Source organism: Malus domestica, chromosome 09, assembly GCF_042453785.1.
Source record: "Malus domestica chromosome 09, GDT2T_hap1".
Lineage (NCBI taxonomy): Eukaryota > Viridiplantae > Streptophyta > Magnoliopsida > Rosales > Rosaceae > Malus > Malus domestica.
Genome location: NC_091669.1, coordinates 25,356,982 through 25,429,070, shown reverse-complemented (window position 1 = coordinate 25,429,070; position 72,089 = coordinate 25,356,982). Strand labels below are relative to the sequence as shown.

Genomic DNA, 72,089 nt, shown 5'->3' with positions numbered 1-72,089 from the left:
GAACTCCGAAGTTAAGCGAGGTCGCACGAGAGCAATCCCAGGATGGGTGACCCACTAGGAAGTTCTGCTCGCGTGAGTTCCCAATAACAAAACCGTGAGGGCGTGGTCGGGGCCCAAAGCGGACAATATCGTGCTACGGTAGAGTTGAGCCCGGGATGTGACACAAAACACATTGTGTGTTGTCCATTCTATATTGATCTAAGTGAGAGACATTGCTAATGCATCAAATCAATCCCCCCCCCCATCATCCGTCGCTAGATATATTAGTGCGGATACCCTTGGGCTCAACACTTAGGGAGCTTTGTGTGATCAATCGTGAAAAGGAAGATTGCAAGCATAGGGATGATCCAATCAAGCGACATGCATGTAGCTAGAGATTCGATGTGTATTTAATTATTTGAATTAAATTTATCCTAATTATGCCTAGAAACCCAACACACAAGCTATACTTTAGCTTTTAATTATTTTGAATCGTGACAAAGTTCTTAAATCATTTCAAGGAAAGACGAATTTTATACATGCACAAGATGTCGTCATGGGAATTTTCTCCATTGGTGTGTAAGTGACCAAAGGGTTCTCAGCACGTCTGATGGCGAGAAGCCTAAGCTTTCATTCCAATTTCGTTCTGTCTTTGTTCGATTTCATTCCGATTTCTTTATCTTTTCTTCTTTTGATTCGACGATCTGGGTTTATGTTTAATTGCACAATGAGGGTCATGATGGTCGCGGGTCTTAAGCGTGAAAATACGAGTTGTGGTCGTGAGTGTCTGAAGCTGACATGGGCTGAAATTTTTGGAGATTTGAGCTTTGAATCTTAGGTAACTGTGGGTTTGAGGCTGCTATTTCTGATGTGCAAATTGCCGAGGCTACGCCATGTTGTTTGCATACTTGAAATGGGCTGACGAAAGGCTGACAATGCGGGTTGTGGCGACGAGCTTGAGGCAAGGTGCGTATGACCTTGGATTTTTAAAGTTTCAGTGGGCTGGAGCTTAGTTTTTGCGAGTTGCAGAAGGAGAACAAGTTTTGGATTATTGAAAGCCATTGCAATTTTTGTTTCAAAGACATGTCGTGGATGCGAGTTACGAACTAAAAGTGGTGGCAACCTTGTGTTGGCTAAAGCTCGATGGTGATTGAGTCGCAAGCTGCATCTCGAGTTTGATGACTGGTATTGGGGATTCTGGCGGCCTGGATCTTGCGAGTTTGTAGGTTGAAAACTGATTCTGTTAAAAACAATACAAACTATTTTACTAAAAAATTTTGTAATTCTACATATAGTTGAAATTGTGAACCGTACTTTAGTCCATTGATTGTATCATACATACTTTAGTCCCTCTAATTCTCATCTTATAACGAGAACCGAACTTTAGTCCATTGATCATAGGAGGGCATGCAACCTCATATAACATGAATTTAAATATTCAAGCAATTGGGAGCATACTGTTCATTGCAACCAAAGCCAAATGGGTATATGTAAGACTCAGTGGTCCCATCACACGTTGAGTATTTTTTTTTTCTTGACTCTGATAAGATAAATTTGTTTGTGACTAGGAATGAAATTACACATCCTAGATTACAAATTATTGAAATGAACTGAAACCTAAAGTTCATTGATTCTAAATAATTGAGGGCCTACGGTTCCTCGAGTTTTAATTGCATAACTAAACCATACAATTTTTTGTTTTATAGTACTTATAATATTGAAATTAGGCATTAAGCACAACTCTGCCACACATCAAACGTTTGGTGTATTTTTACCAAGTCTTGATTAAAACAGTAAAAAATGGTTAAGACAATTTTTCAACCTCCCATAAGTTTGAACTCAGTGGATATATCCCACTGTGAGGTATAAGACTTCTCCCTACATATGGAAAAATCATTTTATTTCATTTTTAGTGGTTGAGTTTTATCTCCCACCTTGAAACCCGGTAGCTTGGCTCTTCATTTAATTTTATTATGTTGATTGATTTTGTTTATTTTAATTTTCTTATGTTGTTATGAATTCGTTAGTTGAATTTATTTCTATCTTGAATTGTATTTCAATTCTATTCAGTTCAATTTTCCCAAAAGAAGCTTCTACCTTCTTTTATGAGTTGTATCGTACAATCATATAAGTAGTGTATGCTTGTCATGAACCAGGACTTCGCTGACCAAATCATATCATGATTATCTTGGTAATTTAACATCAAAATAACGTGTAGGATTTTTTACAAATTTGTATGGACATATTCTGAGGCCCCAAGATAATGCATTGTGTACATCCTTACAATGATTGCTCCCATGAAACAATATTCCCGATGTTAGGGGGAGAAGTGGCAATTTTCAAAGAGCGTCGAAAATTAGTGTTGATACATCCGCATTTGTCTTATCCAAACCGTATATAAGTCACAAGTGACAATGATAGTTCTGTTGCATGTCTAAAGCATGACAAATATGTAGGTTTTAAACTTTGAACTCCCTATGAGTGGAGATTAATAAAGTTCATGCCCTAAGTGAAAATAACACTCCATAGGAGGTTATGATCCAATTCTCTAAGTAATTCATCTTAAGATTTTTGTCCTAGATGTTACAATGGAAGCCCCGGAGAGGCATTGTATCCAAGCAATGAATACTTATGAATTAAGCATATGCATGCGGATGAGAATTGTTGGATCACAAATTGAAGAGGCAAATTCTATTTTTGAGAGTCATTGAAAAACGTGAAATAAGTGAACCTATAGTTTGAACTCCTAAAGTTATTCATGAAGTGAAATAAAATCACTATGACAAGCTTCTTAATAGAGATATAGTCTACTATTTTAATCGTAAACACATCTATAAATACAGTGTCATTTTAAACATGAGGCTCATAGCATGTGCAAATTGCATACTACTTGAGATTATCATTTTTATATCTTTTTTGAAGCAATTTTATAAAGAATAGAGAATTCCATGAAATTCTTATTCAAAGATTTCACTTTAAGAGCCTAGAGCTGTCACTTAGTACTACAGTCTAGTAGTATTCCTCTTCACTTGTAAGTCAGATGTCTTAGGTTTGATTCTCGCCAAAGGCGAATTTGAACAATATTATTATTAGCCCATTTAAGGCTTACCCTCTCCCCCACTCCCTTAGTGTAGTTAATATTGTTTGTTCAAAAAAAAAAAAATTTAGAGCCTAGAGCTCAAAATATGTACTCAATACCTATTCTAGATGAATTTGGTATATATTGCCCCAGTGAGTACTTTTGTTAGTTCAACCTAAATTATGTTGTTGCAACATAGCCTTAAAAGAATTACGAGTTATGATAAAACTCTGGAAGAGCCTACAAGACTATTTGCATATACGGTTTATATTTACATGGAGTTTTATACTTCTCCTAGTGTATCTTATATCCTAGATTTTGTATTTATTTATTCTTTTACAGAAACACAAACGGTTGTTGTCAACTCTCTATAAAGTTCCGCACTTCCCCAAGTCAAGTTCTCTTCAAGCTTAATTTCTTGGAGACGAAATTACATTATAATGTTATAAACAGAAATTGACGTTAAAATGTGAAGTGATAGAGATAGTCTCACTTTAAAAGAGTCCATGTAGCATTCCACTTCCCCTTTTTGGTTACTTAAGAAATTTAATGTTTGTTATTCACATGGGTAAAATGAGCAGTACAAAAAGTCAAAATATCCACCTTAGCAAGGCAGCTAACCAATTTACCAAAATGAGGAAAGTTTGTTGAGATGGAAAAATGGTCAATATGTTTAAATTAAAAATAAAAAAAAAATAATTGAGTTTTTCCTTAAATATGCTTACGTAAGTGGGTGTAAATTAAGTTCTTTTATTTTTTTTATTTAATCTTTATTTTTATAGGATTGGTTACTATATTTACATCTATTTAATATAATTATCATATGACAATAATTAATACAATCATCATCTCATCGTTAAAATAATAATTGCATTAAATATATATATGTTGTAGGCTTATTTGATTGAACGATCTATGGTTTAGAGAGAGAGGGGGCCGGCAATATTGAGGGAGAAGAGAGAGTGATTTAATTGTGAGGTGTTTTTTATTCACCCTATTGTGTCTTTATTTATAGTAATAGGATAGATAAAAACCTTTCCCTTTAGGATTACAACATTTAATAGGTAATCTACTCCTAATAAGAATCTAAGATACATTCTCATATCTACTAGAATTTACACAATCACATTCTGTCACAGCCCGTCCGGAGATGTGCATTATTTTATTCTCGAGGACATGAAATGACGGTTTTATCTTTAGACGTTGAGACTGTAGTGTATGTGTGTGTCATATTGAGACTTAGAGGTTATTTGTGGTTTTGGATTGGTGACCCACGTGGACCACACACACACCACACTCACTCCCTCTCTTCTCTCCCGTACCCTCTCATCTCTCTCAGACTCTCTCTCTCTTTCCCTTTTGCGTACGGACAAGCTTCCAACTCCCCATTTCAGGCACAGATCGAAGCTGTAAAGGTAAGGTTCTTGCTCATTGTAACCTTCTGATTCTATTGGTACCCTTGTTTGGACGTGAATGCTTCGAAAACCCGAGAAACCCTAACCTCGATTTTGTGCACTGTTCATGCACACGTAAAACCTTGTGTTTCAGGGAATTCTAAGGAATAGGAAGCTTAAGAAGGTCCTCACGAGTCTCAGGGTACTTCGTTGGAAGGATTTGGACGTCGAAAGACTGAGATCGACGTGTTTCTATGTAAGCCAAGCTATTGACCTTTCTCGGGGAAAATCTAGTAGAATTTAAGCCTTGAAACTTGTATAATGTGATTCTACATGTTATTAGCTTCATTTTGGTACCAATTTCATGAAAAATGGTGAAGAATCAAAGGAGAGTAGTGGTTTTAAAGTTTTACCTAGAAACCGACGAAGTCGCCGGCGACCAGCGACTCATCGGAGAAGAAAGGGGAATATTCCGTCAGTTTTGACGAAATATGCTAACAACGTCAGTTAGGGTTAACGGTTACCGTTGGGTTTTAACAGAATATTCCAGGGAATATTCCTAACGGCAGTTAGGGAATCCGCGCGTGGCGGCACATCTTGCCGTGCACTTGCCGGCGCGTGAGTGGTCCAAAAATTAATCTAAAAATATGGGGATGTTCATGGAGTTGTGTAGGTCACTGTGGTATATTCATATACCCATTTTGAGCTATGTATGAGAAGTTATTAGCTAATTTTGCCTATGTGCTTTAAAATAACGTTTTTATAGTTAATTCGCATATGGGTGAGACTTATCTCGAGGACGAGCATATCCAAGGGCGACTCGGGGGTTACGACCCGTCGACATACCAGTGAGTGGGCTTTTGGTTTTTAGTATATATTTATATACTTGATATTTTCCCAGAAATATGCGTTAAAATGAATGTATGCCTTAAATGCCATGCATATGAATTTATATTTCGTATATGATTTGGTATGTGATGCATTATATATAAATGTGGTGTTGTGGATGCTCAGGTAAGCTCAAGTAAGTTATGTTTGGTTATGTGAATTATTAATGATGTGATATGTGATTGAATAACGTTGAGCTCATAAAACTGCACTTAGGGTGATTGTGATTTAGCCATAGATATGGCACAGGCCTGTTTATTATGTCACCTCCCGCACTATATGCTCATATTGGATCCAATTTAGGTACACAGTCTTGTCGTACAGACCTTATTTATGGTTACGACTCGTAGGTGACTAGCGATTTATCGCCCAGCTATTATGTGAGAGTAGTATTGAGCAGGATTGTATTACACCCATTATTGTCGTATAGACCTTTTTGTTTGGTTCCAACTCTTGTGCAGTATGCTGCCATATAGGTCATTATAGTGACTCCGGCTAGATTGATTTTGAGCTATGAATTCAACTGTACAAATTACTACAGTGATTCCGGCTAACATATTACATTTATATGAAAGTATTCTTACCTGAATTGCTTACTCTATTATATCTTGGCATGGCATACATATGAATATGATTATGTGAAGCATGAATTAAATTGATATAATTTCATATATATAGTTATGTATATGCATATATCTTGATTCTGGGAAAAATTATACATGTTTTACGATGAAGGGTTAGATATGTTGATAAATGAAATGGTTTTGTAAAACATTTGTTTTTGCCCACTCACGTTTTCTGTTTTGCGCCTCTCCAGGTTTTAAGTAAGCTTGCTGTTGGTGGCTTGAGGACATCGGCAGTTCTGACCTATCTAAATAATAGTAGGACATTCCTAGTACTGTATAACTAGTACTTGTCCTACTGGACTGCACCTAGACTTATTATGCTCTGATTATGAGTGTTTACTTTTGTAACTAACTCCTATCACTTCCTATTTAGTAGTGCACTCTAGTAATTTGGTTTTTAATATTTCATATATCTTTATTATCATTATTGTTTCCGCACTATGCACATGGCTACGTCACTCCCACGTGACGACCAGCATGCCTTGATCTCGATCAGGGTGTGTCACATTCCTAGTCTAAATATGAATGCAACACTCCCCCTTGAGTGTGTAAATACTCAACAAACCATCGCATCAGATCTTTAACAGATAAGGTAGAATAATTGATGAAGTCATCGGCAAAACGGGTGATCACGAGTGTCAAATTTATTTGAATTATGCATAATGTCTTAAACAAACATCAAACAGGACGAAAATAGTGAACTCAACGGAATATGATCATCCGAGGACAGGTGCCTCATTTAAACCTCGTTAGGTAGCAAAATCCTAGTGGGAAAAATGCTTCTAATTATAGGAAAAAAAGTACATTAAAATAATGTGAGTATGCTTCTAGATACTCCTCCTAAGCTAGACATAACTTCTAAATGAGAGAACTATAAGCGATTCAACTCAGATAATTTAAGCATACCGATTCCTTGGATGAGATTCTGAAAAGTAGACTTGGGCAATGACTTGGTGAAAAGATCGGCTAGGTTGTCCTGGGAACGGATTTGTTTGACTTCAATGTTCTGATGCTACTGTTGCTGGTATGAGTAAAAGAACTTCAGCGCTATGTGCTTGGTGTTGTCTCCCTTGATGTATCCCTTCTTCAACTGCTCGATACATGCTGCATTGTCTTCAAAGATCGTCGTAGGAAGGTCAACGACTGATGTAAGACCACTAGTGTTTCGAATGTGTCTCATAACTTATCTCAACCAAAAGCACTCAAGCAATTCTTCATGCAGGAGAGAATCTCATCATGGCTCGACGAAGTCACAACTAACGTTTGCTTAGTGGACCTCTAAGGTATAGCGGTGTCTCCAAAGGTAAAGACATATCCCGTTTAAGAATATGACATATGTGGGTCAGACAGATATCCAGCATCTGCGTAACCAACAAGGCGAGAATTAATCCGAGGACCATAGGGGGCGGCACCGATCGAAGATTCGTGGGTATAGAACAAGCCTTAATCCGTAATACCCTTACGGTAGCAAAAATTTTCTTTAACACCAATCAAGTGCCTGCGTGTGGGCGTATTGTTGTTTCTTGCCAAAAGATTCACAGTGAAGGAGATGTCGGGTCTAGTGCACTGAGCCAAGTATAATAAAGCCCTAATTTCACTTAGGTAAGGAACTTCGGGTTCTAAAATCTCCTCCTTATCTTCATTTGGACGGAAGGGATCTCGTTTAGCATTTAGAGTCCGAACGACCATGGGTGTAATCGAAGGCTTCGCTTTATCCTCATTAAAATGACGTAACACCTTTTGGGTGTAGTTCGATTGATGTACTAGGATTCCATATGAACAATGCTAGATCTCTAGGTTGAGATAGTATCGAGTTTTTCCAAGATCCTTCATCTTAAATTCCGATTTCAAGTGTGCAGCAATTTCCTCAAGCTTTGCGGGAGTCTCGATGAGGATAAACTGCAACGATTGCAAATTCAGAATGTGACTTCTTTATGAACACGCATGGGCATAATTCATTGTTCACATAACCCTGACTTGTCAAATATTCACTCATACGATTATACCACATCCGCCCGGATTGTTTTAATCTGTAGAGTGACCTCCTCAACCTGATTGAGAGAGTGTTCTGTGGTCTAGAAATATTTAAACCAACCAATGGTAGTCCTTCTGGAACTTTCATGTAAATTTCTATATCAAGATCCCCATAGAGATACAAAGTTACCACTTCCATAAGCTGTATATTCAGTTTTTCGGAAACTACCAAATTGATTAGGTAGCGAAACGTTATAACGTCCATTACGGGGGAATACGTCTCCACATAATCAATCCTGGGATGCTGAGAGAATCCTTGCACTATGAGGCGTGCTTTGTATCACACTATTTCATTCTTCTCATTACGCTTCCTCACGAAAACCTACTTGTAGTCAACGGGCTTCACGCATGGTGGTGTAGGAACGATAGGTCCAAACACTTTATGTTTCGTGAGTGAATCGAGTTCGACTTGGATTGTTTGTTTCCAGTTTGATCAATTGGTTCTATGTCGGCATTCATCGACAAAACGTGGTTCAATGTCATCGCTAAGCATGATGTCAATAACTACTGAGTACACAAATGCATCGTCAACGATCATCTCATTCCCATTCCAAATCTCATCCAATACTACATAGTAGACTGAAATCTCACAATTCTTGGGAGGCCGACATGTTTCGTCTGAAGCATCACCGTAATCTAGAATAACCTCATGCATTGGATTTGATGAGTGAGATGGTCGGATTCAAAAACTAGGGTCACTAGTTAGTGCCATCTTCCTCTTCCGGGGTTGTGAATCCTTTGAACCAAGGGGTCTACCACGCTTCAGGGTCGGAGTAGATGATTGGCTAGCCGCTAATGTACCTTGTCGTGTGGAAGGTATGGCTTCCCACCTTCGGGGACGGTTCGGCCTTCCCAGATGAGTTGTGGACATACGTGAGGTACATTTAACCTTGCAGGTGGGTTTGCAGTTGGTATATGTGATCTTGTCACCTTTGCTAGATCATTAAAAACATCCAGCATGTTTTGAGCAATGCTATGAAGATCTATAATTCGTCGCCCGTCAATTTCAGACTGGGCAGTGCAGGGATCTAAATGAGACATAGTGGGAGCATACCACAACAATTCGCGACATTTTACGGGAATGTTAGCATGCTTATCTCCCCTAACAACGGGATGACTGTCTCATCAAAGTGACAATATGCAAAACGTACTATAAAGAGATCTCTTGTCCAGGGTTCTAAGTAGAGAACAATTAATGGCGAATCATAACCAACATAGATTCTCATTTTTCTCTGATGACCTATTTTGGTACGTAGTAGTGGCGCTATTGGCACATAAATGGCGCATCCAAACACTAGTAAATACGAAACGTGAGGCTCGTACCCAGTGACCAATTGTAACGATGAATATGGTTAAGTAGCGATGGGCCTCAGGCGAACCAACATAGCTGGTGAATATTGGATAGCCCCAGGCAGATACCGGCAGTTTGGTTCTCATAACCAAAGTCCGAGCTATCAATTGAATGAGCTTTATAAAAGCTTCTGCCAGGCCGTTTTGGGTGTGAACATGGGGTACATGATGTTCCACATCAATCCTTACTGACATGCAATAATCATAAAAAATCTGTGACGTAAACTCTCTAGCGTTATCCAGTCGAATCGACTTTATTGGATAATCAGGGGGTGAGCCTTAAGCTTAATGATTTGAGCTAGGAGTTTAGCAAACTCGGCGTTGCATGTGGACAATAGGCAAACATGTGACCATCTTGTCGATGCATCAACCAACACCATAAAGTATCTAAATGGTCTGCAGGTTGGTTGGATAGGTCCACAAATGTCCCCTTGAATCCTCTGAAGAAACTTAGGGGGGTCGTGAATAATCTTTTTATATGATGGTTGAGTATTCAACTTCCCTAAAGAACACGCTTTGCATGGTAGGAGTTTAACATATGGATGTAACTTATGCCCGTGTGAAGATTTGAGGATATGGCACATCATGTCACGTCCAAGAGTATGTCCTAAATGGTCATGCCAAAGCAACAAAGTGTCCTGGAACTCATGCATAGGGCCGGCCACACTGTGGGCTTCTATTCTGCGAATGGTTGTGATGTACAACCCACTCGGCAGACGTTCCAACTTCTCGTGAATACGCTTTTGGCCATATTCGTATGAAGTGATACAAAGAAATTCAGAACCATTATCTTCAATGGTTTCAATATGATATTAATTATCTCGAATATCTCTAAAACGCAGCAACGTTCTTCCGGAATGTGGAGAATAAAGTGCTTCCTTAATGGTCAAGATTGTACCATTGGACAACATGATACGTGCCTTTACGTATCCTTCAATCAGGTTGGATGAGCCTAAGAGAGTTGTCAAAGGAGATTTCTTGGGTATTAAGTTAGTAAAATAGTGTCATTTACGCAAGACGGTGTGCGTGGTTGCACTATCTGCCAGACAACTAACTTCCCCACTAGACATACCTAGAAATAAATTGATTGAATTGGTCACATACATAAATATAAGTCCATTCATTCAATTAAGCAATTCAAGAAAATAATATCCATTCAAATAACAATCCATAATTCAAAACAAACCAAAACCAAATAAATTATTCCAAATACCTAGAAAAATTGTTCAAAATTAAACCATAAACCTAGAAAAATAAGGGGGTAAGGCTGGCCACTCCTAGTGGGTTCGGCACCCACTAGGGGTAAACACCTTAAAAAATGTCTAATTTATTCATCCATAGGAGATGACGCCTCCTGAAAATCTGATATCTCCATTGATGTAGTTACATCTTCCGGATGATCCACATGTGCAAAGTTAGACTCACAATGATACTTGGCAATAACCTTAGGGGAAACTTGGCATACACATGACTAATGATCCCTTGATCCACAGCGATAACACATGTCCAGTTCAGTAGAAGCAGGTTGAACAAGAGCTTTGCCCTTATTCTTGAAGTTTGGCGCCTTAGGGGCGAGTAGTGGACGCTGTTAGGTCACATTTATTCCTTTAGGTGCGGCACTCTGTTGACGTTGGGCCCGTGGTGAGGCTTGCCACCCATTTCCACGGCTATGACGATTTTTTCGTCATTTATGGCTGCTAGAATTAATCGTATGTGCTTTAGGCGTGGCGTTCGAGCCAATTGGTCAAGCTTAATGATTCTTCATCAAAAGCTAGTTTTGCTTTTCAGTGAGGAGTAAATCAGAGATCAAATCTGAAAACTTGGTGAATTTCTATGCCCTATATTATTGCTGCAGGACAATATTGGTAGCATGAAAGGTCGAATATGTCTTCTTCAGGATATATGATTTGGTTAGTTCCACTTTGTAGAATTTCAACAGTGAACGGATTCTACAAATTTCAGAGTTGTATTTATTCACAAACTTAAAGTCCAGGAAACGAAGATGCTGCCAGTCGTGTCTTACTTCAGGCAAGTATGTCTTTCTGGTGATCGAAACGGTTAACCAAAGCAAGCTAGAGGGTGCGTGGGTCCTCCTCAGAGAGATACTCAGTCTGCAATGCATCATGGATGTGTCTTCGAATGAAGATCATTGCAGTAGCCTTCTGAGCTTCGTCAACAGGTTTGTCGGCGACAAGTGTCTCGATGGTGGCTCTAATACCCTTTACAGTCAGATGAAACTTCACGTCTTTAACCCACTTCAGATAGTTTCTTACAGAGACTTCTAGAGCAGAGAAATCAAGCTTGTTCAAGTTCGACATGTCCCTAAAATAGAGGGGAAAAAGTGATTAATCATATGGAAGCCATAGACATATATCGTATAACATACATGTTCTATAAACATGTATTGGTTTAATTTATACATGAAAACTACAAGTTTCACGTGGTATATTTTGAATGAAAACTTCAGGTTTCAAATGTACTAAATTTGAAACTACAAGTTCAATTTAGTTTTTATGAACAATTAGTTCATAATGAGAAGTTCCTGCAAGAAACATAGAATGCAATATACTAATTTAAATATAGTGGATTTGAGGTTCTTTGGGAACTCAAGTGTGAGAGCTTCGTTACTACGAAAGTATGTTACGGTTCAAAGTATAAAGAATAAATTATTGAATCGTTAATGTCCAAAAATGATCTTCAAGTCAATAATTTTGGATTCATTATCAAATTAATGGACTGCAAGTCATTTTTAATTAATTCAATAATACGGGGTCAATTGTAGAAGCAAAATAATATTAAAATAATATTATTGGATAAAAAATATAGCCCAAAAATATTTAGGCTCGGGTTAGGTGCCTTGAGTAAAAGGCAATGCCCAAAATGGCCTCGGGAGTGGGCTGCAGGCCATCAAAGGGGGGAAAGAGAGAAACCCCATCATCATCTAGGTTTCAATTTTTGGCCTAGGGGAGGGCACGGCACAAAGCCCAACGAAAGCTGGCCTGTGGGTTTGGCGCAGGAAGCCCAAACGCATAGGCTAGTTGTAGGTGATGTGCGGAGTGAGCCGCAGGGACCAAGCCCAGCCTTGTGGGCTGGCATGGAGGATACAGGTCGTGACGCGAGCCAAGGTGCAAGCTACGGGCCTGGGCAACACAAAACCCAACAACCATAAAGGTTGTTGCGTGCTAGGGGAATAACCTAGTCAATCTAGGCTGGTTGAATGACGCAGGCCATGGTGCAAACGGGCGAAGGGCTTCAGGCCCATCAGATTGACCTTAGGCCGAGGCCTGGTTTCTGTGTGCATAGTGATGGTGCGGTGGGTGTGCCATACCATGTCTAATTTCCTTTTTTTTTTCGAAATCCCTTAGGGTTGAGGAAACCCTAAATATGCTTCTAATTTAATTTTATACATTGACTCACATATTCCACATAACAATTTAATTATGTGATGCATGAAACAAATATATGAATATATACAATATTTATATCAAAAGGAAAATATAAACATAGAGGGGTTCATGCATCATGGGGAATGTTTTCATGCTTCGTGGACGTTTCAAATATCTTCTTTTATTTTAAACATACCTGATTAGCAGAAAACAAAAATAAACCTTTGAATTTGGTGGAAGATAGCCTCTTCCTACGATGCGTCAATTCCTCAGCTTCTGGTAAGAGCGTGCTGATAACATGTTGTAGGCTTATTTGATTGAAGGATCTAGGGTTTAGAGAGAAATAGGGAGCCAACAATATTGAGGGAGAAAAGAGAGTGATTTAATTGTGAGGTGTGTTTTAAGTCACTCCATTGTGCCTTTATTTATAGTAGTAGGATAGGTAAAAACATTTCGCTTTAGGATTACAACATTTATAAGATACATTCTCATATCTACTAGGATTTACACAATCACATTCCTATTCTAAATATGACTGCAACAATATAAGTATTGTGGTCAAATCATATTTTAATTTTTACCGACTTCGTTCACATGAAATAATTTAGTATAAACAAAGAAGTGGGGCCTAATTTGCGTACTTATGTTGAATGTAAGCAATAGTCCCTAATTTGGGGATGTATGCAAAATTTGCCAACTCAATTGTTTATATTATTGGAGCTAATTTTTAGCTATGTGACACTTCTAAACAAATTTGCTTATTCAATTGTTTATACCATTTGAGATACTCTGAAATGTGTCATTACTATTCTAATATGAGAATTATCTCTTAAAAAAAAATTAAGAGTTTGTTTGGTACTCTAGTTGAATCCAACTTTTTAAACTCAAAAGCATTTTTCAAGTTTTAGGCCATAAAAACTTGTTTGGTATGACTATTTTAAAAACTGAACTCAAGACTAACTAAAAAATATAGTCTATTATCTAAAAACACAAAAACTTAAACTCACTCATTTTTTTTCTCTCCATCCTTCCTTCACACTCCAAATCTCTCTCTTTTCTTCTTTATCTCTCCCATTTCTCTTTTTTTTTACATTTTTCGTCTATCATCCGATCCGTTTTTTTTCATTCTCTCAGTTATTTCTCTCACTCATCTTACTTTTTATCTCTTCCGATCCTCTAACTTATTTATCTGTCCTCCAATCATCTTTTACTTTCTTTCCTCATCTCGACCTCTTCTTTTTGGATCTCTTTGTCCAATTTAAGTTGTAAGATTTAAAATTTTTAAATCGCATACCAAACAAATTTTTAAGTTTTAAAGAAAAATTCTTAAGAAATATTTTGAGAAATTATAAAAATTTCAAATAGAATACCAAATAAGATCTAAGGATCCAGAAAGAGACAACAACATTGCTTATATTGACATTTTCCCTGTTCTAAATAGTAGGCTGTTTAGTTTCAGTGGCCTACGTGCTTCCGAGATTGATGAGATGGACAAACCCCCACGTCACGACTCCAAAACCACTCCTTTAATTACATATATATATATATATATCCAATATTACGATATCTCGCGATTGTTTCGATTTTAAAATATCATATCGCAATCATGCCTCTCTCACAGTATCACGTGATATATGAATTTGTACCGTGGCCCAATGGTATCTCTCGTAATATTTCTCAAAATCTGGGGTCAAATGTTTGTGTGGACCGTCCCAGAGAGCTTGCCGTTTCTTAGGGGGATCTGATAGTAATGAGCGCTTTCCAAGTTCCGGTTCACCCCCTTTTCAGGTTAGCATTATCTTAATACCAGCCGTCGTTATACTCAGAAGACTCAAAAGTCAAACTTCTTTGATAAATCTAACGGCAAGAGGTGCGGGTTCAAATCTGACTGCGTTGTATGGGATTTCACTCTTAGCTGAAGGACAGTTGTCACCTATAGATTCCGCGCCGATGAACTGGACAGACGCGGCCGGCTAAGTGCAACCCAGCTCCATTCGCAACTACGCATAAGTACTTGGGCAGATCATGCAACCTATCACAAGCTAACGCAACCTATTGCTTGATAAGTCGAGTAGGATTGATAAGCTCGGTGGCTTATCATCCTCTTTACCTGTCGCCTCCTATAAAAATCACCCATTTCTGCCAGTTTTAACGTCTCATCTCTCTCGATATATATAAATACAAAAAAAATTTGGAGAGACAAAGAAAGAGAGTTTACTACAAGTTTCTAGAGAGAGGGAGCTTTCTCCGAGCTGTCTCTCCCTCCTTTTCTTCTGGATGTGTGGTTGTTTGTTCTGATTTGGTTCTCAAGGTGCGAGCTTCTCTCTCTTTCCTGGAATATCTAACTATTAATTTTTCTCCTTAAGTTTTTATTTTTATTTATTTTTTCTTTTGGGTTCATTTTTTTTGGGATTTTTCTAATTTTCTTAACCTTTTTCTTTTGCATCTTCGATTCCCACATGGGTCTTGAAAAAGCTGCTTTCTTTGCCTCTTTGATCCCCCAAAAAGTTCAAAAATTGTCTCTTTTTTTTTCTTCTTAAACCTGAATTTGATGAGTGAAAATATCTCAAATTATTGGGAAAAATGGTGTTTTAGCTTTGTGATCTAGTTCTGGGTGTGTTCCTGGTGAATTTATTTTTATGATTTTGTAATTTTATTTTGATTTTTGAGCTTTTTAAGTTACCCCTGTTCATATTTATTATATTTTATTTTTGCAGATCTAGTTATATTTTCAGTGATATTTCTGGTTCTGGAATCAAGGAGGGGGCGGTCAAGATGTCTTCTCTGAGTAGAGAGCTTGTGTTCTTGATCTTGCAATTTCTCGATGAGGAAAAATTCAAAGAGACTGTTCACAAGTAGGGCTGACTTCTATATTTTTAAATTAATTTTGTAATTAATACGTATTTATTGGCATAATTGCTGATTATGTACTGATATACTGCGTCAGTAATTGCCTTTATGATGTAAATTTTAAATAGGCTAGAGCAGGAATCTGGGTTTTTCTTTAATGTGAAATACTTTGAGGATGAGGTGCATAATGGCAATTGGGATGAAGTTGAGAAGTACCTCTCCGGGTTCACTAAAGTGGACGATAACCGCTATTCCATGAAAATCTTTTTCGAGATAAGGAAGCAGAAGTATCTCGAGGCATTGGACAAGTAAGCTTACAACGTTTCGATTTCAGTTCATTGAGGAATTATATGGTTGAATTGCATGTAAAGTGACTGTGTGAACTTTATAGGCATGATCGGTCCAAAGCCGTGGATATTCTAGTAAAGGATTTAAAGGTTTTTGCCACATTCAATGAAGAACTTTTCAAGGAAATCACTCAGCTCTTGACATTGGAGAACTTTAGGTATGAGAATTCCGTTATATGAAGAAAGTCTCAATAGAAAACAGTTGTAGCAAATGTACTAAAACACGGCCTCTTGCATTATAGGGAGAATGAACAACTATCCAAGTATGGAGATACAAAGTCTGCCAGGGCAATCATGTTGGTTGAACTTAAGAAACTGATTGAAGCAAATCCCTTATTCCGTGATAAATTGCAGTTCCCAAGCCTTAAGAATTCGAGGCTACGGACACTCATTAACCAAAGGTAATTACTCTGAAACCATGACATCAGTTATATAAGATTAGCTGTGCACTTCATTGTGACTTATGGATATTGTTTCAAACAGTGGTCTTGCTATAATATTTTCACATACGGAATGAGTGCTTTTGTCTTCTGTTGCCTTCAGAATGAGACTTTCATCAAGTTGATCGTACTAGCTAATGAGTTTATCGTTTAAGTACATTGTCTATGTGGCTAATCAAAAAGTTGGTTATCGCTTGAATTATGTGGAAACAAAAAGAAGTCATTAATATTATTCCAATGCTAAAACATGTGCTTGAATCTTAATTTAGAATATGGCTCATTACTACATAGCACGGGCCTGGTGACAGTTGTACATCACTGCTTGATTCCACCTTCTGGTGTCAGGATTCTATTTTTTTGTTGGTGAACGTTGTTAGAAGTTTCCACTGCAGACACCATTAACTATCATTTGTGCAAATTATGACCTTTCTGGTTCTGCTGAGAGAACTAATTCTCCTTCTGTAAATTCAAGCTTAAATTGGCAGCATCAGCTTTGTAAGAACCCAAGACCAAATCCAGATATAAAAACACTTTTTGTGGATCACTCATGTGGACAACCTAATGGTACGCGGGCACCATCACCTGCAAACAACCCACTGCTTGGATCCTTACCAAAAGCTGGAGGGTTTCCTCCACTAGGTGCACATGGGGTAAGTAATCTAGTGAACTGTTGATACACTAATTATGTAGAAACTTTGTTGTTATTAACTTTTTGTTGATGCGCTTGGCATTTGCATTTTCAGCCTTTTCAACCTACACCAGCCCCGGTTCCCATACCCCTTGCAGGTTGGATGTCTAATCCTTCCACTGTTACTCATCCAGCAGTTTCTGAAGGAGGAGGTATTGGTCTTGGTGGTCCATCAATAACAGGTAAAACATCATTTTGTTAAGGGAAATTTTATTTAAACCCATGTAACCTCTTTCTACACTCAACTTAAATTTTAAATGTTAATTGTCTATTTTACCCTATTGCATAATTACTATAAGTACAAAATGAAATTAACAATAAAACTCAAATTTCTCAATAAACCCAGACACTATAATTAAACCCTAGCATCACCCTTTGTTTATCCTACGTCCATTCCGGCTAAAATCCTAATAGTTCTGATAGAGAAAAACAAGCTTTTTTTATTGATGGATAGTGATTTTGAAGTTTTGAATCCTCCAACTAAGGTATGATTCGATTTATGGATATTTTGTTTGTTTGCTTCTTCTTTGGATTAAATTTCATACTTATTATATTGTATTGTATTTGTTTTTTTCGGCCGTCTGTTTGCCCCCAAAACACCATTGCAAGGACTTTTGATTAGTAGTTCAAAGACATATAACTTGATTCTTGGTGCAAATAATGATTGCCCAACCTCATAAACCTTGACCACTCACTAGTGGGTGGCATGTCTCCATCCAAATCCAAAGCATCAAGGTCAAATGTTTTTCTGGCAAGGTGATGGACTAAACTGGAGCTTGCATCGCATTCTCTGGCAAATTCAAATCTATGGAAGGATCTCTTGGATCCCAAGTCTATGGATGGGTTTGGTAGCAGAAAAAAAAAAAAAAAGCCATGGAAATGCTAGTCACATGCAATTAATTAAACAGGGGCAAAGGACGCCTCTTTGAAGAAAAAAACATTCAGTTAGAGATGTTATTTTATAAAAGAAATGGGTGTAAAGATAACTTTACATTCTGAATTGGATTTGAAAGGGTAGTTTAGGTAATAAATTTGGTTTTAAAGAGATATTAATTCTTTAATTAAAAAAAATATGGGTGGAGAGCAAGTTGGGTGTAGAAAGAGGTTAGATGGGTTCAAATAAAATTTCCCTTTTGTTAATACTCAAGCTCATAATTTTCATTTATCATGATCCCGATTAGATGGTTCTTGATTGTGGTGTTTCATGATCCAATAAAATGGTTTTTGATTTTGCTGTCTCATTACCTTGTATAGCTGCCTTGAAACATCCAAGGACTCCTCCAACTAATCCTTCTGTGGAGTATCCGTCTGGGGATTCTGATCATGTTTCTAAAAGAACAAGGCCGATGGGGCTGTCTACCGAGGTATGTACATACTTGCAAAGATTAGATTTTGAATGGTGATCTCTATTTTCGTCCTCGTTTACCTTTTTATTTGTATCTGATAGTTTGTTCTTTTGTGCAGGTTAATCTCCCTGTTAACATGTTGCCAGTAACATTTCCAGGGCACGGTCATGGTCAACCTTTGAATGCACCTGATGACTTGCCCAAGAATGTCACACTGACTTTGAATCAGGGTTCATCTCCCATGAGCATGGATTTTCATCCTTCACAGCAGACCTTGCTTCTTGGTTTGTATAAGTAGCTCCTTATATTTATTTGTATACCTTCGGGCTCTACAGTTGTGTTCGTTAATTCGGGTTTTCCCTTAGATGCTTGGTACTCATACTTGTCTGTTGATTGTTCTCTATGTGATGCTTCAGTTGGTACCAATGTGGGGGACATAGGGCTGTGGGAAGTTGGATCTAAGGAGCGACTAGTTTTACGGAACTTCAAAGTATGGGATCTTAGTTCGTGCTCAATGCCCCTGCAGGTCTTTCCATTTCTATCCTTGTTCATATATGACATAAAAACTCTGCACACTCTATTCTTTCTGGATATATGAGTTGGTTGACTGTCTTTGTGAAATTCAGGCTGCTCTAGTTAAGGACCCTGGTGTGTCTGTTAACCGTGTGATTTGGAGCCCTGATGGTGCTTTGTTTGGTAAGCTGAGCATACTGTGATATGGCTTTATAATTATGTAAGGATTGAATTAGATCTTGATTATTGTATCATATACAATCCAATTATAGGTGTTGCTTACTCAAGGCACATTGTTCAAATATATTCATATCATGGGGGTGATGACGTACGACAGCACCTAGAGGTATATACTGTTTCAATTTGTTCCACTTTTGTTTTGTTATCTTTGAGTTTTCTGTATTCATGGTGACTCTGAAAATACTGTCGTAGATTGATGCACATGTTGGTGGAGTAAATGATATAGCATTCTCCCATCCCAATAAGCAGCTTTGTGTGATTACCTGTGGGGATGACAAGACCATCAAGGTTTGTTAGTTGTCTAATATGTTTGCTTGCCTAATATTTTCTGTTCGTTGCTGATTTCCTTCATAAATTTAGGTGTGGGATGCTACAACTGGTGCAAAACAATATACTTTTGAAGGTCATGAGGCTCCAGTTTATTCTGTCTGCCCACATTATAAGGAAAACATTCAGGTGTTGTGGTATTTTATTTTGGTTTTTCATTCTTACTAATTACACATTCTGTTTCAGTCTTTTGATGCTCATTCTTTGTTGTTATGCTTCAGTTTATCTTTTCAACAGCACTGGATGGAAAGATAAAGGCTTGGTTGTATGACAATTTGGGATCTCGAGTTGATTATGATGCTCCTGGTCGCTGGTGCACAACCATGGCTTATAGTGCTGATGGTACAAGGTTAGTAGTGTACTTAGCTCAGATTTCTTTTTTTCTATTGCTGGATGGGCAAACTATATGGTTATTTATTTCGTTTCCTCGTTTTATTTGGCGGTGGGTTGCAGGCTATTTTCATGTGGGACAAGTAAAGATGGTGAGTCATATATTGTTGAATGGAATGAAAGTGAAGGGGCTGTGAAAAGGACCTATCAAGGCTTTCGCAAGCGTTCTTTTGGCGTTGTGCAATTCGATACTACTAAAAACCGGTTTTTGGCTGCTGGTGATGATTTTTCTATTAAATTTTGGGACATGGACAATATTCAACTTCTGACAACTGTTGATGCTGATGGAGGCCTCCCAGTAGGTTCATTTCCTTCAAGTAAATTGAAATAATAGAATCTAAAATACCAGCTGCTCATCTTCTTTGCCTTTCCTAATTCCTAGGCAAGCCCTCGTATCCGCTTTAACAAGGATGGCACTCTCTTGGCTGTTTCTGCCAATGAGAATGGGATTAAAGTTTTGGCAAATGCAGATGGAATGCGGTTGTTGCGAACATTTGAGAATCATCTCTCTTATGATGCGTCAAGGCCCTCTGAAGTTGTGACAAAGGTATTTTAAATAATTTTGCCTGCCTGACATTTAATTAAGCTTATCCTTTATTAACTTAAGCACGCCTAACACTCAACCTCTTTCAGCCTGCAATAACCCCAATTCAAGTTGCAGCAGCAGCTGCTAGTGGTGCTGGACTGGCTGAAAGAAGTGCATCTGCAGCTGCTGTTTCTGGAATGGTTCGTTGTGCATGCTTATTCTTTTGTGTTGATTGACTGTCATTATTTTGCTTGTTTCTAACAGCATTGTGATCTGCAATTACTCTCATGGTCATTTGTTGCTCTTAAGTCAGACTTCTTTTATTTTATGTAAATTAGAGTTTAAGAATACCTACACTTATGATTCTATAATTAGTCAAGCATTATTTATACCAGAATGGGGATGCTCGGAACTTAGGGGATGTGAAACCTAGAATAGCGGAAGAATCCAATGACAAATCAAAGATTTGGAAACTCACTGAAATCAGCGAACCATCACAATGCCGTTCCTTGAGGCTACCTGAAAACATGAGAGTAACCAAGGTATGATATTGCTAATTGCCTGTATTCTTGAAACATTTCATGTCTATTGATGGATTTGTTTATTCCTGGTCTGGTTAATCCTTCTCATGGAACTTTATATATACCTCATTGTGTTCTAGTGCTTACTGTATAAATATTTGTATGTTGTGGTCTTGGAGCATTTACTACATGTACAGCTTAATGTGTTTGTTCATCAATGAAGATATTATGACCTTTTATTGGCCATGGCCTTGCTTCTCAAAATGAATGATTATTTCTTTTCATAGTGGTTTATATACGAAACAAATAATATTTTATTTTCAGAATGGTGCTTCACATGATTTCATTCTTCAAAAAATATGGAAGTTAAATTAAGACAACTTATGCAGCAGCAACAACATAGGTATAACTAAATATAACCTTTTGTTAATATCTCCTTATCATTCAATATGACAAGCATCCTTCCCATTTCCTATGTTAAGTACAGGTTGTTCCCAATAGTTTGATTCGTTGCATTTTGACGTGGTATATTTTGAGTTAACTGAGAGATGCTCAATTTTTTTTTGGTGCTGTATCAATGTGATGAATGGGACAGGTACCTGCTCACTGCAATATATTCTAATTAACCCCTTGGTTTTTACAGATTTCGAGGTTAATCTATACTAATTCGGGAAGTGCAATTTTGGCTTTAGCATCAAATGCCATCCATTTGTTATGGAAATGGCAGAGGAGTGAGCGTAACTCTAGCAAGGTGTGTAGATGCATAGTAGTAGTTTCCATCAATCATTTGTAGTTTTTTCTTCATAAATTTGAGAGGCGAGTGTCATAATGCCAAAACAATTTTTATACCCTGCAGGCAACTGCTAGTGTTTCACCTCAACTGTGGCAACCCTCAAGTGGCATTTTAATGACCAATGATATTACTGACACAAGTCCTGAAGAAGCTGTTCCTTGCTTTGCTTTGTCCAAGAATGATTCTTATGTAATGTCAGCATCTGGTGGAAAGATTTCCCTGTTCAATATGATGACATTTAAGGTAACACATCTTAAAAATTGATAGCCTGCTTTTTTCCCTTTTCCATTTTTCATTTGACTAATCACAACTTCTTGTTGGTGAGTGCAGACAATGACAACTTTCATGCCTCCACCACCTGCTGCAACATTTCTTGCTTTCCATCCTCAAGATAACAATATTATAGCTATTGGGATGGATGATTCTACAATTCAGATATATAATGTCCGCGTAGATGAGGTATGAGACATGTATGCAATTTGTCTTAGAACTTTCTGTTTGAGATGGTTCTTATTTGGTTTTAATTTTCTCGATGCAGGTTAAGAGCAAGCTTAAAGGCCACTCTAAAAGAATAACTGGCCTAGCATTTTCTCATGTACTGAATGCGCTAGTTTCGTCAGGAGCAGATGCTCAGGTATTAAAACTTATCAGCTTTGGTACCATGAATTAGTACTCCCTATTTAGTTGTCCTCCTGTGGTCGACTGAAATAGAATCTAACTCCAAAATACCTTTCCACGACAAGTGTGCTGTAACTGAAGTAAGATAATTTTCTTTGAGGCACTAAAGAAACAACTGTTCGCATAGGTTCCTTGCAAATTATGGCCTCTTATTACTAATATCTTGGATAACAGTGTTTTCTAGTTTCTTATTCAACTTGCATTCATTTTATCTTTTCAAACTTGTTCAGTTTCCAACAACTCCAATTTTTCTTTTTGAAACAATTTTTTTTTTTTTTTGAAAAATTAATTCCAATTGTTAAATTTGGAATTGCCCCGACATAAGCATTTCTCAGTAAATGTAATCAAGTCCTTGTGAGAAAAATACTGAATTCACTAATGTTTGTTTGGTTATTATTTATTTTCTCCTTTCTTCAGCTCTGCGTATGGAACTCTGATGGATGGGAAAAGCTGAAGTCCAGATTCTTGCAGCTTCCAGCTGGGAGAACAACAGCTTCACTGTCAGACACACGTGTACAGTTTCATCACAACCAGCAACAGTTCTTGGTTGTGCACGAGACTCAACTTGCCATATATGAAACAACAAAACTAGAATGTGTAAAGCAGGTAGATTTGTCTCTTGGAGCATTGATGTGAGGATTTAACCTCCCTTAGAATTGTTTTTTAAATTAAAATTCTTTTTTCCCTTGATTTTTAGTGGGTTCCACGTGATTCTGCTGCACCAATCTCTCATGCAACATTCTCATGCGATAGCCAGCTTGTATATGCCAGCTTTTTAGATGCAACCGTGTGTGTGTTCAGCGCTGCAAATCTCAGACTGCGGTGTCGTATTAATCCTTCTGCTTATCTTCCTGCTAATGTTAGGTAATTCCCTCTTTCCATTTCAATGGTGCATTTTAAGTTTTACTTTGGATTGTACTTGTTCATTATCACTTTCCAGTCCGGAATATGTTTGATTTTTCTTTTGAGTAACAGTTTAAACAAGATCTTACTGTGGTTTAAGATAACATTTTGAATTCATGTTATGTTCCCAACCTTAGAAAATCACAGGAGACCAAGCAAGCTTAGTATACTTGCATAGGATGGACACAGGATCATCCTTTTCATTGCTGTCCACAGGAAGTGGTTGTCATCCTTTACCATCACTTGTATCAGCTGAACCTTAAGTGCACACGTTTTATGCACTATAATTTTAGAGATGGACCTAAACTAAACAATTTAACATGATTCTTAATGCACTGTGGGTGTGTTTGTTTAGCATCCTTCAGTTTCAGTAGACTAGACTGGATTGAGATTTAGTGAAGACCCGTGTTTGTTCCGTACATGGACTAGCTTTAATGAGCATAGCCTTCACTCACTTCGACTAAGGGGCTTGCTAGATAGTCTTAGCGAGTCCCCCAGACAACCATGGGATTGCTAGTCCATCGCCTTCTCCTCCTCATCGCCTCTCAACGCCCACAATCTCGTCTCTCTCTTCCTATCCCTCCCAACCATCGAAGAATCCAGAGCCTCCCTCGTCGTCCACCTCAGCAAGCTCTTCTCCGGATCCCCAACGTCATACAGTTCTTCCTATTTGAATCGCCGAAGTCCTCAATTCCCAAGACTTGGAGCTCGCTTGATTTGACCAAAGAGGAGGCTCTTGTGTTTGTTGCACCTGAGCTTGCTCTGATTCTGATTTGCCAATTGATGTTCAGCTTGGAAGCTCAGGTGCAGGAGAATTGGAGCAACATTAAGAATTTGGAATCTGGTTTGAGATCGAGAAGGCAAAGCTGGACAGGGGAGAAAAAGAGGGAGAGGGACGGAAAAAATAAGGAAAGAAAAAAATAGGGATTTGAAGTAAGGGACCAGAAGCATCTAGCGGGGATAGAAGGCAAGGAAAGATTTGAGATTGAGAAGGAAGAGAAAAAGAAAAGACCAGAAGCCTTTGGAAAGGAGGAAAAGAAGAGAGAAAAAAAGAAGAAGGAAAGGTGGAGAGAGTGCAGAGAAAGAATTCTAAAAAATGACAAAATATTTTATTCCAAAAATAATTTAGTTTGTAATTTAGTTCGACATTGCACCAAACGCTCCATTATTCTTATCCTACTTAGTTCATGCCAAGGCAATCTAGCTTAGTTTCTAAAGTTAGTCCTATAATTCCTGGTATTAGACACCTGTTTGGTTTACTTTATAACGTTAACTAGTGGTATAGCTAGAACTTTTACATATTACTTAATTTGCAACGTTTTTTTTTTTAAATTACCAATTTTAGCTACTTCCTTAAAAACCCAAAATTTGGTGCTTAGATTGCCTAATAGGATAGGAATTTAGTACTTTCTATTATGGTGATAAAAATAATAGTAAACCGCTGATAACTAGTCGTTCTAATTGTAGCGCCTTTTTTATTACTTCTTATTGGAACTCTGAATATCGCAATCATACGCTCCTTTGTAAAAGCATGAAGGGACAATATTACTTTGAGGAGTGCATCATGACTGTTTTGGCGTGCAATTAACAGCTCCTAATTTACTAGTTTGGTAAAGCTAAACTAGGTTTGTGATAGCTGTTGCTAATTCCAGCCCTCCGCTTCCCCTTTGCAACAGTTCTAACGTACAGCCCCTTGTTATTGCGGCGCATCCACAAGAAGCAAATCAGTTTGCATTAGGACTATCGGATGGTGCTGTTCACGTCTTTGAGCCCCTTGAATCTGAAGGCAAATGGGGTGTGGCTCCACCTGTTGAAAATGGTTCAGCAAGCAGTGCGCCGGCTACTCAAGTTGGAACTTCAGGTTCAGATCAAGCTCAGAGATGATCAAGAGGCTGGCAGAGCACAAGTTCTTTTACATGCTTTGCTTGCTGGCCTATTCCAAATACAGGTATGCCTGCATTTGCCTAATTTCTATTTACGCTACGAGCAATACTTTTATTTGCTGCTCAATCCAATCAGTTAATGCAACCCGTCATTTCTAGGGAAATCGTTTGATATATTTTTGCCCTTTTTTCGTATTTTCTCTTTAACACGTTTTCATTTTGCGTTGTTGCAGTTTGTGTTCTTCATGCAGTGTAATTTAATCAAGGAAGGATGTGCAGATATGTAGATTTAACAAGTTGGTTCAGAATCTCAAGTAAGGTAAATGCAGTAGGAGTATTGTCAGTGAAACGTATTTAAATTGTGTCAGAAATGAAGAGTTTTATTTTCTCCGGTATGCTTTTCTTTCAATTGATGATCATGAATATCATTCTAGTTTTTTATTTTTATTTTTTATGTCAAGTTGCGTTGGTGTCTTGTTTTTCATTTGTCTTCGTCGTTGGATGTTACACCAGTGATAATTTTCATCCATGTTCTGTGTGCACCGAGAAAAAAGACGACATAGAAAGTGCATAAGCTTGTAAATGTACCACGAATCGATGTCATAGAAAATGCAGAGTGGTACAAGCGCAGCATACCAGTGTAAAAGATGTTTTTACAATGTGAATGTAGAGATGGTTTTACAGTGTAAAACCGCCGGAAATTCAAGTTTTTACAGGCACACTTGCTGCTGATTTACCATTTTCTTGTTTTCAAGTACAATTCAAGGGGTGGTGAGAGTGAATTTGATGTCCCGTCGGCATCTTTCTACTACATTCCAACGAACCCGGTCTCTGATTCGAACGGAAGAAAAGCTTGTAGAACAAGTTCCGCAAACTTAAGTATGAAAGAGTAAAGCATAAGCAGGTGGGAGCCGAGAGACATTGCAGCGCCAACTAACTTGGTGGGTGCAGGGAACAGGAAGCGGTGTAGACGAAGGAAATACGGCACCAACGGGACAGCAGCGATGAGATTGTCGCCAATGACATTCATCTCCTATATCTCTACATTTAGGCTGACCCCTTCCAACAGCACTCAAAGCCAGAGCTTCAACGAGTGTTTCCAAATCATGGGCTTCTGCAACGGATTACTTCTCTCCGACGGCTACCTTCCAGACACCAACATTTCGATTACCTTACGACGCCAATATTTTGATTGCCTCATGTGCCAAACTCACCCTATTATTCTGTTTATGGTTCGGTTTTGATTCGAAACCAAAACGGTTACAGAGTAGTCTCCAGTGCTGTAGTCTCTAGTTCCCAGTACGCCATTTGACTACATCCCCAAAGCAAACTCCGACTACATCCCCAAAGCAAACTCCGCCAAAATAAACCATAGCACCACCAAAGTTGGCCTGCAAAAGATTGGAGTTAGCCAAGGAAAGTACTTGGATCGCAAGAAAGCCCCGACTAGCGAATACCGAGGGCCGTCCTTGAAACGTGACTTGAAACAATGAGAAGTGTAGCGGGGAATACCCCAATGAGTTTAAGAATAGGCTACTACGCAAGTAGTACGATGGCTGAATACCGAGGATTCTGGTTCTTTCTACCCGCTTTTGCACGACGAGAGTAAGACGAGGAATGTAATTCGATGACTTTATGTGCAGTTCCATCATCACCTATCCAGTTTGGCTTCCGGTACTCGCAATGTCGTTTCAGCTAAAACAGAATCATGGTTACAATTCAAGGGATTTATACAACAAATGTAAGCCTCAATTCGGCCAAATTCACACCTTGTAACCGCAATTTAGTCTAACTATTCCGAATTAGCATCGTCTTTGGGTGACTCATTAGCATTTTACAAAGAAACGAGGACAAAAGCGGTTTGACAGTAGTATCACGGTGAAACCATCGAGAAGTTTTCAGTACACAGGTGACAGTCCTGGACACATTAAGGCCTTGTTTAGCAGTTTGGACTATACTGACTATTTCTGTCGGATATGATATATAGCCACCGGATAGTACTGACTAAATTAGTTGGGCGTTTGGTGCACTATCAGACTAATGATTGTATTATTTATATTGTGTTTGGTACTGAACCGGATAGGACAAGGGCAAAAATTTTTATGACAAATCTTTGTTTGTTTGTTGAACTTTTCTCATATTTATACCTACTGAAAACCACATAAGTTTTCAAATAACAAAGAAAAATAGTATCAAATTTCACAAGCAAGATATGCATTCCTCATTCTTCAAGTTCCATTAAAAACTAACACGAAATACTATCAAATTTCATACCTCTAAGCTACTAAGAAAGAACAAATAGGCACAGGAAGTACTTCATCACTTAAAAGCACTTAAATCGTAAGAAAGTTGGAGAACAAACAGATTAACCGCACAACTCAGCTAAACCCAGCAGAAATAAAAAAACGCATGCAGCCACACAAGTCCAACTATTGAAATATCAATACATCACTGACAACCCATTTTTCAAAAAGCATCAGAAACTCGATGCCTAATTCACAAAACCCACAAAAATTTGATCCCGGTGGGTGCAAAATCTTAAACATACACAACAAAAATAAGAACCCGTATGAATAAAAATTGAAACTTTATACCCAAAATCAAAGAGGCGTACCGGGGGAGAACTGTGGTTTTTGGGTAGCCGGAAAAAAGCAGCAGCCTAACGATAAAGACGAGGAGAAAGTTGGGGCGAGTGGTGAGGAGAGAGAGAGTGGGGGGGGGGAGAGAGAGAGAGAGAGATTGTGAGCTTCTGGAGAGGAAGATAGAGCGTTTGGAGAGGAAGGAGAAAGCGAGAGAAGCCCGGGAAGAAGAAGAAGAAAAATGAAAAGACGAACTGTGATGCAAACGAAGAAGAAGAATTTGAGAAGACGAACCTGGGATTCAGACGAGAGAGGAGTGCGTCTGGAGAGGAAGAGAGAGCATCTGGAGACCGCCGTCTGGAGAGGAAGGAGAGAGCGAGAGAAGCCCAACTAAATTATACCGTGCTTTTGGACGGTATAAGGAAGAGGGTGAAGACCGTATAAAAAAGGTGAGCCCGGATTATTTAATCCGGTGCCTATTTAATCTAAACGGATACTAAACATCGTATTTCGTCTTATTAGTACTATCCGATGCCTTATACGGTATGCTAAACAGAGCCTAAGAAACAAAACTGAAACTATCAACAAAAATCTCCTAACTACTCAATAGGATGCCATTTTTGTAGATACCGTACAAGGAAGCACCGCGCGTAGGAATCTTATCCACATTTTCTTCCATGACAATTCGATGTCGGAAGAAAGCTTCCTATGAAGCACGGAGCAAACTACAAAACCTACAGTTCTGAAAACATTTGGAAACCCAAGTCCGCGGTCCGAGCATATACACAATTTACCAGATGTTTTCCTTCCAAAGTGTTTTCATATACACAGTTGTCTATCCATGCTGCCAGAAGCTTAATGTTACAGACTTCGATTGCCTCCAGAACTATTCAGGCCGGGAGTTTACCAGATTTGGAAGGTCAGTTGACTGGAGCTTCCTTGTTTCGTTTTCTGTTACCTTGCAGGACTCCAATGTCAGAGATTTCAAATTCTTCAGCGTTTTCAAATGCTCAAGTCCAGAATTTGTGATACGATAATCTGAAACGTGAAATTTCAAGTTCTTCAGAGATCAATCCTGTCAACCCTGCTTTCCCATACAAGAATGTGAAAAGTAAAGATAACAATGACAGTAACCATTATAATTAAAATTTCGAGTGTCCCGTTGCTTTGCAGAGTCGATATCCAAGAAAGCACTTAATCATCTGCCATGTGTTCTTTTAAAATAATTTTGGTTAATATTTTTTCACAATTGAAAAAGTAACATTTAATGTGAAACTTAACTAAAGTTAAGTGAAATGACACATAACAAAATATTTAGATGCATGATGAACATACACCATAATTATGGTGATGAGCAAAAATGCTCCCGCAAAACAAAGGCATTCTCAATATCTAGGAAGATTATAAAAAGTTGGTACCAATCATAAGACTAGATACCTCAAATAAGTTGGCACTAATGCCCTTACCTTTGCCTTGCCCTTGTCCCCCTCAAAAAGTGGCTCAAAAATTGGACTTATATCAAATTTTCTCAAAAAAACATAAACTGGTCAAAAAGCCACCTAGTACTATAGTCTAGTGATATATTTCTCTTTACTTGTAAGTGATAGGTTTTAGATTTGATTCTCAGCAAAGGCAAATTTGAATTGTATTTGTGACAGCCGGTCTCGAAATATTTATTTTTCGACAGCGAAATAACTTATATACCCTTGGACCCAATTAGAAGTACGATTTTGTTGGTTTTGGTACGTGACCCACGTGGACACACACCGACTCTCCCTCTTTCTCTCTCCCGTTGACTCTCTCTCTCTCTTTCCTCCCTCTCAGGTTTCTTTCCATTTTCCGTACAACGTACGGACCAGTTTCAAAACCCCTTGATCATTCACGGATTGAGGCTAACGTTGGTGTCTTTGAGTTCTTGACAAGCTAAGGATCACAATCATACCTTTCTTTGGATGTGAAACCCTCGATTTCCCGAGAACTCGAGAACCCAGATTCGAGGTACTGTTCATGCACGCTTAAATGTAAGTTTTTATAAGATTTTAAGCCTCTAGGAAGCTTTAGAACGTCCTTAAGAAGCTCGGAGAAGAAAAACGAAGTGTTTTGGACATTGGGAAGTCGAGTTTGGTGAGTTTGAAATTTGGCCGGAATCATCATGCTTTCTCCGGCAAGATCCCGTGATTTTTGGAGCTTGAAATTGGTAAGATTGTGTTTTTCTAGTCCTAAGCTTCATTTTGGTTAAGATTTCATAAAATTTGGTTGAGAAATGGAAGAGAAATGAAGGTTTAAACATTTTCTAGTTTTCCGGCAACAGTAGCGACCAGCGAGGTTCACCGGAGAATAAAGAAGAATATTTTGTCAAAGTTGACGGAATATTCCTAACAGAGGGTAACAGCGTCAGGTAATTTGGACGGAATATTCCTTTATTTTGACGAAATATTCCTAATGGCAGTTAGGGATTCCGTTAGGATTCCCTGCGCGTGGTCGCGCATGTTGCCGTGCCTCCGCCGGTGCATGGCTGCGCGTGGGTGGTCGGAATTTTTTTCTGAAAATATGGGGATGTTCGTGAGGTTGTGTAGATCACGTTGATATATTCAAACATCCCATTTGAGCAATGTATGAGAAGTTATTAACTAGTTTTGTCTATGTGCTTTAATTAACGTTTATTTAGTAGTTTCGCATATAGGGGAGTCCTATCCCGAGGACGAGCGTAGACAAGGACGGCTCGGGGGCTACGACCCTTCGACATACCAATGAGTGGGCTTTTGGTTTTCAGCATACATTTATATATTTGATATTTTCCTAGAAAATGTGTTTAAATGAAAGTATGCTTTGAAATGTCATGCATATAAATTTATATTCAGCATATGAATTAGTATATGATGCATAATATGAATTGGTGTTGTGGACGCTCAGGTAAGTACCAGGTGAGTTATGTTTTGTTATATGAGATATTGATAATGTGAGACGTGATTGAGAGCTCATAAACCTGCACCTTGGGTGATTGTGATTTAGTCAGAGATATGGTACATGCCTGTTTATGATGTCACCTCCCGCACCATATGCTCACATTGGATCCAATTTAGGTGCATAGTCTTGTTGTACAGACCATTATAAGTGGTTCTGACTCGTAGGTGACTAGCGATTTATTGCATATCTATCATGAGAGCGTAGCATTGAGCATAACTATATCACACCCAGTCTTGTCGTACAGACCTTTACAGTGGTTCCGACTCGTGTGCAGTGTAGTGCCGTATAGGTCACTTGCGGTGACTCCGGCTAGATTGACTAATGAGCTATGAATTCAGCCATACAGATCGCTGGAGGGGTTGCGGCTAATATGTTATTTTCCATGAATTTAATTTCACCTTAGTTACTTATTCTGTTTTATATTTTGGAATGGCAACTTATGAATATGGATATATGAATCATGAATTGATATATATATATATATATATATTTATTTATTTATTTATATTCCATTTATGGGAAAGTTATACATGTTTTACGGCAAGGGTTAGAGTATTTGATAAATGAAATGGTTTGAAAAGCTTTATTTTTGCCCACTCACACTTTCTGTTTTGTGCCCCTCTAGGTTTTAGATAAGCTTGTTCGTTGGTGGCTCACAAGGATTGATTGGAGGTTCTGACAGACTATCACAAATGTAGGGCATCTTTGGGTGTCGTTTAATTATTACTTGTTTTTTGGACTGAACTTAGGCTATTTATGCTTTGATTGTGTATTCACACATATTATAGAACTTGTCTTATCTAGTACTCTTATGAATTGGTTTTCATTTATTCATATTCTCTATTATCATTATTGCTTCTGCACTGTGCATATGGTTATGTCACCTTCACGTGACGGCCAACATGCCCTGATTCGGGTTGGGGTGTGTCAGTATTATTACTAACCAATTGTGAAGCTAAGGCCACCGTCTTTTCTTAGTGTAATAATATTTTTTTTTAATATATCGATATTTTTACATTAGTATAAATAATATTGTTTGTTATAAAATAAAATAAAATAAAATAAAATAAAATAAAAAACCTCCCAAAAGAGAAACAAAAGAAAATGTAGCGCGTGGGGCTCTGATTGGCAGATAATTGCGGAACATAGAACAATCCAAAACTACCATTTTGGCCATGCCAGTCTGTCTATCGCCTCTTCACTCTTCAAACCTCACATAAACCCTTCACCTCCTCATCTCTCTGAACCCCACTACCAGAGCGACGCCGTTCCACTCCCATGGCTTCCATCTCGGCGGACCTCGCCACGACCCTTATCGGCCTAACTTCTCGCCGCTCGACCCGACTCCCCTGGGTCGGAGCCGAAGCGGCCCTATTCCCCCTGACGTGGAGACCGAGGACTTTCCCACATTCCCAAACCCTACACTACTCGACGTCGTCGTTTTGCCGAGCTCTCGTCACCAAACCCAACCGAGGCTATAGAAGGTTCACTGCGGCTGCGAGCAGTGCAACGACGTCGCAAAGCGAGAGCTCCGACATTTTGACCCAGATTGAGCCTGATAATCGTATCCCCGCCACCATAATCACCGGATTTCTGGGCTCCGGAAAGGTTCGATGTTCTTTTGGTAATTTATGGCCGGTTTTGATTGGAGTTTCATTGTTTGAATGCCGCATTAATCTTCATTGTTTACTGAAATGCACTTGTGAAATGGAATTGCAGACGACATTGCTTAACCATATATTGACTGCGGAGCACGGGAAGCGAATTGCGGTGATTGAGAACGAGGTATGAGGCTCGAATTTTGCAGCTTATTGTTGTTATTGTTGCCTTTTTTGTTGTGTATGTTGAGGTAACTTGGAGTTCTTAAGAAGTGATTATTAAATGTCTCTTTTTCTACCTTGGGTAGAAATTTTAACTGCAAAGAGCAAAATGACATAAGTGCCTCCAAATTGCACCAGCATCCCTAAATCTGTGAGTGCTGCGGTTTCAGTCCTTGTGGAAGTGGCACTAAGAAAGGTTTAAGGAACTAAACATAGCTGAGTTCCTGTCCAAATAGCACAACTTTTCTGTCTACTTTGCCCCATTTAGATATCTTAAGTTTTCTCTTTCTCCCTGTCAATTTATTTACCATTTTTTCCCTGTTTTATTCCTGTAAGAAAGGTAGCAAGTACTGAGGATAGATTTTACTGTACTGCCTTAACTGCTTAGCAGCTCACCCTTTTCCCTCCTACTCCAGTTATCCTATATTTTCTCTCATGCATTTTGCATTTCTTGGTTCAAATAGATAATAGTTTATTTTATTTGCTTTTTGACATGGTTACTCATATTGTTGCTTTAGTTTGGTTTCCAGTTGGATAATATTTTTTTTTGCTTTACGAGTTCCGATAGTGCCCAAGGACTAGATGGTGGAATCTAAAAGGAGAAAAACAAGCCATTTTCAAAGAGAAAGTAATCACCCAGTGTGGGTGGGATAGAGAGGGGGAAGCTAGCCAAAGGTGGGATTCCATGGCTAGTTGTATCCGAAAAGTAGCAAAAGAGGTATTAGGAGAGTCCAAGGGCTTTGCTCCACACCAAAAGGAATCTTGGTGGTGGAATGAGGAGGTACAAACAAAGGTGAAGGCTAAGAAGAAATGTTGTAAAGCCTTATACAAGGACAGGACCGATGAAAATGGTGAAAGGTAGAGAAGAGTGAAGCAAGAGGCGAAGAAAGCTGTGAGAGAAGCTAAGTTAGCGGCTTATGACGATATGTATAAGCGACTAGATACCAAAGAAGGAGAGTTGGATATCTATAAACTAGCTAAAGCAAGGGAAAAGAAGACAAGGGACCTAAACCAAGTGAGGTGCATCAAGGATGAGGATGGAAAGGTTCTTGCTACAGAGAACACGGTCAAAGACAAATGGAGAGGTTATTTTAATAATCTTTTCAATGAAGGACATGAAAGGAGTACTTCTTTAGGGGAGTTGAGTAACTCAGAAGAGTGTAAAAACTACTCCTTTTATCGTCGAATCAGGAAGGAAGAAAGTGGTTGTAGCTTTGAAGAAGATGAAGCATAGAAAAGCAGTGGGCCCAGACGATATACCGATCGAAGTGTGGAAAGTCTTGGGAGAGACAGGTATAGCATGGCTCACTGACCTTTTCAATAGGATTCTGAAAACGAAGAAGATGCCAAATGAGTGGCGAAAGAACACTTTGGTGCCTATCTACAAGAATAAGGGCGACGTACAAAATTGGATAAACTATAGGGGTATTAAGCTAATGAGTCATACAATGAAGCTCTGGGATAGAGTCATTGAGCATAGATTGAGGCAAGAGACACGGGTTTCGGACAACCAATTCAGGTTCATGCCAGGGCGCTCAACCATGGAGACAATCTATCTCTTACGAAGATTGATGGAAAGATATAGAGATGGGAAAAAGGATTTACACATAGTCTTTATAGATTTGGAAAAAGTGTATGATAGGGTCCCAAGAGACATTCTTTGGAGGATTTTAGAGAAGAAAAGAGTACGGGTATCATATATCCAAGCTATAAAAGATATGTATGAAGGAGCAAAGACTGCCGTAAGAACTCATGAAGGACAAACCGAAAGCTTCCCCATAACTGTAGGATTACATCAAGGCTCATCCTTAAGTCCTTACCTTTTTGCGTTGGTAATGGATGAGTTAACAGGACATATTCAAGATGATATTCCTTGGTGTATGCTTTTCGCAGACGATATAGTGTTGATAGATGAAACTCAGGAAGGGGTAAATGCGAAGATTAACCTTTGGAGAGAAATGTTGGAATCTAAAGGTCTTCGCCTAAGCCGATCAAAGACAGAATATATGGAGTGCAAGTTCACTGCAAATGGAGGCCAAAATGAGTTAAGGGTGAGGATCGGAGATCAGGAAATACCAAAGAGCGATCGTTTTCGCTACTTAGGATCTATCTTGCAAAAGAATGGAGAATTAGATGGAGATCTCAACCATAGAATACAAGCTGGATGGATGAAGTGGAAGAGTGCATCCGGCGTGTTGTGTGACCGCCGTATGCCATTGAAGCTCAAGGAAAATTTTTATAGGACGACAATAAGGCCAGCGATGCTGTATGGCACATAATGTTGGGCGGTGAAGCATCAACACGTACACAAAATGGGTGTAGCGGAGATGAGGATGCTTCGTTGGATGTGTGGGCACACGAGAAAGGATAAGATTAGGAATGAGGATATTCGAGGTAAAGTAGGAGTAGCCGAAATTGTAGGAAAGTTGAGAGAATCGGTTACGGTGGTTTGGACATGTGCAAAGAAGGCCTACTGACGCTCCGGTTAGAAGATGCGACTACGGGATAGAGGTTCATGGCCGAAGGGGTAGAGGAAGACCTAGGAAAACTTTGGAAGAGACTCTAAGAAAAGACTTAGAGTATTTGGATCTAACGGAGGACATGACATAGGACCAAGCACAATGGCGTTCTAAGATTCATATAACCGACCCCACTCAGTGAAGAAGGCTTTGGTGTATTTAACACAATACGTTGAAATGAAGCAAAGCTTATTTATTGATATCTTCGATAAGTTACAAATATGTACATTTACATGAGTCAAAATAAACAAACAAGGGGGAGCCTTCACAAAGGTTGCTTAGAAGAAGTCTCAGCAGTCGGTAGAGCCCCAGTGCAAGAAAGGAGCTTCTACTGGTGAAGATTGAAGTGTGCTTTGGAACTTAATGCCAGCCTCTATAAAAATCTGCACTCAACGGAGCTTCAGTACTGGACAGAACCCTAGAAGGAGGAGGCATCGGAGGTTGATCATTTGGAGCTTCATTACGCAGTACAGCCCCAGAAGACGAAGGCAATAAATGCCTTTGGAACAAACCCAAAAACCGCTGATGATCAAGTAAAACCTAACCATTAGATTCCTTCATCTTGTCAAGCTTCCTCTTCATGTTCGTAACATAGTCATGTGCGAGCCGGTGCAACTGTTTATTCTCATGCTTGAGCCCTCTAATCTCCTGTTTGAGACTCATCACTTCAGCCTCCAATGATTCAACTTGGCGGGTTCGAGCAAATAGGCGCTGGGCCATATTAGACACAGAACCTGCACACTGAACACTCAGAGCCAGAGAATCCTTAACAGCCAACTCATCAGACCGTTTGGAAAGTAGTATGTTATCTTTGGGAGTGAGAAGGTTCCTGGCCACCACCGCAGCGGTCATATCATTCTTCATCACAGAATCCCCAACTGTAAGAGGACCGATAGGGGATAAGAAGGATGGGCGCCATATGTTGTTTGGAGAAAGCGTGGCTGTCTCTTCAACAAGGTTCAAGTCAAAACGACGGTCGGAGGGGCCAGACATTTTCAAAGGTGTTGAAGAGAGAAGAGGTCGGACAAATCAAGATCTTAGAAGTGCAAGAAGGGAGCTTGTACTGGTAAAGATTCAAGTGTGCTTTGGAACTTAATGCCAGCCTCTATAAAAATCTGCACTCAACGGAGCTTCAGAAATCAAAAAGGCGTTTGTAATGTGAAAATTATGTTGACACACAAATTAAACCCTCTTGTTGACAATTGTAGTATGGATAAGTAGAGATCGTTCTTAAACCGGGGATTATGAGGGATTGCTAAAACACTCTTAACTGACTCAAATATGTAAAACAAAGTTTAAAACACTCAACTAGACTCAAAGAATGCAAAACCAAACTCTAAAACACTAAAACAAATCAAAAGACTCAAAACAGCACCAAAAACACTCAAAACTGCCTTAAAACACTTTCTGGGCAGTTTTGGGACTCTAATGCAAACTTGAACGAATTTTGGTTTCCTAATGACCTAAAACACTTAAAAACATAATCTAAGACAAGTTCTAACTAATATGACTCAAAGAAATAAAGTGGGGTTGATTTTGGACGAATTTAAATTAAATGGCAGATTGTAAAGAAAACAGATTGTAAGACAAAATTGTGATGAATCAATGGATGATGGAATAGCTAAGGGGTTCTTCTCCACACATGAAATATATGCAACGTAAATCAATTTCCAGTTATCAATTCAATAAGTTATGAACCTCGACACTCCAAGTTAATTAGGTCCGCTTAAATTAACCTTCAGATTTCCCTAGAATCATTGAATTGGATGAATATGCATCGCAAACAAATTATTCCTAACAAGTTCTCTATATGAACAGCATGATAAAGATACAAGTTAGAATCATTACGTTCTTTGGAAATCATAAGCATCGACAAGGCATTCGTAACTATGAAAAGCATGATACTCTTGCCAGGAATCTACTTAACACGATCGTGACTAGCGATCTTCACTACTTGCGAATATAAATTCATAACGATTAGGTGAAACAAACTTATATCCTAGCACCAAATTCAAGCATGCAAATTAAGCGTGCACTCTCAATCAACATACAAGAAAAAGTTCTAAATCAAACGGTTAAGCAAATTGTATTCACGACTTATGCAACGATAACTGAAAGGAATCAACTTATTTCACATATATAATCATGGTTTTGAATCCCCCCTAGCCAAGGGGGGTTTTAGTTCCTCATACTCGCAAAGCAAAGATACATAAAATTAGAAATTAAAATCCAAAGAAAGAAAACACCTAGAACGCTCCAACTTGGCAGCAAGATCATCAGTGATTTCTCCTTCCTCCTTGCTGCGGCAGAGAAGTTTAGAACAGGTTTTGGGTGGTATTTAGGGTCTAGAATGGATGGGGAATGGTAGGGAACGGTTTAGGGTTAATGAGTGGTGCGGCTAGGGTTGTTTTTGGGCAGAAATTATGGACTATGGTGATGAAAAGGTGCGGTAGAGAGCAAGGATCAAATTCTGGCGTGAATGATGTGAATGGGAGATGGTGTTCGGCCAAGGGTTTAGAATGTGTATAAATAGGCATCCAAAACCCTAGGGCAATCAGATTAGGGCCTCTAAAACCCAAACCCATCAGAAATTAGGTTAAAACAATCAGATTTTTAGTGGGAATAAGGCCTAAGGTGCGGCTAGGGTTAGGGTTAGAGATGGGCCTTCTAGAATGCCTTGCAAGGCAAGGAAACCAGATATTCTAGAGGCCTAGGTGCGGCTAGGGTTAGGGGAAAATGATAGGTCATCTAAAAGCCTAAAGCCAAGGATAGAAACTCTCAAAAATGGAAACCTCCAAGAATAGAAACTTCCAACTTTAGAAACTTTGGTTTCCAATTCTGAATTCTTTGTTCTTCACTTTCATTTCTTCATTTCTTAAGCTCCTTTGACCTTCAAACTCGTCCATTCCTTGTGCTCCAAGCATGTACTTTCCAATCTAAGCTCCATTTTGCTCCGAAAGGCTCCAATTTGCATCCTTTTATGTAATATGCCCTTAAACCTGAAAACATATGAAACTAGCTTAAAAGACTACTTTAAACTAAGAAAACATAACGAAAATGCATAAGAACTAGTTAACTAAGGTGCATAAATATGCTCCTATCAGTTTGCTTTCTCAAAAGCTGGGCTGCTCAGAGACCACGAAGGCCGATCTCAGAAATCGAAGAGGCGTTTGCTTTCTCAAAAGATGGGTTGCTCAAAGACCACGAAGGATGATCTCAGAAATCGAAGAGGCGCTTGCTTTCTCAAAAGCTGGGCTGCTCAGAGACCACGAGGGCCGATCTCAGAAATCAAAGAGGCACCTGCTTTTTTCAGCCTTGTCAGCACCTGTCACATGCACACTCAGCTTTGCTGAAATTACGGGCATTCTGTTGAAGGTTTCTGGTGAAGTAGAAAGCACGTGAATCTTACTGTTCATTCATCCACTTTCCACACGCACCATCAGCTCATGGGTACCACAGATAACTTTGCCAAAGATCTCTGACAAAGTTTAGACACGTGAAGCTTGCAACTCTCACTACATCGCTATGACCAAGAAGGGTAAAAGAATAGCAAAGAAACAGCACTAACAAAGTTTAGACACATAAATTTTGAAGGTTTAGCTACCATATGATTACCCACAAGGGTAAAGGAACAGCACCACTGCTGGATAATTGGAAAGTCCTTGTGTGTCAACCTCTGTGCTCCGTGGCAAGGTAGACTAGCTAACATTTTACTCACATACGAAAAAACACTCCCAACAAGATTGCTTGCTCCAAAATTGAAGAGGCACCGTCCTCCGAATCTCGAGAGCCAGACTCCCAACATGATTACTTTCTCAAAAATCGAAGAGACACCGCTCTTCGAATCTCGAGAGCCAGACTCCCAGCAGGATTGCTCTCTAAAAAATAGAAGAGGCACCGTTCTCCGAATCTCGAGAGCCAGATCCCCGACAGGATTGCTTGTTTGAAAATCGAAGAGGCACCGCTTCTCAACTTCGAGAGCCAAATTTCCTTGGATAAAGCTTGTCTGTAATCTTCACACGCAACATCAGCTTTCCAGATACCACATACCACTGTTTCAAAGTGCTCTGACACACGTGAAGCTGGCAGCTCCCACTACCGTGCTATGACCAAGCAGGGTAAAGGAATAGCATTACTACTTGTTATTAGGGAGACTCCTATATATGTCGACCTCCATCCTCAACGGACAGGCAGACGTGCAAAAATGCTCAATCCTTCCTCATATCTGAGAGGGCACTCCCAACGAAGCCTCTCGAAATACTCAGCTTTCTTTCCCCCCGATAATACCTCTGCGAACAAGCTACACCAGAGCAAGAATATCTTATATCATCAGGGTTAAAAGCAAGAGTATCCCATATCATGCTTTTTCCTTGTCTTTTCCTTTGGCCTTGTTCTTACCTCCAAGACAAGGAGAAAGAGAGCAATCAGTCAGCACTTGGAATTAAGCTTCCAGTCAGGAACTGACTGCCTGGAACCCCTTACCTGATTACTTACCTAGCATTGCTCTCGAGTACTCATCTTCAACATCTTATGCTTCCAGAGAAGATACCACATCTGCCTGAGGAACAGATAGGGAAAGTGAGAAGGATACAAGGAAGCATGTGGAGACAAGCGTAACAGAACACGTGCCGATACATCCACTACTTTGTCAACATCAAAAGTATCCCATATCAGCAGGGTCGAACGTACTCTAGATTTGATGGACTTGTTTTGACCCTCAAATTCTTCAGTCAGCCTTATACTCTGGAGGAAACCAGAAAACCCTCCAGCCCAGTTCAAGAATAAGCCTGTGGAAAGTTACTTCTTCAAAAGCAAAAGTATCTCATATCATCTATTCTCCTTTTCTTCTCTTTATCCTTTATGCTGCCTGTAAGATAGGGAGAATGAGAACAATCAGCCGGAACTCGAAATCAAACTTCTAATCTAGGACTGATTGCTTAGAGCTCTGATTGCTTACCTTGTCTATCACCTCTTTCAACAGATCCCCTAGCTCGGCGACTTGGGGGACTCCTACTACATGGTTTGTATCATGCTTGACCAAACCTGAAACTACAAGTAAGCTTCAAGTGAAATTGATACATTACCTTGTGCATCTCCACTAGTTAAACATACCACCCCTAGATGGAGGAAGAGTACTTTCAGAGAAGATGCCACATCTACCTATGAGACAGATAAGGCAAGTGAAGACGATACCACACTTCGGTACTTAGAAGTTTCGTGATTACGAGATCATTCTCCCACAATATTTCCTAATGTCATTTGTACTAAATCATTCACTTGTACTCACTAAAGGAGAGCTTGAACCTATGTACTTGTGTAAACCCTTCACAATTAATGAGAACTCCTCTACTCCGTGGACGTAGCCAACCTGGGTGAACCACGTACATCTTGTGTTTGCTTTCCTGTCTCTATCCATTTACATACTTATCCACACTAATGACCAGAGCAATCCAGCGAAGATTACAAACTTAATACTTTCTGTTGTATCAAAGTCCTCACTGATTTTGTGCATCAACAATCCTTAAGTCCTTACCTTTTTGCGTTGGTAATGGATGAGTTAACAGGGCATATTCAAGATGATATTCCTTGGTGTATGGTTTTCGCAAACGATATAGTGTTGATAGATGAAACTCAGGAGGGGTAAATGCGAAGCTTAACCTTTGGAGGGAAGTGTTGGAATCTAAAGGTCTTCGCCTAAGTTGATCAAAGACAAAATATATGGAGTGCAAGTTCAGTGCAAATGGAGGCCAAAATGAGTTAGGGGTGAGGATCGGAGATCAGGAAATACCAAAGAGCGGCCGTTTTCGCTACCTAGGATCTATCTTGCAAAAGAACGGAGAATTAGATGGAGATCTTAACCATAGAATACAAGCTGGATGGATGAAGTGGAAGAGTGCATCCGGCGTGTTGTGTGACCGTCGTAGGCCACTGAAGCTCAAGGGAAAATTTTATAGGACGACAATAAGGCCGGCGATGTTGTATGGCACAGAATGTTGGGCGGTGAAGCATCAACACGTACACAAAATGGGTTTGGACAAGTGCAAAAAAGACCTACTGACGTTCCGGTTCGAAGATGTGACTACGGGATAGAGGTTCAAGGCCGAAGGGGTAGAGGAAGACCTAGGAAAACTTTGGAAGAGACCCTAAGAAAAGACTTAGAGTACTTGGATCTAACGGAGGACTTGACACAAAACCGAGCGCAATGGCGTTCTAGGATTCATATAGCTGACCCCACTTAGTGGGAAAAGGCTTTGTTGTTGTTGTTGTTGTTGTTGTTGTACGAGTTCCGATCTTGCACAAAAATTGTAATTTGACATTACTACTACTTTTATATGGATTTATGGAATAATATCCACACGTTTGAAATGGATATGCAGATCCCATGATCATGTTCATGATCCTGGTGTTTCTTCTGTCAGCATGGTTTGTGAAGGGAGCCTAGATCTTGAAAAGTTTGGATTTGTGTTTCGTCTTATTTTGCAATATATATGATAATTGCCTACTTTGTCTTTTGGTTTACCTGTTGCCTTTGATGACACAAGTACACATTTAATGGCCAGTTGCATTTAGTGTCTTTTTCTGGAATGTATGAAAGAAAACCTGGCAAAGACTACTGATTTCATCGTAATTTAATTCAGCCTAACATATGGCGTGGTACGCTGTTGTTGGAACGAAGCGAGGACATATATCGTATGAAAGGTCTACTATCTGTTCAAGGAATGAATGAGAGATTGTCTTCCAGGTGAGTAGTCCGTCGAGTGTTATAATCATTTACTTATATATTTGAAATTGAGATAATTGGTAGGAGAATCTCATCGAAATAAGCATCGCGTTTTCTTTATCCCGAGCATTGCCTGTGAGGACAATTTAAAGTTTGAATTTCTGAAACCTTGGTCCCCGGTAAGCATTGTTTTTGTCTTATGTTATACTTTAACCTGAATGCTTTATTAGTAATGGTCAATTGTCACTTGTTAATAAATTACCAAGTAGAATGGGAGTGGGAGTTTGTCGTGGAAGGGTTCAATTTAGGTTGGGGAAGAGAAGCTGCTAATGTTGACGTTTTTTTTAACGCATTTGTTGAATCATGCCATTATTGTTTACTCATGATACTCTTCTTGCATGCCAAAGTTCTTAGTTGGTGATGATTCTGATAAAGAAGCTAGATATGCAGTTCTGAACAAATTTGGTCAATGTTTATCTTTGTTTGTGTATATTTTTGTAATAATGTTTTTCCATTGGGTAACAGGGAGTCCATGATATATTCCAAGGCTCACCTGATCGGCTGTGGGGCCCCAACGAGCCAAAGAACAAACAGGATCGTTTTCATAGGGAAGAACTTGGATGCACAAGAGTTGGAAAAGGGTTTTAAAGGCTGTTTACCGTGATTTCAAACAAGGTGCCTTCATTCCTCTCTCTTTTGTCCCCTATTAAAAGATTGAACAAGGGATGATTGAACATTATGATGTACATGTGGTGTCGACGGAAACAGTGAATGAGTCACGATAGAGAGAATCAATCGACGGTTTTATATGATAGTAAATGCTAGTTTCCACTTTGTTAACCCGAAAATTGATTTCGGCGGGTGGTTCTAGCTTTCGTAACCATGTTCATACCTCTCTTTCCACATAACTGTTTTCAAGGTTCTTGTAGATGATCTGCAGTATATTTGAACTGTTCAAATTCACTTTGTCTTTTCTTAGTTAGTTCCTTATATTTTTGAGCTATTTACTTTGTTCATGTCCTGTTTTTGTTGGATTTAATTAAAATAGAAATTAACTCAAAAAATATTGAAAATTTGTGTGAGTGTGCCCCAGTGTCTGTGTATAAAATTAAGTTGAATTTAGATAAGTGCAAGTCTACTAATTAGTTTTCGGTGGCTAGTCAGTTGAAACAGAAGCCTAGTTTTTGTGATACTTTTTAAGTAGTTAGGTAAGACAATCGTCTAGAAAAACCCTTTAGAGTCTATTACCAAATAATTGCTCAAAAACAGCTTTCATGGAAAACTTTACCCAACATGCATGATCTGCACTAATCAGAGTTTCATGACTAATTATGAGCGTTAGATTACATATATGAACGATTAAGACGTACAAAGCTAGATTAAGAATTTAAGAGTAACAACACCACCAAGGCCTCTCATTTCACAGTTTCACGACGGCGATGCTAACACCGCCAACTTGTGTTATCTAAGATTTTGTGCTCCACCCCCTGCTAACTTGGCATCAATCCCCCGGGGAATTGGAAATCCTTGGCCCAAACTTAGCCTAAAGACATTGTTTATGAACTTGACAACAAAGTTGCTGAGACAGTAGAACAACAATCAACTACTCAAGAGTAGAAAATAGATTTGACAACCTGGATCGTATCGTTAAATTACGTACTCCCTAGCCTTCAGCTTCACTCCAAACCGATCTCTTCATCTTACGTCCTTTTTAATCTCGCAACAGTGGGCCTCCTCCACATCCCAGTGCTGCAGATGAGGAAAAGACCCCTTCAACTTTTGCCAATCTTTGTCCCATTTCTTCAAGTACTTGAGACGCAAGATTTCTACCTTCCACACAGCACCAGTCACCCCATGATCTAAGCTGGAAAGTTCTCCACCCCTTATGTACAGCTTCTTTAAATTTCCGAGTTGTCTCGGGTTCAGCCATCTTGGTACGTGCTCTAGGGGGATACCTTGGAGGTCCAATTTTTCCAAATTCGGCGGTGGAAATGAGAATTCATTGGCAATTTGGTCTTTTAACTCGGAAGAAACCAAACCCCAAGATATTTTAAGGCGGCAAAGAGATGAAATGTCCTTCAACTTGTTGAGTTCCCCCTTTTGAACTTCAGACTCATTCCCCATGTGTATACTGAGCCGCTTCAAATTCTTCAACTTGGCGAGATCACCAAGTTTACAGGGACTATTTTTCGAAGGCCCTAGGAGAAAACCTTTCAGAACTTGGAGCGAAGAGAGTTTGTCAAGCCCTTTTGGCATGCGTTCAAGCAAGTAGCACTCCGACATATCCAAATGGGTGAGCTTCCTTAATGCGGAGATATCTGAAGGCATCGTCTCTAAGTTGTGACATGCTCGAAGATCCAGAATCTCAAGGCTTCTAAGATTAAGGATAGAAGAGGGGAGTTGGGTAATTCTTGATATTCCTCTGAGGCTAAGATACTTCAAGTGCTTATTCTGAGTCCCCAAACCTTTTAGAAATCCCACATCTTCTTGGTTCACAAAGTCTTCATCATCCACCTCAATATGATGCGTAGCCGAGTCCTGCCAGCGCCCAAGCTGAAGAACCGCAACCTTCTTCAACTTATTAAGCCATTCTCTTTTCAAACCAAGATATTGCGCATTGACATTGAATACAGTCAACAGATCGTCCACCTTTGGGCCATCATCACCCTGACGAATTTGATTATTATAAACTAAGCATGCACGCCTACAGGTTAAGGTATCATAAGATGGCATTCTTCGCCATTCTGAATCAAAGTGAAACAGCCTAGCTTTGCTGGCCAAGGCGACCAACATACGACGTATCCAAGGGTTCAATGCACAACTCTTTACAAACGGACAGGAGGATGGCTTTGAGCCAGTTTGATTAATCAAGCCCTTTCTCATTAGTTTTTCAAATATATCTTCTCCTACCTCTTCTGCTGTCTTCTGTTGGGTGGACGTGATGAAGCCCTCGCCAATCCACCAGTAAATCAGAGGCCTCTTCTTCATCACGGAACCATCCGGGAAGATTGAGAAAGAGAGGAAGCACAGCTTCAAATCCATGCTTTCAAGATCTTCGTAAGTCCTCCTTGTTTTAGCCATGGCAGGAGTCTCATAAATTATATCCTCCAGGCCCAGTTGTGACCACTCTTGTGACATCTTCTGATCTAGTCCTGACTGATCGACCTTAGACCGATGCACCTGTGGCTCTGAAATGGGTCCTGGGGCGGTCATTCTCTCCACTAGAGGGATTGTGTCTTTAAATATCTGATCGACACTTTCTTTCATGAGATCTAGGGTGTTCTTCATATCCTTTTCGCTCATGGAAGTGATTTCAGCTCCCAAGATAATCTTTCCAAGTCCGCGTTCTAGGGCAGTGAATTGCTTCGACAAAGTTTGATCAAAGAGCTTCACTTTGGGTAGCAACTCTTTATTTTCCATTTGGAGAAGCTTCTCTTCAAGTCCCAAGAGTCCAACTGCCTCAGGGTCCTTGACCACAGCCTTGGCTCTTTTCAAAAGATCGAGCAACTTGGGCATGGATTTCTTCGAATCCATTGAGGTTGACTATTGCTATTGTCTGAAAGGTGTAGCAGCTGCAGATGAAGGCGTGGAACTGACAGATACAACCAATGTTTTCCCCTAGACCATCACTTTTCTGCCAATAAACCAAAATTATCAGCTCCCCTTGGTTGTAATTACAAAACCGAATTATACAAAATAACATATTACCAAACGATAACAGTCCATATGGTGCTGGGGTGTTAAATGGGGCGCTACCACCAGTTTTAACACTCTCAGTCACGGCTCATGCTCTAAATTGTGATGTTGACGGTAATAAAGAGCGGGTACATAATAAAAACAGCATCTCCGGTGCCGGAGTTGCTAAAACATTGCGTAGATTTACACATTGCCGTCACAACTAAAATTTTCTCCATGGGAGCTACAATCCGCTTTAGCTCCTCGAATTCCGCTTGTCTAATGAATCAAGGACAACAAAACAAGATGGGATGCACCAATCCACGTACACAGAGCAAGTGGTAGTTTTGTTGCTCCATTTTATCTTTCTTTTTATTTAATTTCTTAATGCAAATTTAGATCATTCAATGCTTAGAAGAAGAAATTAAATAATTCAATGCTTAAGAACAAAAAGAAATTGACTGTATACCAAACCAACCAATTTCTGAAAAAGCTGATTCTTCACTTACCAGCAGAGCCCAAGTAAAAACTCCGCTTCAAGTTCCTCTTTTGCTGCTTGATCTACAAACTCAGCTGCCATTTTCCTCCCGTCATGGAGCGCCCCTCCCCCTCGGAACACCACCGCAGGTTCCGTTGTGGAAAACCCAGTTGAATTGCTGAAAGCACCAGCAAGGAATTTATTTCTTTTCTGCGTTGCTGAAAGCACAATTGGATGGCTATACCAACAAGGAATGCTAGTTGACTTGAATGTCAAGATGTTGCTTTTAATTAGCGTTAGTTGCACTTTGCCCCCTGAAATTAAGTGAAATTTTATATTGGACTGCAACTTTGAAATTATCTGCTGTGTTTGCCCTGCATAGGCGTACGGGTGTTTGGGGAATTAAAAAAGAAAATATGTTGACATAGGGGTGTATAATAATTTCCTATTTGTTTTTTCTTTTTTTGGTCAATGTCAATGATAATCAGGTTCAGTTTCCATCTCTTACTTCAAATCGATTCCAAAAAAAAAAAAAATCCTCATCTCTTCCTTCAAATCGATCAAAAATCTCGCTAGAGGTGGATATAATGCCTTTAACAGAAATCTCATCACCACACCTGTTACTGTTAGACCTCGCATTTCACAACTTCTTTTAGAAGAAGTACGATATTAATTAATAATGAGGGAATACATACAATGCTAAGATTGGGGTGCATGTTAAGGGCCTCGATAAAAATCTTGCCGGGGATTTAACCGGGTCTAAGGGAATTACTATCCTCAAATAGCGAATCTAAAATGAAATCCAATGGTTCCTTAAACCACATTAAACAATTGGTTATAGTCAATTTATACCTAGCCCAGCGATGTGCAACATTATTGGCCTCCCGATTGCAAAATGAAACCTTCCCATGAGGAATATTATCCATCAGCTGACGGGTATCATCAAGGACATGACCAAGCTGACCCATGTTTGCTGCTGAATCCCGTTGAAGTGCTGCAACCACCAGTAGAGCATCCCCTTCTAATTCCACTTGCGCCCTAACCCACTGCTGCGCAAAGGCCGCAGCCTCTCGAGTAGCCATACACTTTGCCAGCATTGGGGATTTGATTCCTCCAGGGTGCCGCGCCATTGCAGCCACAAAGTTTCCATTCGCATCACGGACCACCACTCCAATACCGCCATGATCATGCCTCTTGTCCCATGCCCCATCAAAGTTGGCCTACATCCATCTCGCTGCAGGTTTCCTCCACTTTTGGGGTGTATTGACTTTTTTGCAGCTATGTTTCCCATGCCATTTCTTAAACTCATAAACCCAAGCTTGGGCTTTGCATTGAATATCAATTGAATTCATTGCCACACCCCTTCCATAAATATGCATTTCTGTCCGTCCATATGCTCCACAAAAGAACCAACACCAAGTCAAACCTATCATTTGCTAAAGAAGACGCCAACCTCGATTGCCATTTTCTCAGTCCATCATGTCGGTCACGGCCTGTTCTAAGTCCCAGCACACATGTTAACCATATGGATCTTGAGTGAGGACAATCCAGCAAGGCATGTTCTACCGTATCTGGTTCTTTGTCACAAAACAAACATTTTGCCTCTGTTAAGACCCTACGCTGCATCAAATTCACTCGTGTCGGTCCAAACGCCAATCTTAACTTTGCCAGGTACTTCGGCAAAGAGTTTTCCATAAAAACTTAATATCAGGATTCAAGTGAGAACCACCAGGCAAATCACCACACACTTCGCTACACGATCTTGCCACATGATAGGCACTTTTGGTCGTGAATTCTCCATTCTTTTTTGCAATCCATATCAAGGAATTAGGTGGTTGGAATAGGCTCAATGGGATGCTTAAAATTAATTCGACTTCCTCCTCCAAGAAAAAATTCTGAATTAACCCCTCATTCCAAGTAGGCCTCTCTAAGTCTGCCATCTAACTCTGTATTGTTAAGTAGGCCTCTCCAAGTCTACCATCTAACTCTGTATTGTTAAATCATGTTTCCACCCTTGCGGAATGGGGCTTAAAACCTTAAAAAAAAATATTCTCTCAGTATCCAGCTATCACCCCATATTTTGACCTTGAGCCCATTTCCCACCTGCCATTTAGACCCTTTACGAATGATTAGTTGGGCTTCAACAATGCTTCTCCAAATGTAAGATGCATTTTCTTCACCAGTGCTTGTAAGAAGTCAGTAGAAGGGAAGTATCGTGCTTTAATAACCTAGCAGCAAGTGAGGAGGGATTTTGTATGAACCTCTACCCCTGCTTGACAAGTAATGCCAAATTGAAAGCATATAAATCTTTAAACCCCAACCCTTCTTCACCTTTGGGTTTACACATTTCCTCTAACTTACCCAATGTATTTTCAGCTTTCCTGCTTCACGCCCCACCAAAACTGGGCAACAATTATATTTAACTCTTCACAGAGGGTTTTGGGGAGAAGAAATGTGTGCATTGTGTAGATTGGTACCGCTTGGGCCACCGTTTTTATCAAAATCTCATTGCTAACATTGCTCAGCAAATTTCCTCGCCACCTATTTAGCGTCTTCCATAGTTTATCATTCAAATACGCAAGCGTAGCTTTCTTGACTTACCTACAAACACCGGAAGACCCAAATGCCGATCACGGTATTCAACCCGCGCCATTCCAAAGAAATATGCTAGTAGTTGGCCTTTGTATTCATTTACATTCCCACTATCGAACAAGTTATGGAAATTTTAAATGACACATTTCCATTTGCACTGACACAAACCAATCAGGAAGGTGAAGATGACGTGCCTACACCAATGGAGATTGGAGAATTCGAACAATCTGAATAACTACTAAAATGTGCCAAAGAATTGTACCCGAGGTGTGAAGGCTTTCGATTCTCATAGCCATTGTGGAACTGATGCACGGCAAAATAAAGTATCATATGTCGAGCTGGTGTTTTGATTACTTTTTGAGGGTTTTCAAGAGAATGCTTCCAAAGGACAGTAGTTTGCTGAAAGACCATAGAAATGCGCAAAAGATGTTGAATGGTCTTGGATTGGGTTATGAAAAAAATTCATGCTTGCAAAAATAATTGTATATTGTTATCTAAGGAGAATAAAGCGTTGGATAAATGCACTGTATGCAATGAGTCAAGGTTCAAAATGACATCTCAAAATAGAACAACGAAGATTCCATAGAAAGTTATCCATTATTTGCCTTTGAAGCTTCGGTTGCAGTGATTGTCTATGTCAACGCATATTGCCATTGACAAGAAATGGCATAAGGAAAAATGAGTAGATGACGATGTGATAAGGCATCCTACAGATGGGGAGGTATGGAAATAGTTTGATCGAAGGTTCTTCGATTTTGCTACTGATCCTTGGAAAATTAGATTGGGACTTGCCACTAACAAATTCAATCCGTTCGAGATTCTAAACCAACACCATAGCATGTAACTGATATTTTTATTTTTGTATAATTTGCCGCCTTGGAAGTGCATGAAGAAAGAATACATGATGATGGTTCTATCGATAATCGGGGATTTTGGTAACTCTATTGATGTTTATTTAAGGTCGTTGGTTGATGAGCTAAAAGATTTATGCGAAAACGGTGTATGCACATACGATAAGTGTATTGGCAAGATGTTCACCTTGCGGGCAGTAGTGATGTGGACTATGAAAGATTTTCCTGCATATGCAATGGTTTTTGGGTGGAGCACTAAGGATCATATGGCATGCCCAGTATGAAAAGAGAATGTAACTTCTTCTTGGCACGCTGAGAAAGTTTGTTATCTTGATCATCAGAGATCGTTGCCATGGGACCATGAGTGGCCTGAGGCGGATAAAGAATTTGATGGCACAAAAGAGCCTTTCCTAAAACCAAAAGAATGGTCTAGAGATGAGATTTTGGAACAAGTTAACTGTTTGGATTTTGTTCTATTCAGCAAAATGATAAATAGGACTAGACCTTCTACACATATGAACTGAACGCACAAGTCTATGTTTTTTAAGCTATTGTACTGGTCAAAACTAAAATTGAGACACAACCTCAATGTTATGCATGTTGAGAAAAATGTATTTGACACATTGGTCGGCACAATTCTAGATATTGAGGGAAAGACAAAGGACATGATCAAAACTCGTCTTGATCTGGATTGAAAGGGAATACGGAGTGCCTAATGGATGAATAGGGATAGTGACAAAGCCAGAAGGGATCTTGCGTATTTTCAATGAAAATAAAAATGACAAAAAAGAGTTTTTAAAATTTTATCCTCTGTACAGTTTCCCGATATGTATGCTTATATTATTGCACGTTGTGTGAATGTTGACGGGGGTAAATTTGTTGGACTAAAGACTTATGACTACCATGTGGTTCTGCAACACCTACTTCTTGTTGGTATTTGAAACCTTTTGCCAGAAGATGTAGTGAAGTCTATTATGTTGTTGTCCAGATTTTTTCGCAACTGACTTCAAGATCGTTGCTAAAGACAGACCTTAATCAGTTGTGCCACGACATTGTCCAAGTCCTATGCAAGTTTGAGATGATATTTCCTCTAGCTTTCTTCACAAGTATGATCTAAGTGATGATTCACTTGCCACAAGACTCATTGCTTGTTGGACCAGTCAACTATCAATAGATGTATCCATTAGAAAGGTATACAATCCTTGTCATGTGTTTATTAATAATTAATTGTAATTTTACTCATTTGTATCGTATCCTTATATTTTGGTAGGCTTCTCAGGGAGTTGAAAAAAAGTGTATGAAATAGGGCAAAGCTCAAAGGATCAATTATAGAGGCTTAGGTGGCATATGAAGCGCTTACACTTTGTGGAATGTATTTAAAAGATGTGGATGTGACTTTCAATCATCCTCAACATAATAACGATGAGGGTGTGAGAAAGGAGAAACTTTCTGTGTTTGCCTAAATCGCATGACCCTTTGGAGATCCAGTACGAGGCAAGTTGTTTTTCAAAAAGCACATGGAGGTAGCGCAGTGATTCGTACTCAACAATTGTGACGAGACAAAGGCATACCTAGATGAGCATGAAGTGATGATGAAGCGGGAACATCCTTCCCATTTATATGCCAAGAAACACCGTGAATTATTTTCAAAGTAGTTTCTGGAATATGTAAGTTTTAAGTGTTTTGTATTAGACATATATATTGTACTAATTCATTGCTCAAACTAACAAGGAATGTTTTTGTATAATGTTAAGTAAATCAATTGAAAGCATCAAATTCCCTCGCTTGTAGTGAAGAGTTATATAACTTAGCGTTTAGACTGATGCATGCTGAAATGTTCTCGGGTAGCCATGTTAACGGTGTCAAGTTTCTGGGGGCTGCACGAGATGACAAGTTGTGTACGCAATACAACACTATCCATATCCTGGGTGGAGTGATAGGAGCATATTTATACGACTTTGTTATCTTATTTCTTTGCATTTACTTAGTTAATTTCCATTTATTTTGGTAATTTAAGTTATTTTCGGATTATTGTAGGTCCAGTTGGCAAAGATGACAATAAATAGCCAAATGGAGCAATTTGGAGTAGTTTTGGATTTGGATTGGATAGCATATGGGTTGGACATTTTTGGTGTTTAGATATGTGCGAAAATATGGAGAAATTAAAGTTGAGGCTTGGAAGACAAGGAATTAAACAAGAAAGAGGAATCCTAGTTGGAGAGGAGCATTATCTTATCCTATCTTATTTTATCTCCAGCTGCAATGAGGAATCCTAATCACTTTCCAACACTCTCTACCTGATTTTTAGAGTCCTAAAATAATTCAAAATGCCAAAACCTTTTCCTCGTTGGATTCAGCTGTTTCCCCCTGTATATATGAAATTCTTGCAACGATTTAGGGGGGGCCGCTCCTACCCTTCATCCATTGTAATTGCTGAAATTTTCAGAGTTCTTTCTATCTTTGTTTTAATTTTCAATGTTTATTTTAGATTGCTTTTCAGTTATGATGAACATGTGTAACTAGGTTTCTTTTTAGCTAGAGGTGAATTCGAAGACATGATCATATGTTTTATATAAAAGGATTACATCCAGTTATTATTTCATAAAACATGAATGCAATTTACTTATCTGTTTTATAGAGAACTTATTCTTGTATGTTTATTAAGGATGCACACTTACTTTGCATGTAGGGATTTGATGCTAGAATATAAGGGAATTTCACCTAATCATTATGAACTTATATTTGCTAGTAGTAAAAGTCATTAGTCATAATTGAGTTAAGTAAATTATTGGCAGGAGTATCATGCTTTTCATAGTTATGAATGCTGTGTCAGTGCTTATGATTTTCACAGAATTTAATGATCTTTGAGATGTATCTCTATCATGCTTTTCATAGTTCGGGAACTTGAGAAGAATAATTTCGTTATGTCGTTGAGTCCAATTCAATGAACTTAGGAAAATCTGAGAGTTAACTAGTGCTGTTCACAGTTAATTTGGGGCCTTGTCATTCATGATTTATAGGAAGAATAACTGGAAATCGATTTGTATGCATATGTTTCATGTGTGGAGAAGAATCCTTTATCTATCGTTTCATTTTCATTCACAACTTAATAGTTGATGTAGTTTTATTTTTTTGATTTCAGGTACTAGAGAAGCAAGACATGGCAATTGCTAATCTTCAAGCTCAAATGGCGAATCTTACTTCTCTTATGTCGTAGTATATTGAAAGGTCCACAATGCAAAGTGTGGCTACATTTGGTGTGTCCTTTAGGCAAGGATATCAAACTAATCAACGTCCTCAATTAATTGAGAATGAAGGTTGGGATATTGTTAATGCTTGGGGTTATCAGGGCCATAATCAATCAAGGAATGACTTGTTTTCCAACACTTACAATTCAGGTGGGAGAGATAATTCAAATTTTATGTGGAGGGAACCTTAACAAGCTCAACAAGAAGGATATTGATAGCAATCTGAGGAGTTCTATTCAAGACCTATGTAGCCACCACAATCTCCACCACAACAATTCCAACAAAATTCAAGTATGCCAATGGATCATGTTAAAATTCAAACACTAAATACTTCTTGTGCTTCTTTGACTCAGGTTCTGGAAAAACAAGCTAAAAAGATGGTCGAATTGAAAAATCAACTTGGGCAGATCGCAGCATTCATGGGACAAATTTGAGAACAAAGCGAACTTCCTAGTTCAACCATTGTTAATCCAAATGGAGGTTTTGAAATTGCTAAAACTATCGCTTTGAGAAGTGGTAAAGAGATTGGAACTAATTCAAAAATGTCCAAACAAAGCCGAAAAGAGGATGAACAGTTGTTGCTCAAAGAAGAGGAGGAAGACAAGGCCATGACAAGGAAGGAACAAACCTTGCCGCAACCTTCTAAAGCCCCTATGCCACCTAATTCAGGTAAGGTTGTTCCAAATTTAATTCTTTCTAACCCTATTCCACCAAATGTACCTTTTCCTCGCAAGTTTATGCAATCAAAGAAGAAGAGAGTGAAAAAGACATCTTTGAAACCTTCAGAAAAGTACAAGTTAATATGTTGCTTCTTGATGCAATAAAGCAAGTTCCGAAGTACTACGTTTTTGAAGAAGCTTTGTACAACAAAGAAACGGATCTTGGAAAAGGAAGTGGTACGGGTAAGTGAAAATGTCTCTGTAGCTTTGCAAAGAAAGCTGCCACCTAAATGCAAAGATCCATGTAGTTTCACGTTCCCTTGTGTTATTGGTAATCCAAGTTTGAACATGCTATTTTAGATTTAGGAGCTTCAATTAATGTCATGCCCTACTCCATTTATGCATCTATGAATTTGGGAGAGCTTAAAAATGATGGTGTTATTATTCAATTAGCTGATCGATCTAACGCATACTCGAAAGGAGTTTTGGAAGATGTTTTGGTGCAGGTTAACCACTTGATCTTTCTAGCAGATTTTTATGTGCTTGAGATGGAGGATTCAGCCTTTTCTACACCATTGCCAATATTACTTGGAAGACCTTTCATGAAAACAGCCCGAACCAAGATAGATGTGTTCAAGAGGACGTTAACAATGGAATTTGATGGCGATGTCATTGATTTTAATATTTCTGAAGCTATGAGGTATCCTATTGATGATCATTCTTGTTTTTCTATTGATGTAGTTGATTCTTTGGCACAGGAATATCTTGAATTCTTAAATAGCGATGCACTTGAGACAACCATTGCCGAATGAATTGGACTCAAAACCCATATGGCTGAGCCTAATCTTGCAGAAATTTTTGATATTGTCGCTACCCTTGAGTCTTTGCCACAACATATTGGTAAGCGTCCTTATCCAATTCCAATTTTCATATCTACTAACAAGTTGTTACCTTCAGTGATTTAGGCACCCACTCTAGAATTTAAACCATTACCAGATCATTTCAAGTATCACCTTCCATTCAAAGATCAACTCCATGCCACTGGTCCTAGTAAGGATTAATTGGAGTTGTCATTCGACTAGAAGATGTTAAAGCAAGCGCTTCTTGGGAGGCAACCCATGTGTTCAAACAAGGAGACATTGGAATTTCCGACTCCTACAACCAGATTTGCTCTCTTTTACTCTTTTCTTTATTGTTTTTACTTTGATATGATTGTCTTGTTTGCTAGTTATCTTTTATTGCTTTCTTGTTTAAGTTTATTTTTGAAACATTGATGACAATGTTTGGTTTAAGTGAGGGGGGTAAACAAATTGTTTTTCATGATTGCTCTTCGAATTTCACCACCTATCACTTGTAATGTTGTTATTCACTGTTTTAAAGAGTTTTATTGTGTCTCATAAAAACAAAATTTTGAAAAAAAAAAATTGAGAAAAAAAAAAACCAAAAAGAATCGTTTTTGTTGCTTGTTTGTGTCTTAGGGTACCTTCCAACACAAGGATGAGGATTTGATTTTTAATTGCATGACTATTAAAGAAAGTTACAAACATGGGTGGAAGATTGATATGCTCTTTGGTTAATACTTAATTGCAGTTGTCATTACAAATTCACATGTAATCACAAAGAGAGAAAAATCAAGTTTTGTACCATGCTTGAAAGAAGAAACTCAAACTAACGCTACAACCCTGTGAGACTTGAGCCTATTCTTTGTTTGGAGAGTTATTAATCTGTGATATTCTTGTTTTCTAAAGTCATTGCATGATCCCATTATTTCTTTGCTTGGTTGCTACTTAGAATATTTTTTCATCATTTTAGTTCCAAATACTAAAACTTATGCTTGTTTCATTCAAAGGATAAAATTGATTGCATAACAAATAACAAGATGAAGTTGCTTAGTTACCACCAAAGCCGAAAAGTGTTATCCTTTGCATATGTATTGTAGGTTTAACCTAGTTGAGCCTTATTTAGCCTATTTTCTTTGCTAGCTTGCATTATCCTTACCTAGCCTAGTATAGGAATATCCATACCCTTGTTCTTAAAGAATAGTGAAGCATGACTTATTGGGATTTCCTTTTGATTTACGATTTGCAGAAAAACAAGTGTGGGGGAAGGATTTGTTCTTTTGAATCCGGTGAAGTAGTGTTTATGTTTTATGTTTCAAAAGATAAAAAAAAGTTGAGAAAAGAAAAAAAACGAGGTTGACAAGAAGTGAGAATGAGTTCATAAGTGTTGGTTGTTAAAGAAGGGTCCAAAAATGTGAATCTGACCCTAAAGTTGTACGAATCCCCCTTTGTGGTTAAAGTTGGGTGCTGCAATCAAAAGTTGAATATTAAGTGTTGATTTCATTACTTCGCTTACTATCACTTTAAGAACCGTTGTTTATCCTTAACCTTTCTTTGTTAGCCAATACCTTAACCCTTACACTTTTATCTTGATTGTTATGTGTTTCAACATGTGGAGTTTGAAATTGGTACGAGCATATGGAATCTCTAGTTCTCGCTTCTATGTAGTGGCATTCTGTTCATGAGATCATATACATGTTTGTATTAGTAATTTCAAAAAGTGTCTTCTTTGTTATAACATATGTGAGTGCTAGTCTACATGTTTACATCAATCTTCTCACATATACTTAGTATAGGGAGTGTAGTCAGAAAATCTGTGTGAAAATAGAGAGTATATTGAAGGATGATTTTGTGAAAACATGTTCATTTGAATAACATCTATAGCATGCATTTAACAATTAAAAGGCAGAATCATGCTTGCATGCATTCAAAAACAAAACATTAACCATGAAATTCAAAGCCTAGTAGATTGGTGAAAACCAAGACTCAACTCAAATCAAAGTGAGTTGAGAAATTTATACCTTTGTAGATTCCTCTTTGCATAAGCAAAGGCTAATCACCCAAGGAGAGGGCCTTCATTCCTTGCTTCTTAGATCCATGGATTTGGATGGAAGAATATGGTTCTCCAAGTTCCAAAAATTGAGAACCTCTAAGTATCCACACCAAGGTAAGATTGATGAAGAAATGAGTGACCTTGGAGTAGTGGGATTGCTAGATACACCCTCCAAGGGGGCCGACCTCCTAGAGAGAAAAGGAGAGACATGTTCTCTCTAATTTTCTCCAAAAGAACCCATAATGAATTTTTAGGCTATAAAGTTCTTTATATAGTCACTTCTTTAAATGACTTAAGAACCAAAAACCCTAATTCAACACACATGGCCGGCCACATAAGAGATTTGGGCTTTTGGGCCTTTGTGAATCTTTATTCATTAAATTGTCATACAACTTAAGTCAATGGGCTTGACGTTCGAAGCCCATTGGGCCTTAAGGTCCAAAACTATCCCGAGGTCTTTAACGAACTTATTCGTTTGATTAATTAACATATTAATTAATCCTTGCCATAAATAATTAAACCATTTAATTATTCTTACTCATCTCCATTGTTTCTTCAATCTCCACCTTACACGGTGTACGATCCATTAGGTTCCTTTTAGCGAGGCAGTGGGCGATTAGAACTATTTCAAATCGATTGTGAATTGAAACTTACTTTCAATTCTCCCTTTAGTGATTATACACGTTTAGGGCTTCCACAAACCATGAGTGACACCTAGCAGCATATCATGGTTACCCAAGCTAATCAGAAGAGGTAGAGAACCTATTCAGTTTAGGATTACAAATGCAATATGGTCTTTCTGATGTGAAAAATAAGTTAACACATAAAATTAAACCCTCTTTTTATCAATTGTAGCAAAGTATGTAAGTAGGGATCGTTCTAAACCGGGGATTATGAGGGATTGCTAAACACTTGAAAACTGACTTAGAAATGTAAAAACAAAGTTTAAAACACTAGATTAGACTCAAAGAATGCAAAACTCACGTTTTAAAATACTAAAATAAACCAATAACTCAAAACAGCAACTAAAAGACTCAAAACTGCCTTAAAAACACTTTCTGGGCAGTTTTGAACACAAAGCACCAATTTGGACGAATTTGGGTTTTAACTTGTACCAAAACACTTAAAAACATAAACCAACACACTTTCTAACTAATCTAGGACTTCAAAATAAATGGGGAATTGATTTGGACGAAAATGAACTAAATGGACAGATTGCAAGGAAAACAGATTGTAATAGAAACAGATTGTAACACAAAGTTATGAATAATCAATGGATGATGGAATGGCTAAGGGGTTCTTCTCCACACATGAAATATATGCAACCTAAATCAATTTTCAGTTATCAATTTAATAAGTTATGAATCTCGACACTCCAAGTTAACTAGGTCCGCTTAAATTAACCTTCAGATTTCCCTAGAATCATTGAATTGGATGAATATGCATCGCAAACAAATTATTCCCAACAAGTTCTTTATATGAACAACATGATAAAGACACAAGTTAGAATCATTACGTTCTTTGGAAATCATAAGCATCGACAAGGCATTCGTAACTATGAAAAGCATGATACTCTTGCCAGGAATCTACTTAACACGATCGTGACTAGCGACCTTCACTACTTACGAATATAAATTCATAACGATTAGGTGAAACAAACTTATATCCTAGCATCAAATTCAAGCATGCAAATTAAGCGTGCACTCTCAACCAACATACAAGAATAAGTTCTAAATCAAACGGTTAAGCAAATTGTATTAAAACGACTTATACAACGATAACTGAAAGTAATCAACTTATTTCACATATATAATCATGGTTTTGAATCCACCCTTAGCCAAAACAAAATTAGCCAATCATACTTAAAGCAAAACAAAGATTACATGAATTAGACATTAAAATCCAAAGAAAGAAAACACCTAGAATGCTCCAACTTGGCAGCAAGTGCATCCAAGATTCCTCATTTCCCTTGCTTGTGGCAGATTGGTTTGTGGACAGGTTTTGGGTAGTTCTATGGTGCAGAAAGGTTTATGGTGAGTGTAGAGGAGTGTTTGATGGTGGAAGGGTGGTGGAGAACTTCGGCAAAGAGGGTGGAAGAAGGTGGAGTGGCTGTGATATTTTCTGGGCACTAGAATGGTGTTTTTGGGGTGTTTTGCTGCCTAGGGTGAGTATGGACGAATTTATGTGATGAATGGTGAATATGAGAGTGTGAACCCTTTGCCAAGGGGTGTAAACATGTATATATAGGCCCCAAAAACCCTAGAGAATCAGATTGGGCAGTGGGGAAAATGCACAGCAAGGAGGGTGAATTTGTGGTGTGCAATGGTCCAAGGATGAAAATGGAGCAATGATGCAAAGTATGGAGGGTAAAATGGAGTGGTATTTCAGCTAGGGAGCATGAATGATTGTGTTCATTGCATGGAAATGAAAAGGGGGGGGTGAAATGTTTCAGAAATTAGTCAAAGGTGCAGCAACATGTGTTGCACACAGCATTGGATCCCAAATGTGGATGATGGAGCATCAATTGGTGCATGGAATGGTTATGAAAGTTGTGTGAAATCTGATGGGTGAAGGGAACAAGAGGTATGCAGCAATTGAGTGTGATAATTGAGTGAATTGAGGCATGAAATCAGAAATATTTTAGGGGACAAGGATGATTAAGCATGCATGGGAATCCAAAGGGAATGCTATGTGGTTACACGGCAAGGAGTGGGTGTTCTTTTGTGGCTGAATTCTTGATCCTTTGTACATTAATTCTTCACATTCTTAGCCTCTTTAATTCTTCAATTTCGTCCAAACCTTGGTTCCAAATATGTGACATGCATTCCAAGCTCCATTTTGCTCCAAAATGCTCCAAAATGCATCTTCTTGCCTACTTTGTCCTTAAAATCTGAAAACACACGAAAATGACTTTAAACACTAAAATAACTAAAGAGACACGACATAAATGCACAAGAACAAGCCAACTAAGTCGCATAAATATGCTCCTATCAAATTCCCCCACACTTAGCTTTTGCTAGTCCTCGAGCAAAACAAAATAACTAAACAAAACCAAACCAACAAAATGAACAAAATCCAACCTAAGCCTTCCAACGTTTGCCTTAGGGATTTCCAATGCACATGTCATGTTAAAAATTGTCATCCCCACAGATTTTAGTTGTCTTCACACTTAAGCACATACTTAATCATAGTCACCACTTACTTGTTCGCAATTAATCGATTAAAACAATGTTTGTGATGTAGTAACATGCCTTAGAGAATTTACTCAAGTCCTTACAAAGTATGCACTCAATTTTCACTCAGATTTTCTAACTACACACACTATACTAGTCATATGTGAGAAGATTGATGTAAACATGAAAATGAACGCTCACATATATGTATTACAAAGAAAGCGATTTCTGGAGCATGTTTAGATATGATCTCATGAATGGAATGCTACTACTTAGATGCGAGAACCAGTGACACCATATGCTCATATCAATTTCAAACTCCACATATTGAACCGCATGACACTCAAGATGAAGTTAAGGGTTGTAACGGGGCTTGGGGTGATGGCTAACAAATGAAGGATAAGGATAACAATCGTTCTTAAAGCAATAGCAAGCAAAGTAATGAAATTGAAACTTAGAATTCACTTAGATTGCAGAAATCAGCTTTTAGACACGAAGGGAAAATTCAAGCAATATTTAGGGGCGAATTCTATGTTTTGGACCCTTTCTTCAACAAGCAGCACTTTAAAACTCTTTTTCACATATTTTTCAACTCCCTTTTTTTTTTTCTTTTTTTTTTCTTTTCTCAACTCTTCTTTTCTTTTCAACAAGCATAATAACTCACACTTCCCCCACACTTGTTTTCTGCCATACATTAATCAAAAGAAATTCAATTTGAATCATGCTTTACTATGCTTCAAGAACAAGGGTATGGATGGTCCTAAACTAGGCTAGGTAAGGATAATGTGGTTTAACAAAGAATGTAGGCTATCAAGGCTCAATGGGGTTAACTTAAACATATAACGATATGGGATACATGGCAGTTTGGCTTTGGTGGTGGTAACTACACAACTTCATCTTGAATATGTGTTATGCAAATCAATAGCATGCTTTGAATGAAATAGGCATGAGTTCTAGCATTTGGAACTAAATGATGAAACGCCTTCTAAGTAATAACCAAGCAAAGAATAATGAGATCATGCAACGACTTTAGAAAATAATAATGCACAAATTTTAACTCTCCAAATAAACATTTAGGCTCAAGTCTCACAAGGTTGTAGCGTTAGTTTGAGTTCCTTCCTTCAAGCATGTTACAAAAACTAATTATTTTTTTCTTTTATGATTACATGTGATTTCATAAGTTATAACCACAACCAAGCATAAATAAAGAGTAAATCAAACTTTCATCCATGTTTATAACTCTCCTTAACAGTCATGCAATTACAAACCGAATCCTCATCATTGTGTTGGAAGGTACCCTAAGACACAAATAAGCACACAAAAACAACTCTTTTTGGGATTTTCAAAACAATTTTTCAAATTTTTATGAATTTTCGGATTTTTATGTCAAAACACACTGAAACACTCCAAAACAGCTGAAAAATACTTAAAACAGCAAGGAACAACACTAGAAGTAATGGGTGATAATTTTCTACGAATTTTATGCAAAACACTAGTTACCCCCCCACACTTAAATCAGACATTGTCCTCAATGTTTCAAGCATATACTCACATAAAAACAAGCAACGAATAACAGAACAAATATAGCAAAGTAAACAAAAAAAAAATTAGATAGAGTAGAGGTTAAGAACGCAAATCTGGTTTTTGAGATAGATGATCTTGGTGACTTTCCACAGCTTTGATCTTGAACTGGTTTGGAATTCTGAGCGGGTAATATCAGAGTGCAGTCTGCATTCTTCTCTGCTTGTTTCTTCTGCACGACGGGCAGGCACAAGGTAAAGGTGTTGGTCTGTTTCTTTCTTCAATCTTTCCAAGTGCCCACCTCTTGCTCTCTTTCTCCTTGTCCTTAGTTGAGGATGAATCAGCACGTTGTCTCCACATGCTTCGAGGTATCATCTTCACTTCCCTTATAAGTGAGAGACAAAGCGAAAGCATAAGATGATGAGTACTCGAGAGCAAGAGCTGGCTGGAGAAAGGACAGGGAGAAAGCATGATATGAGATACTCTTGCTCTCAACCCTTATGATATGAAATACTTGTGCTCTGGATGGGTTGTTTGCAGGGGTATCCCAGGGGATGAAAAATACAGAGTGACTCGAGAGGGTTTGTTGGAAAGCCATTTCAGAGAGGATGAAGGGTTAAGTGAGGCTGAAAGTTGGGTGAGACTGCTTCACTTTGAAGTTCAACATTTATATAATTTTCTTAATGGCTAGGAAGGCATTGTTCCATTACTTGTGTCGGCAAGCCTGGGATAATTTAACAGTAGTTTTCACGTGCATTCCGCTTCTCCAAAATTTTTTGACAAATTGCGCGTGATTTACGCAACGCAGATGTGCAAATTGACAGATGCTGACACGTCTCGATAAAGCAGAGGCCTCTTTAATATCCGGAATTTACGCTTCGAGTTCTGAGCTTCGTTGAGGGTAGAGATTGCATGGGATAAGTGCTGACGAGGCTGAGAGAGACAGATGGTTGGAATCGGTGCTTCGACAGACTGCCCGTGATTTTCGCAAAGCTGAGTTGCGTGTGATGGGTGCTGACGAGGCTGAGACAGTTGACACTCTTCGATATCTGGAATTGGTGGTTTGTGAGCAAGCCCAACTTTTAAGAAAGCTGGCGCCTCTTCGATCTCTAAAATCCCATCGCGTTCTGATTTTTATAGAGGTATGCAGGACGTTCAAAGCACTCTTGAATTTCTGTCTGTAAAAACTCCCGTTTTGCACTTTTACGATCTTGACTTGTTCGATCTCCTCTTTCTTTAACACCTCTGAAAAATGTCTGGCCCTTCCGACCGTCGTTTTGACTTGAACCTTGGTGAAGGAGCAGCCCCTCCTTCTCCAGACAACATATGGCGTCCGTCCTTCATATCCCTCACTGGTCCTCTCACCGCTGGGGATTCGGTGATGAAAAATGACATGACCGCTGCGGTGGTGGCCCGGAACCTTGTCACCCCCAGAGATAACAGACTACTCGCTAGACGGTCTGATGAATTGGCGGTTAAGGAGTCTCTGGCTCTTAGCGTGCAGTGTGCGGGTTCTGTGTCCAACATGGCCCAACGCCTATTTGCTCGAACCCGTCACGTTGAATCGTTGGCGGCTGAAATACAGAGTCTCAAAGAGGAGATTAGAGGACTCAAGCATGAAAATAAACAATTGCACAAGCTTGCACACAATTATGCCACAAACATGAAGAGGAAAATTGACCAGCTGCAGGAAACTAATGGTCAGATTTTACTTGATCACCGGAGGTTTGTGGGTTTGTTCCAACAACATCTGCCTTCATCTTCTGGGGCGGCACCGCGTAGTGAAGCTCCAACTGATCAACCTCTGATACCTCCTCCTTCCGTGGCCCCACCGACTACTGAGACTCCGCCGACTACTGCAACTCCGCCGACTACTGCGACCTCTCCCAAGCAGCCTTTGTGAAGGCTCCCTCTTGTATTATGCTATGTTTCTTTATTTCCCAGTTTCCTATTCATTTCCATGAAGTTTAATGTTAAAATCCTTTGCATATTTGTTAATGTTTCAAAATAGAAAGTCACAACCAAAAATAATTAAACAAGTAATAAAATTGACAATCAAGCAGAATAAATGGGTTGCCTCCCTTAAAGCGCTTGCTTTAACGTCTTCCAGCCGGACGATGAACACCTTCACTTCTCCTTGGAGCCCACGGCATGTAGTGGGATCTCCTCCACAACATGCTTCACAAAGTGCTCGTAGTATGGCTTCAAGCGATGTCCATTCACCTTGAATTCTTGCCCAGTTCTCAAGCTCTTAATTTGGACTGCACCATGCACAAAAAGATTAGTAACAACAAACGGGCCAACCCACTTGGAACGTAACTTACCAGGGAATAGACGAAGGTGGGAGTTGAACAACAACACTTTCTGCCCAATTTCGAAAGTCTTGCCTCGAAGCATCTTATCATGGAATGCCGTGGTCTTCTCTTTGTAAATTCTAGCATTCTCATAAGCTTCATGCCTTATCTCATCAAGTTCACTCAATTGAAGCTTTCGATGAATTCCGGCTTGGTCCACATTCAAATTGAAGGTCTTGATGGCCCAATGTGCTCTATGTTCTAATTCCACGGGAAGATGACATGGCTTGCCATACACAAGCCAAAAAGGAGACATACCAATAGGGGTTTTGTAAGCCGTTTGATACGCCCATAATGCATCATCCAACCGTAAGCTCCAATCTTTTCTATTTGGCCCAACGGTCTTCTCCAAAATCTGTTTGATCTCACGATTCGACACCTCGGCTTGGCCATTGGTTTGGGGGTGGTAAGGTGTGGAGACCTTATGCGTCACATGGTACTTCTTGAGTAATGCCTCAATGGTACGGTTGCAAAAATGAGACTTGCCATCACTGATTAGCACCCTAGGCATCCCAAACCTAGAAAAGATATTAGTTTTCACAAAATCTGCCACAACTTTAGAATCGTTAGTTCGAGTGGCTTTCGCTTCCACCCACTTGGAAACATAATCAACGGCAAGTAATATGTAAGTGAAACCAAAAGATGAAGGAAAATGACCCATAAAATCGATACCCCAAACATCAAAGATTTCAACAACAAAGATGGGTACCTGCGACATTTGATCTTTTTGGCCAATATTACCTGTCCTTTGGCATCGATCACATGTTAAACAAAAGGTTCTAGCATCTTTAAACAAAGTAGGCCAATAAAAACCACATTCAAGAACCTTAAAAGCTGTCCTTTGGGTGCCAAAGTGACCCCCATATGCATATGTGTGACAAAAACTTAAAATTGAGTGAAAATCTGATTCATGCACACATCTTCTTATAACCTGATCTGAACAATATTTCCACAAGTATGGGTCATCCCAAACATAAAATCTAGCATCCTTTTTAAGTTTATCACGTTGGAATTTGTTTAGGGTGCTAGGAACTTGTTTAGTCACCAAATAATTCACCAAATCTGCGTACCAAGGAGCACTTACCTGAACGGACAAGAGTTGTTCATCCGGAAATGTTTCGGAGATGGGAAGATCCTCTTCTTCACGCACCAACCTGCTTAGGTGGTCGGCAACAACATTATCACTCCCCTTCTTGTCCTTGATTTCGATGTCAAACTCTTGAAGTAGAAGCATCCAACGAATGAGTCTAGGTTTAGCTTCTTTCTTGGTGAACAAGTACTTCAAGGCTGCATGGTCAGTGAAAACAATAACTTTAGTACCAATTAGATATGATCTAAATTTATCTAAAGCAAATACAACCGCCAAAAGTTCTTTTTCGGTTGTAGAATAATTCAACTGAGCATCATTCAAAGTGCGTGAAGCATAATAAATAACATGTGGCTGTTTATTTTTTCTTTGACCCAAAACAGCGCCAAGTGCATAATCCGATGCATCACACATCAATTCAAAGGGAATGGACCAATTCGGGGGAGTTATGATGGGTGCCGTGGTGAGGAGGTCCTTGAGATGCTTGAATGCTTGCTCACACGCCTCGTTGAACTCGAAAGGCACTTCCTTTTGTAAGAGACGGCATAGGGGTTGTGCAATCTTGGAAAAGTCCTTGATAAATCGTCGGTAGAATCCTGCATGACCAAGGAAAGAACGAACCTCTCTCACCGAAGTGGGAGAGGGTAAGTAGCGTACAAGATCTATTTTAGACTTATCAACTTCAATTCCATGTTCAGAGATAATATGACCCAAAACAATACCTTGTTTAACCATAAAATGGCATTTCTCCCAATTTAACACAAGGTTTGTTTCAACACAACGTTTCAAGATTAAAGTGAGATTATCCAAGCAATTATCAAATGAATTACCAAATACACTAAAATCATCCATGAATATCTCAATAATTCTCTCAACATAATCAGAAAAGATGCTAACCATACATCTTTGAAACGTGGCAGGAGCATTGCACAAACCGAATGGCATGCGTCGATATGCAAACGTTCCAAAGGGACAAGTAAAAGTGGTATTTTCTTGATCATCCGGGGCAATAACAATTTGATTATAACCGGAGTATCCATCAAGAAAGCAATAAAAGGAATGACCTGCTAACCTTTCTAGCATTTGATCTAGGAACGGCAATGGGAAGTGATCTTTCCTTGTGGTTGCATTTAGCTTCCTATAATCAATGCACACTCGCCAACCGGTTTGAATTCGGGTGGGCACAAGCTCATTCTCCGCATTCTCGACAACCGTCACTCCAGATTTCTTGGGCACACATTGGATAGGTGAAACCCAACGGCTATCGGAGATGGGATAAATCACCCCACAATCTAGAAGTTTGATTATCTCCTTTTTCACAACGTCCATCATCGGAGGGTTAAGACGGCGTTGAGCCTTTCTAGTTGGTTTGGCCCCCTCCTCAAGAAATATGTGATGCATACAAGTCGTAGGGCTTATACCTTTAATATCGGCCAATGTCCATCCTAGGGCAGATTTGAATTCCTTCAACACACGCACTAGCTTCTCCTCCTCTTGTGCCGTGAGGGATGAGGAGATGATGGCAGGTAGTGTCTCATTTTCCCAAAAAAAATATGTACTTCAAATGGCTTGGTAGGGGTTTGAGATCAAGTATGGGTGCCTGAACGATGGATGGAAGCAACTTGTTAGTCGAAATTGGAATGGAATTAAAGTTAGGAGACTTACCACCATGCTTAGGTAGTGACTCAAGGGCAGCAACCAACTCAAAAATTTCATCACTAGGAAGCACGACATGGCCTAGTCCATGTATGCCGTGGGTTACACTAGAATCTGCCCCCTTGGTTGTGAGTTCCATTCCTCGTGTAATGACTTTTTCAAGCGCATTGTCATTCAAATCTTCAAGATATCCCTGCGCCAAAGAGTCAATTATATCAATAGAGAAACATGAATGGTCCTCACTAGGGTACTTAATGGAATCAAAAAGATTAAAATTAACAACTTCCCCATCAAATTCCATGGACAACGTTCCACTATACACGTCAATCTTCGTTCGGGCCGTCTTCATGAATGGCCTTCCAAGGAGGATGGGCAATGAAGAAGCATGATCCGATTCATCCATTTCGAGCACATAAAAATCTGCTGGGAAGACTAAATGATCAACCTGCACCAAAATGTCTTCCAACACTCCCTTTGGATAAGCGTTAGATCTATCGGCCAATTGTATGATTACACCATCATGTTTCAACTCACCTAAGTTCATAGATACATAAATGGAGTATGGCATAACATTTATAGAGGCTCCTAAATCTAGCATGGCAGATTTGAAACGAGTGTTACCAATGACGCACGGAATTGTAAAGCTACCCGGATCTTTGCATTTGGGGGGTAGTTTACGTTGCAAGATGGCGGAGACATTTTCACCTACCTTCACAACCTCCTTGGTTGAAATCCTCTTCCTAGTGGTGCATAGCTCCTTTAAAAACTTAGCGTATCTCGGGACTTGCTTAATGGCATCCAACAAGGGTATGTTGACTTGAACTTTCCTAAGTGTCTCAAGGATGTCCTTTTCAGCTTCTTCTTTCTTTATTTGCATAAACCTACTAGGAAAAGGAGCATTCGAAGGCACAACATTAGTAGAAACCGAATTTGACACATTCTTACCTTTATTGGATGAATTGGACAGATTTGGAGCCATAGGGGCTTGCGGCATAGGTGTGTCCACCTTTGCCGTGGGTGGGCATGCTTCCTCCTCCTCAAATTGAAGTTTTTCATCCTCTTTGTGACCTGTTTTTGATGAAGAACCTGCCCCAATCTCTTTTCCACTTCTCAAGAGTATGGCCTTTGCACTTTCAAAGCCTCCCTTCGGGTTTGGAATGGTAGAACTAGGAAGCCTTCCTTGGTCTCTAATCTGCCCAACAACCTCGGCAATCTGCCCCATTTGTTTCTCTAGTTGGTCCACTCTTTTGTTTTGATTTTCCTGCCCATTAGTCAAAGTGGTTAGTAACTTAACAAGTGTATCATTATCCAAAGCATTACCTGAATTATTTGGGGGAGATTGTGGTTGGACTTGAGGGGGTGCATATGGTTTGTTGTAGAAGCCCAGGGGTTGTTGCCTAAAGCCTCCTTGTGGTTGGGCTTGTTGTGGCTCTCTCCATTTGAAGTTTGGATGGTCTCTCCACCCCGGATTATACGTGTTGGAATATGGATCATGTCTTGGCTGATTTTGGCTTTGAAACCCAATGGCATTAGCGCTCTCCCATCCACCATTCTCAATGAGTTAAGGACACTTTTCGGATGCATGTCCTTAGATAGAACATACGCCACACACCATGGGTCCTTGAATCTTCATTCCCTCGGCCATCTGTGAAACAAGAGAAGTAAGATTAGCTAACTGAGATTGAATATTGGAAGCGGAATTTACCTCATGCACTTGTTGCCGTGGGGGTCCTCTTTGGCCTACACCCTCGTATTGTTAAGCGTTCAATGCTCGATTAGCAATCAAGATTTTTGCAGCCATGGGCGTTTTGTCTACCAATGCTCCACCCGCCGAGGCATCGAGCATTTGACGTTCTAGTGGTAGGAGCCCTTCATAGAAGTATTGCAAAAGCAATTCCTCCTTCATCTGATGCTGTGGACAAGAAGCAACAAGTGATTTAAATCGTTCATAATATGTAGGAAAAGACTCACCTTCATCTTGTTGAATTCCACTTATTTTTTTACGAAGAAGAATGATGCGAGAAGTTGGGAAAAACTTCTCCAGAAACGCCCTCTTCATACTCTCCCAAGATGTAACTGTACCGGGAGCCAACTCGTATAACCAATCCTTGGCTTTGTCCATTAAAGAGAATGGAAAAGCCTTCATCTTTAAAATACTTCCGTCAACGGTAACCGGAGTCATACTTGAGCACACCACTTCAAATTCTTTCAAATGTTTGTTCGGATCCTTCATGGACAGCCCATGGAACTTTGGAATGTGGTGGAGCAAACTTGACTTTAACTCGAACTCTTCGGTTTTACCTTGAGCAGCCATGGGATATTGGATACACAATGGTGCGGCATTATCCAAACCCGATGCGGCAAGCTCATTGAGCGTACGGTTGTCCATGGCTATACCTTGCTCTTCTCCACCCACTTGTGCCGTGGGATCCTCCTTGTGCTGTTGTTTCCTCCTTCTTCTCAAAGTTCTCTCGAAGTCGTCGTCAAAGTCTAAGATATGCTCATGAACAAGTCGGGAACTTCGAGTCATGCACTAGTACCTAAAAACAAAGAAAACAAAACAAATCAGCAACTTAAACAGAAACTTAAACAAAATACAATAATTCGAAAGAAAACAATCCAAGAGATTAGCAAAGTTGCTAATCCCCGGCAACGGCGCCAAAAATTTGATGTGAAAAATAAGTTAACACACAAAATTAAACCCTCTTTTTATCAATTGTAGCAAAGTATGTAAGTAGGGATCGTTCTAAACCGGGGATTAGGAGGGATTGCTAAACACTTGAAAACTGACTTAGAAATGTAAAAACAAAGTTTAAAACACTATATTAGACTCAAAGAATGCAAAACTCACGTTTTAAAATACTAAAATAAACCAATAACTCAAAACAGCAACTAAAAGACTCAAAACTGCCTTAAAAACACTTTTTGGGCAGTTTTGAACACAAAGCACCAATTTGGACGAATTTGGGTTTTAACTTGTACCAAAACACTTAAAAACATAAACCAACACACTTTCTAACTAATCTAGGACTTCAAAATAAATGGGGAATTGATTTGGACGAAAATGAACTAAATGGACAGATTGCAAGGAAAACAGATTGTAATAGAAATAAATTGTAACACAAAGTTATGAATAATCAATGGATGATGGAATGGCTAAGGGGTTCTTCTCCACACATGAAATATATGCAACCTAAATCAATTTTCAGTTATCAATTTAATAAGTTATGAATCTCGACACTCCAAGTTAATTAGGTCCGCTTAAATTAACCTTCAGATTTCCCTAGAATCATTGAATTGGATGAATATGCATCGCAAACAAATTATTCCCAAAAAGTTCTTTATATGAACAGCATGATAAAGACACAAGTTAGAATCATTACGTTCTTTGGAAATCATAAGCATCGACAAGGCATTCGTAACTATGAAAAGCATGATACTCTTGCCAGGAATCTACTTAACACGATCGTGACTAGCGACCTTCACTACTTACGAATATAAATTCATAACGATTAGGTGAAACAAACTTATATCCTAGCATCAAATTCAAGCATGCAAATTAAGCGTGCACTCTCAACCAACATACAAGAATAAGTTCTAAATCAAACGGTTAAGAAATTGTATTAAAACGACTTATACAACGATAACTGAAAGTGATCAACTTATTTCACATATATAATCATGGTTTTGAATCCACCCTTAGCCAAAACGAAATTAGCCAATCATACTTAAAGCAAAACAAAGATTACATGAATTAGACATTAAAATCCAAAGAAAGAAAACACCTAGAATGCTCCAACTTGGCAGCAAGTGCATCCAAGATTCCTCATTTCCCTTGCTTGTGGCAGATTGGTTTGTGGACAGGTTTTGGGTAGTTCTATGGTGCAGAAAGGTTTATGGTGAGTGTAGAGGAGTGTTTGATGGTGGAAGGGTGGTGGAGAACTTCGGCAAAGAGGGTGGAAGAAGGTGGAGTAGCTGTGATATTTTCTGGGCACTAGAATGGTGTTTTTGGGGTATTTTGCTACCTAGGGTGAGTATGGACGAATTTCTATGATGAATGGTGAATATGAGAGTGTGAACCCTTTGCCAAGGGGTGTAAACATGTATATATAGGCCCCAAAAACCCTGGAGAATCAGATTGGGCAGTGGGGAAAATGCACAGCAAGGAGGGTGAATTTGTGGTGTGCAATGGTCCAAGGATGAAAATGGAGCAATGATGCAAAGTATGGAGGGTAAAATGGAGTGGTATTTCAGCTAGGGAGCATGAATGATTGTGTTCATTGCATGGAAATGAAAAGGGGAGGTGAAATGTTTCAGAAATTAGTCAAAGGTGCAGCAACATGTGTTGCACACAGCATTGGATCCCAAATGTGGATGATGGAGCATCATCTCTTCTTCAAGTCTCTCCTTGGTGTGGAAAAATTAGAAGTTCTCAACTTTGGGAACTTGGAGAGTCCTTTCAACCATCCTCATCCAAGAAATCCATGGAGCTAAGAAGCAAGGAAATGAAGGCCCTTTCCTTGGGTGATTAGCCTTTGCTTATGCAAAGAGGAATCAACAAAGGTATAAGATTTCTCAACTCACTTTGTTCTTGAGTTGAGTCTTGGTTCACCCTTCTACTAGGCTTTGAATTTCATGGGTAATGTTTTGTTTTTGAGTGCATACAAGCATGATTCCGCCTTTAATTGTTAATTGCATGCCATAGATGTTGCTCAAATGAACATGTTTTTTCACAAAATTTCCTTCAAGTGGTATCAAAGCCTAGGTCTAGTAGTTGGTGAATCCTTTTGGGTTTTGTATTTTCATAGTTTATGATTTGAATGTTGTAATTGTTACAAGCTTTATTCTTGCTTCTTTGAATGTAAATTTTGTTAGAAAATTTGTCATCTCAAATGTTGTAGATGTAGTTCATATGAGCATGAATTTTGGAGCTAAAATTTGGTGCCATGTTTTTGGGGAAATTCGGCCAAATCCAAAGGGTGGATTTTAGGGTTCATGTTTGTCTTGTTAAAAGTGTTTTAAAGTGACATTAGGAACCCCTAAGTACCCTAGTATGGTAATATGTTTTTTCCCTTAAGTTTGAGAGTTTTTGGGGTGTCTTTAGGTGAAAAATGTTCATGGAGCTCTTATGGGTTTTCATGGATGTTCTTCATTGTTCTTGTTATGTTTTTGGCAAGAACAAAAAAGGTTGGGTATTTTGATTCAAATTTTTTGCTGTTTACATAAAGTTTTTGTTTGTGATGGATGGTTTGAATTTTCAATCAATACCCATACCAATCACTTACACCTTTTCCTTGTTTCAAGGAACCATGTTTTATGGAAACCTACTTTTTCAAACCAACTCATCACCTTTCACTTTGTTGAAAAATTTCAAAAGTTTTCTGACAAAACTCTCACCAAAACCGGCCACCCTAAAAGTAGGGTACTTTTGGGGCTTTTATGCAATTACATAAAGTTTTGATACTTTTGTGTATTTATACTTTGACCCGAAAGTTTACGTTTTTACGTAAAGGCCCAAAATCACTAAAGGACAAATTGTTTTGCTCCTTTAATGAAGTTTTTGTATTTGATGAAATTTTTGGGTTCTAGTTGTAATTACATGAAGTAGTGGACTTTTGTGTTCTTACAAAGTGACCTCAAAAGTTTGTGTTTTGCAACATAGCCCAAAAAGTTGAGGTTATTGCATTTGGCCCAAATTAGTTGAGAACAAAATAGTTTTGTATCTTTAAATGAGAATTGGATTTTCATTTCATTTAGCTCCATTTAAATCAATTCTATGGGAACAAAAACCAAATGAAAATGTTGCATTCAAGTTTAATTAGTTAAAGCGTTAATTAATTAAAGAAAGGGTGATTATGAACCTAAGCCTACGATAATTGAGCTATGTGAAAGACCGTCTCAAATTTGTTTGAACCATGGGAATGTATAGATTAGATTTTGGTTGTAATTTGATATGATCAAATATTGTAAAAGAGCATAAGCTCTTCTTTACTTTAAAGTAATTTGTTTTTATCAAATGTTGTAAAAGAGCATAAGCTCTTCTTTACTTTGAAGTACTTCTTTCTTGCTTTATTTGATATGCATGAAAATGAAGTAGAGGGTCCAACGCCCAATAA

The 72,089-nt window shown here is 38.9% G+C and overlaps 3 protein-coding genes across 4 annotated transcripts; 2 read left to right on the top strand and 1 right to left on the bottom strand.

The window, feature by feature from the left end:
* Window positions 1-14,499: 14,499 nt before the first annotated feature.
* LOC103443865 (topless-related protein 1-like) lies at window positions 14,500-25,882 on the top strand. 2 transcript variants are annotated; one of them, XM_008382762.4, is made up of 27 exons: window positions 14,500-15,047; window positions 15,454-15,591; window positions 15,715-15,894; window positions 15,978-16,091; window positions 16,176-16,334; window positions 16,846-17,023; window positions 17,117-17,243; window positions 18,316-18,425; window positions 18,526-18,691; window positions 18,824-18,933; window positions 19,034-19,103; window positions 19,193-19,266; window positions 19,353-19,448; window positions 19,521-19,616; window positions 19,709-19,836; window positions 19,941-20,175; window positions 20,260-20,424; window positions 20,511-20,603; window positions 20,799-20,945; window positions 21,568-21,675; window positions 21,781-21,960; window positions 22,048-22,176; window positions 22,256-22,351; window positions 22,813-23,001; window positions 23,093-23,259; window positions 24,975-25,246; window positions 25,415-25,882. In XM_008382762.4, exons 2-26 carry the CDS (start codon window positions 15,512-15,514, stop codon window positions 25,180-25,182), a joined length of 3,405 nt encoding a protein of 1,134 aa, XP_008380984.1. In that variant the 5' UTR covers window positions 14,500-15,047; window positions 15,454-15,511; the 3' UTR covers window positions 25,183-25,246; window positions 25,415-25,882. The 2 variants fall into 2 exon arrangements, with proteins under 2 accessions (XP_008380984.1, XP_070661644.1); XM_070805543.1 differs by lacking the exon at window positions 14,500-15,047 and adding an exon at window positions 15,096-15,350.
* Window positions 25,883-43,009: 17,127 nt separating this feature from the next.
* Window positions 43,010-46,198, bottom strand: LOC103443866 (disease resistance RPP13-like protein 4). Its single transcript, XM_008382763.4, has 2 exons — window positions 45,972-46,198; window positions 43,010-45,421 (listed from the first exon to the last, which is right to left on the bottom strand). Exon 2 carries the CDS (start codon window positions 45,319-45,321, stop codon window positions 43,483-43,485), a length of 1,839 nt encoding a protein of 612 aa, XP_008380985.3. The 5' UTR covers window positions 45,322-45,421; window positions 45,972-46,198; the 3' UTR covers window positions 43,010-43,482.
* Window positions 46,199-53,173: 6,975 nt separating this feature from the next.
* On the top strand, window positions 53,174-54,102 carry LOC139187863 (uncharacterized). Its single transcript, XM_070804472.1, has 3 exons — window positions 53,174-53,305; window positions 53,458-53,533; window positions 53,651-54,102. Exons 1-3 carry the CDS (start codon window positions 53,174-53,176, stop codon window positions 54,100-54,102), a joined length of 660 nt encoding a protein of 219 aa, XP_070660573.1.
* Window positions 54,103-72,089: the final 17,987 nt, after the last annotated feature.

Excerpts from the sequence above, each read along its gene's own strand:
- LOC103443866 (XM_008382763.4), bottom strand. The coding sequence starts at position 45,321 with ATGGATTCGAAGAAATCCATGCCCAAGTTGCTCGATCTTTTGAAAAGA.
- LOC103443865 (XM_008382762.4), top strand. The coding sequence starts at position 15,512 with ATGTCTTCTCTGAGTAGAGAGCTTGTGTTCTTGATCTTGCAATTTCTC. Across the intron at positions 18,426-18,525 it reads CGATGGGGCTGTCTACCGAG|GTTAATCTCCCTGTTAACAT; the intron begins GTATGTACATAC and ends TCTTTTGTGCAG. Across the intron at positions 19,617-19,708 it reads ATTATAAGGAAAACATTCAG|TTTATCTTTTCAACAGCACT; the intron begins GTGTTGTGGTAT and ends GTTATGCTTCAG.
- LOC139187863 (XM_070804472.1), top strand. The coding sequence starts at position 53,174 with ATGTCCAAACAAAGCCGAAAAGAGGATGAACAGTTGTTGCTCAAAGAA. Across the intron at positions 53,306-53,457 it reads TGCCACCTAATTCAGGTAAG|CAAGTTCCGAAGTACTACGT; the intron begins GTTGTTCCAAAT and ends GATGCAATAAAG. Across the intron at positions 53,534-53,650 it reads TGGAAAAGGAAGTGGTACGG|ATTTAGGAGCTTCAATTAAT; the intron begins GTAAGTGAAAAT and ends ATGCTATTTTAG.